The sequence below is a fragment of the Triticum aestivum genome, chromosome 2A, assembly GCF_018294505.1.
Source record: "Triticum aestivum cultivar Chinese Spring chromosome 2A, IWGSC CS RefSeq v2.1, whole genome shotgun sequence".
NCBI classification, from domain to species: Eukaryota; Viridiplantae; Streptophyta; class Magnoliopsida; order Poales; family Poaceae; genus Triticum; species Triticum aestivum.
Genome location: NC_057797.1, coordinates 146,497,395 through 146,568,421, shown reverse-complemented (window position 1 = coordinate 146,568,421; position 71,027 = coordinate 146,497,395). Strand labels below are relative to the sequence as shown.

The following is a 71,027-nucleotide window of genomic DNA, read 5'->3' as shown; positions in this document are numbered from 1 at the left end:
CCTTCTTCTCCAGCTTCACGAAGGCCACCCGGTCCTCTGTCGGGACCTTCGCCTTGGCGTCCAGCTCGGTCCTCTCCGCCTTCAGCGACCGCTCCAGCGTCTCCAGTCGGCTGTGGCGGTCATCAAGCTTGGCGTCCCGGTCCTTGGCGGCGGCCTCCCTAGCCTTCATCTCCTTCTCCTGGCGGCTGTGCACCTCCTTGGAGAACTTGTTACGCAGGCCTTGCAGCTCGGCCTCAAGCGTCTTGCAGCGGCCCTAGGCAGTTGCAGCGTCGCCCAGAGCAGCGTCGCAAGCGGCCTTGGCTTGGTTAGCAGCCCGCTTTCCCTCGTCGGAGGACGACACGGCCTGGCTCAGCACCGCTCAGACGGAAGCAGCAGAACGGGCCCAGCCAGAGGCCAACTCCAGGCGCCCGGCCACCAGACGAGGGTCCGCGCTCAGGAGATCCTCCCGCAGTTGGCTCAGCTCATTAGCAACCTGGTCCAGGACAGCGGCGGAGGGAGCAGAAGAGAGAGAGCCTGTGGAGTAGGCAGAGAAGATGGTAGCGTGACCACGGCTTGGCAGGAAGGGACCTCCTGAGCCTTGGCCGCCACGGCCGCAGCGTCGGGCATAGTCGACTCCGGGTCTAGCAAGGCCACGGGGGCTGACTCCTCGCCGGGTGCCCCAGTTGGCCTCGCGAGGGCGGTTGGGTCAGAGAGGCGCGGGCCTCGCCGTCCTCTCCCCCAACAGCCGAAGGCGTCGCCCCGACAGATGGATTCGTCCCAAGCGGGGCCGTAGAAGCCTCTTTCAACCTCTTGGCCGCAGGTGCCGGCCTGGTAAAAGGGCGCAAACTTCAAGCCTCAGCGGCAGAAACCAAGCAGAGCACAAATCGAGCACTTACTGGACGTCGTCCGTGGACTCAAGCAGCCTCCGGCCAAACTTGAAGCCCGAGAGCCTGCAGCGGGGGTCAGCCTTGGGGGGCCCGGAAGCAGAAGGCGCATCAGGAGGGATGGAGCTGGCCTTGGACCCCCGCCCAGGGACCAGAGCAGACCCTGGTGGAACCAGGCTCGACCTGCCCTTCCTCGTGACCGAGGAAGAGCCCTCCCTTCCTCGCCTGGCGCTAGCCTCGTCGTCGTCCGGCATGGAGCAGAGGGCCTGGGACCTGCGTCGAGGGAAGGACTCCCCCCAATCCTCGCCAGTCTCCTCTGAATCGGATGCTTCCTCCTCTGCCTCTTCTTCCCCCTTTCCCTCGCTGGAGCTGCCGGAGGACAAGTTCACCGTCGCCAGGACTGCCAGATCTTCGGGAGCTGCCGCGAGCACCAGCCCCTCACCGTTGAAGGTGGGCATGGCGTTCACCACCTACTCCCAGTCGTCACGAAGGAACAGGGGGACGGGGGCGCCCACCGGGCTCGCCACGTCTCCCCCAACCAAGGAATGGAGGGCCACAGTCAGATCCTCATCAGTTAGGGCCTCGGAGCTCAGGCGCAGGGCAGCGTCTGCTCCTCCAAGCCTCCACAGTGGGAGCGAGTGCTTCTGGAGCGGAGCCACCCAGTGCTCCAAGAACTCCCTCAGGAGCGTGGCCCCGGTCAGCTTCGTCGCCCCCAAGTTGCTTGGCCTCAGGTCCGCGTTCATCCTCCTCAACACCGCCTTCGCGCGAGGGTTAACGAGCTCCGCGCGGGATCATGCGTCAACGGACTTAGGTTGCCCCGTGGGCAATACCAGACAAGGGTGGAGGCGCCCGACATCCATCATGACCCACTTGCTCCGGTAGCCTTCGATCCTCTTCCCAGGCTTCGAGATGGCGATTGGAGCTGGAATATGCAACGAAGCTCGCGCATGCGGAGACCTGAGCGCCAGAAACCCGGAGGGAGAAAAAGTGGCGTAGCAAGGCCACCGAGGGCTTCACACCAACATGAGCCTCACAATAGTAGGCGAAAATCGCCAGGAGAAGGACAGAGTTGGGGTGGAGATGCAGGGCCTGCAAGTTGTATTGGCGGAGAACGGCATGGAAGAACTCAGAGAAAGGAGACACCAGACCGGCGACAATGGCGCTCACGAAGAACGGGTAGAAGGTGCTCCCCTTGCCCTCAGGCTGGTCAGAGCCGACCTTGAGCATAGCCGCCCCCTCGCTGCCCTGCGCCACCGTCATCAGGCGCGCGAGGGCGAGGTTCTTCTTCGACAAATTCGGGGAATCCAGGGCCGGCGAGTACCAAGCATCGGTCGGGGACTTGCGAGTCACCATGGCGTGCCGGATGCGAAGGATTGAGACGGGTCTGGAGGATTTCAGGAGCAAGAGGGAGGAAAGCGAGAAAGGGGATTTAGGGCAAGACGGACGAGAGCAAGGCAAGTAAGCCTAGCCCGGGCACCCCCTTTTTGTCAGTCGTGCAGTTGCCGAGGCGTCGTGGGAAGTGCAGACGCCCATGTCCAATCAACCGCCACGCGGCGCCCAAGGCCGCAGGCTATTAGGGCCTGCGGCGCTTCGTGCTTGCCCCTTTGCTTCTCTGCTAAGCCAAGCCCGCGCGCGCCTTGGGCCCGGGGGCTACTGTCGGCGTTCTGGGAACGGGGGTCCCCAGACTTGCCTGCCTGCGGCGTGGCTCAGGCAGGGGCCCAGCGCGGCCCATCTTCCTCAGCCCAAGCTCAAGACCCTCACGAGAGGCCGAGCCTCGCGGGGCGGACGACAGGAAGCTTCCTCAAGAGCGGCCTCATCAGGCAGGCTCACGAGGAGGCGGGGAGATCAATGCAAGGGTACCTCGCAAGGATCCCATGACGCAAGCCATGGCGATCAAGGTCAGGCAGGTGCCAGCCTATGCAGGGTCCTTGTTTCCCCTTTGGTGCAAAGGGGGCAAGCACAGGCCAAGGTATCAGGCAAAGGTTACCATTCCGGTGCAACGAGACCAAGACCAGCTGGACGGAGGTCACCGTGGAGCCCAAGACGGCGTCATCACCAGTGCTTTTGGCAGCCAAAGACCACCTTTGGTCAGGATAACTTGTACTAGATGTTCCCCTTCAAAATGGCCAATTGTTGGCGCCCTTCCTGCTCAATTATTTGGGGAGAGGCCCAGGGCCTCTATAAATAGAGCTAGCCTCCACAAAGGAGAGGGGAAAGAGGGAAGAACCGAGCAGAGACTAAGTAGAACACACCGCACCAGCTCAAGAACACCCCTCGCGAGGCTGTTCTTCCCTTGTATTGTCCATCATCAGCCCCAAAGGAAATCCACCACACCACACACTGGAGTAGGGTATTACACCACAACGGTGGCCCGAACCAGTATAAACCTCGTGTCTCTTGTGTTGTTCATCATTTTCATCTTAGTTCGCATGAGAAGATCGGACGTAGATCGGTAGGGGAGAGATCTCCGTGCGCACCCCAGTGTTCGAACCTCAAGGGTCTGCCGGAACCCGAAATCCGACACCCGCTAGAGGATTCTGCCAAGAAGTGGCAGAACTCCTTCTTCTACGTCCGCAACCATGGTGCGGATCGCATCAATCTTCCGGCCTTCGCCATCGCGCCGCCGTGGGTGAAGATGAACTGGGGCTACTCGCCCAGGCACCCATCGCAGGAGATCGTCAACCTCTGCGAGCGGGTGACGGTGATGAGGATGCAGGAGGGGCTCACCGGCACCGACCTTCTCGCCGCGTTCATCGGGTACCGGGTCCTTCCGCTTCAGGGGCACTCCTGCCTTATCGGCGAAATGGTCGGCCTTCAAGACCCCAACCGTATGGGGTCGACGCGGCTGTCCGCGGAGCAGATCACGCGCTACGTGAATGGCATCTCCAAGGCCAACCTTGGGGAGGACTAGTGGTTCGGCAAGGTGCCGTACAGCCAGTCGAACCCGGCGCCGCAGGTGAGTGCCCGGTCTTCTTACTTTGCCGCCGCGCACCTTCTCATTCGTCCTAACGCGACGTGTGAGATACTTCTGAACGCGATTCTCCATCCTTACGCCCGGGCCCCGTCGCATGTGGCACCGGTGGCGCCAGAGGAGCCCGCGGCTCATGGCGGGGAGGAGGAGGCCGAGTCTGACGCTGGCGCCAGGCGTCGCACAGGTAAGTCTCGTGTTTTTCTTCTTTGTGTCTTGAATTGATGAGCGCGGCGCGGAACGGTTGATGCTGACGCCAGTTGTTGGTGTAGTGGCGTTGGGCGGGGGAGGCGGCGACGCGGGCGGAGCCGGGTCCTCGCATGGGACGGCACCGAGCCGCCCGCATGGGAAAGACAGCGTCGGGCCGCGACCCCCGGCCCCAAAGCGCACGGCGGACCTGGCTGGGGCCGGGAGGCCGGCCAAGAGGAAGCGCGGCAGCGGGGACGGGAGGCCAACCCCGATCCCGGTCTTGGCGGGGTAAGCTTCATCTCTTGTTTGCGCTCGGCTTTTCTTTTCTTAAGCTAGTCTTGTTTCTTTTCCACTCATCATGTCTTCTTCTTTAGGTCGCCAATCGCGCTGGCGAGGGCGGCGGCAGAAGCCGCGGCCGCCAAAGGGGCCGTGTTCCGCAGGAGCCGGTCCGACCTCGCCGACCAGGCCGAGGTGGAGGAACAGGCCGACTCAGACCTCGGCCTGGATCTGAATGACGCCGAAGCCGTGGCCTGGCGGGACAGGAACCGGGCCGAGGCGAAGCTGAAGGCGGAGGCGGTCCGAGCTTGGTCCGACGCGGCTGCGGCATGGGCGCGAGGCGACGCGGAGCCGGCCTGGCGCGAGATACCGGAGGGCACGGTGGTGGCGGCGACGGTCTTTGAGCCGTCGCTGGCGAGGGAGCGCGGTCGTGGAGGCCGGGCTAGGGTGGTGATCCCCGACCGGGCGGTCGTGGAGGTGGCGGATGACTCCCCGCCGCGGGCCGACGTGATCGGGCGAGCGGGGGCTGATGGTGGTGGAAGCGGCACCGTCTTGGAACAAACATTGCGGGCGGCGGTGACGAAGGCGCCGCCGGTTTTGGAGGAGGCACCGCGGGCAGCGGTGCCGGAGGCCACCTCGGCAGCTGGGCCGGAGGTGGCGACGCAGGGTGTCCCGGTGTCCGGGTCGTCGTCAGCGCCGGGAGGGGCATCGGAGGAGGTGTTGGCCGCGCCGCGAGCGGCCAATGGGGAGTACGCCTTGGTGCCCCGGCAGGGAGGGCGCCGAGCTGCCGTGCCGCAGCCGGCGCGGAGCATGAGCGCCGTTGTCTTCGAGCCCCAGACCCAGGAGGAGGCGGCGATGGACGCCATCAGTCACCGCCTGCGAGGCCGGACGGAACGGCTCGAGGCCGAGGTGGAGCGGACGCGCGACCTGGAGCGCGCCGTTCTGGTAAGTTTTCTTGTAATTTCTTCTTTGTGGGGGCGCGCCAGTGCACCCACTGGGTGTAGCCCCCGAGGTTCGGGCCAACTACGTAGTAGTTGGGTCGAATTTTTAGAGTGTTGGCCTTGTTCTGACTTCTGCTTTCTTCAGCATCTCAACGCTTTCCAGGTCACCACCTTCAATCGTCTCCTGGGTAAGCACCGGGAGCTCAAGGAGTAGCTTGCCGCCAAGGAGGAGGAGCTCCACGTCACCGCAGGTATTCTTGTGCTCTCTTCTAGTGGGGGCATGCTGGCGCACCCATTCGGTGTAGCCTCGAGATTCGGGCCAACTGTGTAATAGTTGGGCCAAATCGTAAGTCTTATTTTTTTTCTTTTGATGAGTCCTTCTTTTTCGCAGTTGAGGTGCTGTCCTGGCGGACTCGTCTGCTCTGGGCCGGTCATCACTATGACCGGCTCGTTGCCGACACCGGCCGTCTTGGCGTCGAGGCGGCGCAGGCGAGGGCGGAGGCGGTCGCGGCTCGGCGGTCTCTTGACGAGGCCAACCGGCTGCATGAGCAGCTGGCGGGTCACAAGAGCCGCCTCGAGGCCGAGGTGGAGCACCTTAAGGCGGAAGCCGCCAAGGTGGCGGAGGCGGACCAGCAGCGCGGCCAGCTAGCCAACGACAAGGGCCAGCTCCAGGCCGAGGTGGATCGCCTACGGGAGCAGGTCACCATGGCTGAGGGGGCACGTCAGGATGAGGCCCGTCGCCGCGAGGCGGCCGAGAAGGTGGCCGAAGACAAGGACGCCGAGCTGAAGGCGGCCCTTGCCAAGGAGGCCGACCTGGAGAAGGCGCTTAAGGAGCGCGATCGTGCCATCGAACGGGAGCGGCGTGGTATGTTGCTTGAAGCGCAGCACCTGGAAGAGTCCTTCTCCAGTAAGTGCTTTTTCTTGTTGTTCGTCGGGTCGGGACTCGACCTTTCTTCCTTGTTGTTCTTCTTCTAACTTGCTTCTTCCTTTGCGGCAGGGGCCTTCCCGGAGATGCAGCGGCTGGCGGAGGAAGCCGTCCGCCACAAGCGCGACCTGACCGGCTTCGTTGGGTCGGGACGGATCCGCAGGTGGACTGGACCTTCCCGGAGATCATCGCCACTGCTGAGGCCCGCCTGCAGGTCCTGGGAACGCAGTTGGGGCGGCTGTCCCAGACCGGCACTGCGATGACGGCGGCGCTATGGCCGGGCTCCGTCCAACTGAGCAGCTTCTCGTGCCTGGCGCGTTGGTTGGAGATGGGGTCGGACCGGCTTGGCGAGTGGCGCATCTCCGCCGCTCGTGACGGTGCTGAGATGGTGCTCCGGTTCGCGCTGTCTTGGCATCCGGACCTGCAGCTGGGCGTGTTTATGGGCCAGCGGGCTGGTTCGGAGCAGCACTTGCAGGAGCAAGCCGGCCGGATCGCCTCCCGGGCCAGCTACATCGCCGAGTTTGCCTTCCACGACAAGTTCCATCCGGACCAGACGGAAGACGGCAGGGCTGTGGACGGTGAAGACTACGGCTTGCTCCTCCACGATCCGGAGGGGAGCTCGGAGGAGACGGGTGTCTACCGCGACGCGGGTGCTGAGGAGGACACCGACACCTTGCTGGATCCGGAGGCCGCCAGGGGAGAGCCATCGACGTCGCGATGCGGCGCTGGAGATGCCTGAGACACTTTGTGTAATAATTTGTTAAATAGCAGGTCCACCCACCCACTGGGGGTTTTAGGGTGTAATGAACTCGGGTCGTGGGCCTTTTCTTAAATACTTGTGTAGATGTCGTAGGTGCTTTCGCTTTTTGCCTTCCGTTTTTGGACCAATTTCATGCGTTTTTCCTTTCTCAAACCTCCCCCCCCCCATGAGTCAGACGGCCGAGGCTCCGGTCCGTGACAAGGAGTTCGGTTCTTTGAGAGGAGCGCGCAGGACTTGGGTCCCTCGAAACGTTGAGCGCGAGCGAAACACCCACTAGGCCGGCTGGCAGCGATCCAGTGAAGCCGGTTGGCGAGCAGCCGGTCGTGCGGATGTTCATTTGATGAATGGTTAGCCGGGTTGATCGACCCAGCAGCCTTTGACTTAGTGTATGAAGTGTAAGGGAGCTTTGGCCCCTTGTGCTTGCCAGCCGACAGCCAAAGCTGTATCTGTGGCTTTAGGGCGAAGTGGGGGACCGCGGCATCCTAACTTTATCAGGAATCACTAAGTAAGGCGGCGGGGTGGCAACCGAGCCGGCCAACCCCTGGGTTGAGCGAGTCGGACCGGTGGCCGGGTTCAGTGATATAGTGGTGCGAGAAAATAGGACACAATAGATTGGTCGACAAAAGGCAGCCTCCGAGTCTTGTTCGAGGGCTCCGTAGTTTCATCCGTTTACAAAAGGAGATGATACATTGATACGCCTCCGTTGTTTCTATAATTTTTTATTGTTCCATGCCAATATTATTCAACTTTCATATACTTTTGGCAACTTTTTATACTATTTTTGGAACTAACATATTGATCCAGTGCCCAGTGCCAGTTCCTGTTTGTTGCATGTTTTTTGTTTCGCAGAATATCCATATCAAACGAAGTCCAAACGTGATAAAAACTGACGGAGATTTTTTTGAAATATATATGATTTTTGGGAAGAAAAATCCACGCGAGACGGTGCCCGAGGTGGCCACGAGGTAGGGGGGCGCGCCTACCCCCCTAGGAGCGCCCTTGACCCTCGTGGGCCACCCGTAAGGCGGTTGGTGCCCTTCTTTCGCCGCAAGAAAGCCAATTTCCGGATAGAGATCGTGTCAAAATTTCAGCCCAATCGGAGTTACGGATCTCCGGGAATATAAGAAACGGTGAAAGGGAAGAATCTGAGAACGCGGAAACAGAGAGAGACAGAGAGACAGATCCAATCTCGGAGGGGCTCTCGCCCCTCCCACGCCATGGAGGCCAAGGACCATATGGGAAACCCTTCTCCCATCTAGGGAGGAGGTCAAGGAAGAAGAAGAAGGGGGGCTCTCTCCCCCTTGCTTCCGGTGGCGCCGGAGTGCCACCGGGGGCCATCATCATCACTGTCATCTTCACCAACAACTCCACCGCCTTCACCAACAACTCTTCCCCCCTATATGCATTGGTGTAACCTCTCTCTTACCCGCTGTAATCTCTACTTAAACATGGTGCTCAACGCTATATATTATTTCCCTATGATGTATGGCTATCCTATGATGTTTGAGTAGATCCGTTTTGTACTAATGGCTATTTGATGATCAAGATTGGTTTGAGTTACATGTTTTATTATTGGTGCTGTCCTATGGTGCTCTCCGTGTCGCGCAAGCGTGAGGGATTCCCGCTGTAGGGTGTTGCAATATGTTTATGATTTGGTTATGTTGGGTGGTGTGAGTGAACAGAAGCACAGACCCGAGTAAGTAGGTTGTTTGCGTATGGGATAAAGAGGACTTGATGCTTTAATGCTATGGTTGGGTTTTACCTTAATGATCTTTAGTAGTTGCGGATTCTTGCTAGAGTTCCAATCATAAGTGCATATGATCCAAGTAGAGAAAGTATGTTAGCTTATGCCTCTCCCTCAAATAAAATTGTAATAATGATTACCGGTCTAGTTATCGATTGCCTAGGGACAAATAACTTTCTCGTAACAACAAGCTCTTTACTACAACTAACTTAGTTGTGTCTTTATCTAAACAGCCCCTACTTTTTATTTACTTGCTCTTTATTACCTTGCAAACCTATCCAACAACACCTACAAAGTACTTCTAGTTTCATACTTGTTCTAGGTAAAGCGAACGTCACGCGTACGTAGAGTTATATCGATGGTCGATAGAACTTGAGGGAATATTTGTTCTACCTTTAGCTCCCCATTGGTTTCGACACTCTTACTTATCGAAAGAGGCTACAATTGATCCCCTATACTTGTGGGTTATCAAGACCTTTTTCTGGCGCCGTTGCCGGGGAGCAATAGCGTGGGGTGAATATTCTCGTGTGTGCTTGTTTGCTTTATCACTAAGTAATTTTTATTTGCTGTTCTTAGTTGTTCTTTATCTTTAATTATGGATATGGAACACGAAATACCAAAAAAATTAGGTGTACTTTGTGCTCATGGAGATGGGGAACCTCCTAAAACCCTCGATGCTGGTTATGTGAAAAATATTATGTACTACTTTAATAATCCTAAGAAAACCCCATTCAATTATGTAATGGGAGTAACGTTGGATCAACGTGAATACTTTAGGGATTATTGCTTGACACAAAAAGGGAAACTATTATGGGATCAAATTCATATATTGAAGTGGTATGCTAGACAACTATGCTCAAAATATGATTATACTTGTTGCTCTAGGATGAATGCTCCACACCTTCCCTTTTCATGCAAATTTAATGATAATAAAACCTTAGCTTCTTATGCTAATGGTATATATGATTACTACGATGTGGAACAAATAGAAGAATTTGTTGCTTTTATGGGTGCTTATGAAATTGAATCTATGTTTAAAGAGTTTGAAGATTTTGATGATGCTTGTTATAGACCTGCAAATTTAGCTATCCTCATATATTGCTATGAGAATTATGAATGCAATTCTGATATTAATGCACTTATTGAGAAAGTCTCCGCTGTCCAAGAAGAGACTAATATTTTGCAGGAATCTATGGAAGAAGAAGTTGATGAAACTGTGAGCTCATTGGATGAAAAAGATGAGGAAGAGAGCGAAGAACAAAAGGAGGAAGAGCGGATTGATCACCCGTGCCCACCTTCTAATGAGAGTAACTCTTCAACTCATACATTGTTTAATTTCCCTTCGTGCTTACCGAAGGATGAATGCTATGATAATTGCTATGATCCCATCGATTCTTTTGAAATATCCCTTTTTGATGATGCTTGCTATGCTTGTGGCCAAGATGCCAATATGAATTATGCTTATGGAGATGAACTTGCTATAGTTCCTTATGTTAAACATGAAATTTTTGCTATTGCACCCACACACGATAGTCCTATTATCTTTTTGGATTCTCCCAATTACACCATATCGAAGAAGTTTGCTTTTATTAAGGATTATATTGATGGGTTGCCTTTTACCATTGCACATGATGTTTTTGATAGATATAATATGCATGTGCTTGCTGCTCCTACTTGCAATTATTATGAGAGAGGAACTATATCTCCACCTCTCTATGTTTCCAACACGAAAAAATTGCAAGAAACTGTTTATACTATGCATTGGCCTTTACTATGTGTGCATGAATTGTTCTTTTATGACATGCCGATGCATAGGAAGAGAGTTAGACTTCATCATTGCTCGATATATGCTACTTTGTGCTCACTACTAAATTACAAATCATTGTTGATTCAAATTGGCTTTGATATACCTTGGGATCCGGGTGGATTCACTACTTGAGCACTATATGCCTAGCTTAATGGCTTTAAAGAAAGCGCTGCCAGGGAGACAACCTGGAAGTTTTAGAGAGTCGTTTATTTCTGTTGAGTGCTTTCATATAGTTTAAAAACAACAAAAATAAAGAGGGGAACCCAAAACATTTTCTAAAAGAAAAGTGAAAGTGAGAGAGACGAGCATTGTGAAAGTGGGGGACGTCCTTGAACTTTGTACATGCCCATGGGAACTTTCTGAATCTTAATTACAGAAACCTTTCAACAAAAATAGTTATCCCCTTGTGCAATTCCATTGTATTATAAAAATAATGTGCCAAGGTTTGCCTTTAGGATGTTTACATTTGCTTGATGGTTAGTATGGTGCAGGACAGAAACTTTGGCTGTAGTGAGTGATTTTACATTTTTATCTGGAACATCAAATGGTTCTGATTCTTTTTGCACTGTCTTCCTATACAAATTGTTTATTGTTACCAATTTTGGCAGAATTTTTCAAGTATGATAAGTATGGTGAATGTTCAGATTTCTACAGACTGTTCTGTTTTTGACAGATTCTGTTTTTGATGCATAGTTTGCTTGTTTTGATGAAACTATCAATTTTATATCAGTGGATTAAGCCATGAAAATTTATATTACAGTAGACACAATGCAAAAACAAAATATGAATTGGTTTGCAATAGTACTTAGAGTAGTGATTTGCTTTATTATACTAACAGATCTTACCGAGTTTTCTATTGAAGTTTTGTGTGGATGAAGTGTTCGATGATCGAGAAGGTCTCGATGTGAGAAGAAGGAAGAGAGGCAAGAGCTCAAGCTTGGGGATGCCCGAGGCACCCCAAGTAAATATTCAAGGAGACTCAAGCGTCTAAGCTTTGGGATGCCCCGGAAGGCATCCCCTCTTTCTTCAACAAGTATCGGTATGTTTTCTGATTCGTTCGTTCATGCGATATGTGCAATCTTGGAGCGTCTTTTGCATTTAGTTTTCATTTTTATTTTATGCACCATGCTGGTATGAGATAGTCCTTGGTTGATTTATAGAATGCTCTTTGCACTTCACTTATATCTTTTGAGTATGGATTTATAGAATGCTTCATGTGCTTCACTTATATCATTTGAAGTTTGGATTGCCTGTTTCTCTTTACATACACAACCGCTATTTGTAGAATGCTCTTTTGCTTCACTTATATTTGTTAGAGCGCGGGCATATCTTTTGTAGAAAGAATTAAACTCTCTTGCTTCACTTATATCTATTTAGAGAGATGACAGGAATTGGTCATTCACATGGTTAGTCATAAAATCCTACATAAAACGTGTAGATCGCTGAATATGATATGTTTGATTCCTTGCAATAGTTTTGCGATATAAAGATGGTGATATTAGAGTCATGCTAGTGGGTAGTTGTGGATTGTAGAAATACTTGTGTTGAAGTTTGTGATTCCCGTAGCATGCACGTATGGTGAACCGTTATGTGATGAAGTCGGAGCATGATTTATTTATTGATTGTCTTCCTTATGAGTGGCGGTCGGGGACGAGCGATGGTATTTTCCTACCAATCTATCCCCCTAGGAGCATGCGCATAGTACTTTGTTTTGATGACTAATAGATTTTTGCAATAAGTATGTGAGTTCTTTATGACTAATGTTGAGTCCATGGATTATACGCACTCTCACCCTTCCACCATTGCTAGCCTCTCTAGTACCGCGCAACTTTCGCCGGTACCATAAACCCACCATATACCTTCCTCAAAACAGCCACCATACCTACCTATTATGGCATTTCCATAGCCATTCCGAGATATATTGCCATGCAACTTCTATCATCATCATATACATGACTTAAGCATTCATTGTCATATTGCTTTGCAAGATCGTAAGATAGCTAGCATGATGTTTTCGTGGCTTGTCCGTTTTTTATGCCATTGCTACGCTAGATCATTACACATCCCGGTACACCGCCGGAGGCATTCATATAGAGTCATATCTTTGTTCTAGTATCAAGTTGTAATATTGAGTTGTAAGTAAATAAAAGTGTGATGATCATCATTATTAGAGCATTGCCCAGCGAGGAAAGGATGATGGGGACTATGATTCCCCCATAAGTCGGGATGAGACTCCGGACTTTACAAAAAAATAAAAGAGGCCAAATAAGCCCAAATAAAAAAAGAGGCCAAAGAAGCCTACCAAAAAAATAAAAACAAAAAAAAAACAAAAAATGAGAGAAAAAGAGAGAAGGGGCAGTGCTACTATCCTTTTTCCACACTTGTGCTTCAAAGTAGCACCATGTTCTTCATATAGAGAGTCTCTTGAGTTATGACTTTCATATACTAGTGGGAATTTTCATTATAGAACTTGGCTTGTATATTCCGATGATGGGCTTCCTCAAATGCCCGAGGTCTTCATGAGCAAGCAAGTTGGATGCACACCCACTTAGTTTTCAGTCTGAGCTTTCATACACTTATAGCTCTAGTGCATCCGTTGCATGGCAATCCCTACTCACTCACATTGATATATATTGATGGGCATCTCCATAGCCCGTTTATACGCCTAGTTGATGTGAGACTATCTTCTCCTTTTTTTTTCTTCTCCACCATCATATTCTATTCCACCTATAGTGCTATGTCCATGGCTCATGCTCCTGTATTGCGTGAAAGTTGAAAAGGTTTGAGAACGTCAAAAGTATGAAACAATTGCTTGGCTTGTCATCGGGGTTGTGCATGATATGAATATTTTGTGTGGTGAAGATGGAGCATAGCCAGACTATATGATTTTGTAGGGATAACTTTCTTTGGCCATGTTATTTTGAAAAGACATGATTGCTTTATTAGTAGGCTTGAAGTATTATTGTTTTTATGTCAAATGATAGACTATTGCTTTGAATCACTCGTATCTTAATATTCATGCCATGATTAGATTACATGATCAAGATTATGCTAGGTAGCATTCCACATCAAAAATTATCTTTTTTATCATTTACCTACTCGAGGACGAGCAGGAATTAAGATTGGGGATGCTGATACGTTTCCGTCCTATCTATAATTTTTGATTGTTCCATGCCAATATTATTCAACTTTCATATACTTTTGGCAACTTTTTATACTATTTTTGGGACTAACATATTGATCCAGTGTCCAGTGCCAGTTCCAATTTGTTGCATGTTTTTTGTTTCGCGGAATATCCATATCAAACGGAGTCCAAAAGGGATAAAAACTGACGGAGATTTTTTTGGAATATATATGATTTTTGGGAAGAAAAATCCACGCGAGACGGTGCCCGAGGTGGCCATGAGGTAGGGGGGTGCGCCCCTGACCCTCGTGGGCCACCCGTAAGGCGGTTGGTGCCCTTCTTTCGCCGCAAGAAAGCCAATTTCCGGATAGAGATCGTGTCAAAATTTCAGCCCAATCGGAGTTACGGATCTCCGGGAATATAAGAAACGGTGAAAGGGAAGAATCTGAGAACGCGGAAACAGAGAGAGACAGAGAGACAGATCCAATCTCGGAGGGGCTCTCGCCCCTCCCACGCCATGGAGTCCAAGGACCATATGGGAAACCCTTCTCCCATCTAGGGAGGAGGTCAAGGAAGAAGAAGAAGAAGGGGGGCTCTCTCCCCCTTGCTTTCGGTGGCGCCGGAGTGCCACCAGGGGCCATCATCATCACTGTCATCTTCACCAACAACTCCACCGCCTTCACCAACAACTCTCCCCCCCTATATGCAGTGGTGTAACCTCTCTCTTACCCGCTGTAATCTCTACTTAAACATGGTGCTCAACGCTATATATTATTTCCCTATGATGTATGGCTATCCTATGATGTTTGAGTAGATCCGTTTTGTCCTAATGGCTATTTGATGATCAAGATTGGTTTGAGTTGCATGTTTTATTATTGGTGCTGTCCTATGGTGCTCTCCGTGTCGCGCAAGCGTGAGGGATTCCCGCTGTAGGGTGTTGCAATATGTTTATGATTTGCTTATGTTGGGTGGCGTGAGTGAACAGAAGCACATACCCGAGTAAGTAGGTTGTTTGCGTATGGGATAAAGAGGACTTGATGCTTTAATGCTATGGTTGGGTTTTACCTTAATGATCTTTAGTAGTTGCGGATGCTTGCTAGAGTTCCAATCATAAGTGCATATGATCCAAGTAGAGAAAGTATGTTAGCTTATGCCTCTTCCTCAAATAAAATTGTAATAATGATTACCGGTCTAGTTATCGATTGCCTAGGGACAAATAACTTTCTCGTAACAACAAGCTCTTTACTAAAACTAACTTAGTTGTGTCTTTATCTAAACAGCCCCTACTTTTTATTTACTTGCTCTTTATTACCTTGCAAACCTATCCAATAACACCTACAAAGTACTTCTAGTTTCATACTTGTTCTAGGTAAAGCGAACGTCAAGCATACGTAGAGTTGTATCGGTGGTCGATAGAACTTGAGGGAATATTTGTTCTACCTTGAGCTCCTTGTTGGGTTCGACACTCTTACTTATGAAAATAGGCTACAATTAATCCTCTATACTTGTGGGTTATCATACATACGCTCGTGCGGCTAACTGTAAAACGGGCAGAGGAGTTCCGCGTTCCACAGCCGGCTCGTTTCTTCACCGGCGGTGTCCTTCTTGTGCTTCCTTGACTTGTGTGCGTCGATGAGGTAGTAGGCGTTGCGATCGCGCAAGGCCTTGCTCATGATGAATGGGCCCTCCCATGGAGGGGACAACTTGTGCTGGCCTGCCTGCTCTTGGACGAGTCGGAGGACGAGGTCGCCCTCGCGGAACGCGAGGGGCTTGATCTTCTTGCTGTGGTAGTGCCTCAGGCCTTGCTGGTAGATGGCCGAGTGACTGAGCGCCAGGAGGCGTGCTTCTTCGAGCATGTCGGCCCCATCTTCGCGAGCTTCTCTGGCTTTAGATTCGGTGTACATCACGACGCGCGGCGAGTCGAACTCGACGTCGGTCGGGATGACGGCTTCGGCTCCGTAGACGAGGAAGAACAGGATGAACCCGGTCGACCGATTCGGTGTGGTGCGTAGACTCCAGAGAACGGCCAGCAACTCGTCAAGCCAGCTGCCGGGTGAGCGGATGAGTGGCTCGATGAGTTGCGGCTTGACACCGGATAGGATGAGTCCATTGGCCCGCTCCACCTGCCCGTTGGACTGCGGATGCGCAACGGAGGCCAGGTCGAGGCGGATGTCGGAGACGGAGCAGTATTGTTCGAGCGCTCCCTTGGCGAAGTTGGTGTCGTTATTGATGATGATGCTGTTTGGCATGTCGTAGCGCACCGCTATGTCCTTGATGAACCGTACGGCTATTGGTCCGTCCAGTTTCTTGATTGGTCTTGCCTCGATCCACTTGGTGAATTTCTCCACTGCCACCAGCAAGTGCGTCATGCCGCCTCGAGCGGTTTTGAAGGGTCCCACCATGTCGAGTCCCTAGAGCGCGAAGGGCCAAGTGATCGGTATGGTGCGGAGTGCTGACGTCGGCTGGTGGCTGCGTTTGCTGAAGCGCTGGCATCCCTCACACTTGAGGACGAGTGACTCGGCATCTTGGAAGGCCATGGGCCAGTAGAAACCGTGGCGGAACGCCTTGGCCACCAGGGATCCTGATGCAGCATGGTGCCCGCACTCGCCCTGGTGTATGTCATGGAGGATATCGATGCCCCATTCCTGCTCGACGCAACGCTGGAACATGCCGGTGAGCTCGTTGTTGATGATGCTGTAGGCGGACGCCCGGAGTTGCACTTGCCGAGCTTCGGTCTCGTCCATGGGGAGAACCCAATTCTCCAAAAATTCTGATATTGGGAGGGCCCAAGATGGAGTCGTAACCACGGCGAAGACGGCCACCAGGGTGGGTTCCGAGTCGGCAGCCCCCGGGCCGGGTTGAGCAGCCCCCGGGTCGGGTATGGCGACGGCCGGGTCTAGGACGATGGTGGCCAGGGCGAGCTGAGTAGCCCCCGGTCCGGGTTGAGCAGTCCCCGGGCCGGGTTGAGGTGTGGCCGGGTCGTCTAGAACGTGGATGGACTCGGAGTCCGGCGATGGCTTGACGGACGGCTTGCGCAGGTGCTCGAGGGAGACACCGGACGGGATGGCTTGTCGAGACGAGGCGATCTTGGCGAGCGTGTCGGCTGCTTCGTTCTCCACGCGTGGGACGTGGAGGAACTCGCAGCCCTCGAAGGATCCGGACAGCTTCTGGACGAGGAAGCGGTAGCTTGCCATGTTGGAGTCGCGGGCGTCCCATTCGCCGGAGCACTGCTGCACCACCAGGCCCGAGTCGCCGTAGCACAGGATGCACTGGATGCCGAGTTCCTTGGCAAGTCGGAGGCCGTGCACAAGGGCTTCGTACTCGGCGACGTTGTTGGAGGCGGTGAAGTGGATCTGGAGCGCGTAGCGGAGCCGGTTGCCCTTTGGGGACGACATTACGATGCCGGCCCCCAAACCGAGTCGCATCTTGGACCCATCGAAGTGCATGCGCCAATGCGTCGAGTCGGGAGGCGGCGCCAAGTACTGGGTCTCGGTCCAGTCGACGAGGAAGTCGGCCAGGGCTTGAGACTTGATCGTGGTGCGGGGCTCGCAGAGGATGGTGTGGACGGCTAGCTGGATTGCCCACTTGGCAACCCGGCCAGAGGCATCCCAGCACCTGATGATTTCTCCGATAGGCGCCGTGCTGACCACGGTGACAACGTGCTCTTGGAAATACTGCTTCAGCTTCTTGGCGGTGAGGTACACGCCGTAGCACATCTTCTGGTAGTGCGGGTAGTTCTGCTTGGAGTTGGAGAGCACCTCGCCCAGGTAGTAGACTGGGCGCTGGACGGCTTGGATCTTGCCCTTCTCTGGTCGCTCGACCACCAGCACCGTGCTAACCACCCGTGAGGTCACGGCTATGTAGAGCAACAGCGGCTCCTTGTCGGTCGGCGCGGCCAGGACTGGTGCGGTGGAGAGCATGCGCTTGAGGTCTTGGAAGGCCTCGTCTGCCTTGTCGTTCATTCGAACGGGCTTGTCTTCTTCATCAGCTGGTACAGGGGTAGCGCCCTCTCGCCCAGCCGGCTTAGAAACCGGCTGACCGAGGCCAAGCATCTGGTGAACTTCTGGACATCGCGCAGCTGAGCCGGCTTGCGCATGCGCTCGATGGCCTTGATCTTCTTCGGGTTCGCCTCAATGTCGCGTTCCGAGACGAGGAGGCCGAGTAGCTTTCTGGCTGGGACACCGAAGACACATGTTTCTAGGTTAAGCTTGACCTTGTATTCACGGAGGTTGGTGAATGTTTCCTTCAAATCGTCAAGGAGCGTGAGGTGCCGCTTGGTCTTCACCATGTTGTCGTCCATGTACACGTGGATATTGCGGCCGAGTTGCGGCAGCAGGCATTTCTGCATGCAGCGCTGGAAGGTGGTGTCGGCGTTCTTCAAGTTGAATGACATGGTGACGTAGCAATACGCCCCAAAGGGCGTGATGAAGGACGTCTTCAGGGCGTCGGCCGGGTCCAGCTTGATCTGGTGGTAGCCGGAGTAAGCATCCAGGAAGGACAGGAACTCACACCCGGCGGTCGAGTCGATGACTTGGTCGATCCGTGGGAGGGCGAACGGATCCTTGGGACAGGCCTTGTTGAGGCTGGTGTAGTCGATACACATGCGCCAGGTCTTGTTCTTCTTCATGACGAGGACTGGATTGGCCAGCCACTCGGGGTGAAACACTTCCATTATGAAGCCAGCTGCCAAAAGCTTGGCGACCTCTTCACCACTGGTTCTTCTCTTTTCTTCGGAAAATCGTCGTAGGGGTTGACGAACAGGCTTGGCGTCCTTGCAGACATGAAGTTTGTGCTCAGCGTACTTCCTCGGGATACCCGGCATGTCCTTGGGGGTCCATGCGAAGATATCCCGATTCTCACGGAAGAAGTCGACGAGCTTGCCTTCCTATTTGTTGTCGAGGCGGGCGCCTATGACAACGTACTTGCTGCAGTTGGGGTCTTCTGGGTTGAGCTTCACTTTCTTGGTCTCCCTGGAGGGCTTGAAGGCGGCCTCGTCGGTCGGGTCCGGGGTCGGGATCGACGTGGCGGAGGCCTCGCCTGCCAGGGCGACGATCCGGTCGAGCTGGCGCCGCTCCTCGGCAATGACCAGCGATTCGGTCAACTTGGCGCCGTCTCGGGTGCACTACAGGGACTTGCGGTAATCGTCGGTGATGGTGATGAGGCCCTTGGGACCCGACATCTTCATATTTAGGTACGCATAGTGGGGAACCTCCATGAACTTGGCGAGTGCGGGCCGACCCAGCAACGCGTGATACGCGCTGGACAGGTCCACCACCTCGAACCAGATCGGTTCGCGCCGGAAGTGGCTGCTGTCACCGAACAGGACATCTAGCCGGACCCGGCCAATGGGGGAGCCGGGTGAGGCCGGGCACGATGCCGTGGAAAGCCGTTCGGGTCGGCTCTAGGTCCTCGGCCTTGAGGCCGAGCTTGGTCATCGTGTCATGATAGAGGATGTTGATGCTGCTGCCGCCGTCGATGAGGACTCGGTAGAACTTGCATGTGCGCCGCGCGACGATGGTGGGGTTGAGGACGAGGGCGTAACCACCTGGACTCGGCATGACTGTCGGGTGATCCTCCCGGGTCCAGGTAATCGGGCGATCCGACAAATGCATGAACTCCGGCTTGGCCGGGACGACAGTGTTCACCTCCTACCGAAGGAGGCGCTCGATGCGCTTGTCATCGCTGAGGCTGGTGAAGCGACGTAGGCCGCGTTCTGGTCTGGGTAGGCGTCGTTGCGCATTGCACCGCCGGCTGGAGGCGGCTGCCCCGCGCCTGGAGCCGGAGCCGGAGGGGGCGGGACTTCGCCCCTCATGATGTGCTTGGTGATGGCGCACTGCCAAAGCATGTGCGTGGAGGGTTTCGCGCTGCTGTGGTGCTTGCAGGGGGAGTCGAGCATCTGCTCGAAGCTCATGGCGGGTTGCCATGCCATCTTGCCGGTTTACCGGTGCTTCGCCGCCGGTCCGCCGCGGGTTCGGCGGCCGCGACGAGCCGGTTGTCATGACGCGGCGCCGGCTGGTCGGCCTTGCGCTTGTTGTTCTGGTGATGCTGCTACCGGCCGCTTTCGCCGGCCGGCTTCGGAGGGGGAACCGGCTTCGCCTTGACGGCTTCATCCAGCGCCGCCTGGATCTTCATGGCGGAGTCGGCGTTGGCGTACTTGTCCGCCGTCACCATGAGCGCGGCCATGGTGGCCGGCTTGGAGCGTAAGAGCTTGTGCTTGAGGAGGGTGCCCTCTCGGCACCCGCTGATGAAGTACTGGATCTCCTGGACTTCATGGACGCCCTCGCAGCTGTTGCGGAGCTCGGTCCAGCGTGCGAGGTACTCGCGACCGGTCTCCGTAGGCCCTTGCACACACATGGCGAGCTGGCTAGGGTGGCCGAGCCGCTTGTAGGTCCCCGTGAAGTTGCGGACGAAGGCTTCCTCGAAGTCCACCCACGTGTTGATGCTGCCCATCGACAGGCTGTTCAACCACGTGCGGGCCGACCCTTGGAGCATGAGCGGTGCGTAGCGCATGGCGAGACGACGATTGGCACCGGTGATGCCAATGGAAGTGGTGTAGTCAGTGAGCCAGTCTTCTGGCTTCACCGTCCCGTTGTACTTGGGGGTGTTGCGGGGGAGCATGAATCCTTTGGGGAAGGGCTCCTCTCGGATCCGTGGGCTGAAGCACGCCGGCCCAATAGCGCCGCTCTCCTCCACCTCCAGGGAGCAAGCGAGCCGATCAAGGTGGTGGCGAGCGTCGGCATCGTCGATGGCGCGCGGGCCGAGTCGACTTGCGGCCAGGCCACGGGGGGCCGGGTCGGTTGGAGCCGGACGCCGGCCATGCTGGCCAGGTCCGCGCTTGATCTCCAGGACGGACTCGTCGTCCAATCCGCCGGCGGCTGTAGCGGCCGGGTCGCGCCGAGTCCGGGCTCGGTCGGGGTGCGCCTCGGCGGGTGGTGAGGAAGTGGTGTGCAGAAGTTCATCGGGCCCGCCAAGGCGGGCGGAGCCGGATCCCGCCGGCATGGCGAGCTAGTTGAGGCGGTCCTGCTGGGTGTTGGCGACATGGAGGAGTTCGCGCATCCGCCCGATGCGCTCTTTCAGCTCCTCACCCGCGAGCTGGTCCAGGCCGGCTGCGGCTGCCTGGGCAGCATGCATGTTCTTTGTTGGGGTCTCGTAGACGGTTGGGACGGCGCCGAGGGCCCGACCGATCGCTCCTCCCCGAGCACGCACGTTGGCGACCCAGCTTGGGTCGGTCGCGGCGGGCGTGAATCCGTAGGCAGCATCGCGCTCCAGCTGAGCAGCGTCCAGGCGACGATGAGTGGCGGCGAGCGTCTCAGACGGGTCCAGCATCTGCTGGCGCCTTTCCTCGAGCTGGGTTCGGGCCTCAGCGACGTTGGTGGCGTCAACATCAGTGTCGATGGGAATGCGGAGGCTCTGCATCGAGGCGCGCAACGGATCAGACGGCTCGATCCGATCCGCTGCGGCCCTGGCTTCGGCAGCCTTCCTCATTTTGCTCGACGAGGAGGAGGCGCCGTCGCCGGTGACAAAGACCTCCACGTGGACGTCCATTGCCCCGGCGGAAACGCCGCCGCCGAGGGAGAGGGGAGAGTCAGAGTAGTTGAGCACCTCGCTGGGGTACTCGTCAGCCGCGAACGCATCGGAGATGCGCAGCGCGGCGAAGGAGGCGACAAGCGCACCGACGACGTCATCCGCCAGTGCGACGGACTCGTCGGTGTTGGAGAAGGGCCCCGTCTGAAGCATGTTCCCGGCCAGCTCCTCGAGCTACCTCACGGTGGGCGCCAACTGTCGTGGTGCGCGCACGGCAGATGCCAAGGGATGGCTAAAGAGAGGAGAGGCTCGAGGGCGCTGGTGGACTCCAGAGGCGAGGTTGGCATGAGCGGGCGCGGGACGCCGGACATACCCAGGTTCGGGGCTCTTCGGAGAGATAATACCCCTAGTCCTGCCGAGTGTAGTTGTGTGATTGATAGTACAATGTTGCTCCTGGAGCTGTATGGAGGAGGAAGGAAGCTGGCCAAGGCTTAGGCAGTTCCCTCTCCTTGGGTGGTGCTAACTAGGTGTGTGTGATGGAATGAGTTCTCTTCTATGCATGCGGGCTCCTGGGGGGGGGGGGTTATAGGTCAACCCCCCAGGGGTACAGTGGTAATGTTACAAGTCGGTGGGTCCGCATTGTCGGTGGGTCCGCATTGTCGGTGTTCGGGGACCCGGGTGTTGGGGAACGTAGCAGAAATTCAAAATTTTCCTACGTGTCACCAAGATCTATCTATGGAGAAACCAGCAACGAGAGGAAGGAGAGTGCATCTACATACCCTTGTAGATCACTAAGCGGAAGCGTTCAAGAGAACGGGGTTGAAGGAGTCGTACTCGTCGTGATCCAAATCACCTGAGATCCTAGTGCCAAACGGACGGCACCTTCGTGTTCAACACACGTACAGCCCGGTGACGTCTCCCATGCCTTGATCCAGCAAGGAGAGAGGGAGAGGTTGAGGAAGACTCCATCCAGCAGCAGCACAACGGCGTGGTGGTGGTGGAGGAGCATGGTGATCCAGCAGGGCTTCGCCAAGCACCGTGAGATATGAGGAGAAAGAGAGGTAGGGCTGCGCCAACAAGAGAAGAAACTTCGTCTATGGGCTGCTCCTTTGCCTCCACTATATATAGGGGAGAGGGGGGGCTGCGCCCCCACCTAGGGTTCCACCCTAGGGCGGCGGCCAGCCCAGATCCCATCTGGTGGGGCGGCCAAGGGGAGGGGGAGAGGGAGGCGCACCAGGCATGGGCCCTAAGGCCCATCTGCCCTTAGGGTTTGCCCCCCTCCTCCCCTTAGGCGCCTTGGGCCCTTGTGGGGGGGGCGCACCAGCCCACCTGGGGCTGGTCCCCTCCCACACTTGGCCCATGCAGCCCTCCGGGGCCGGTGGCCCCACTTGGTGGACCCCCAGGACCCTCCTGATGGTCCCGGTACGTTACCGATAAAACCCGAAACTTTTCCGGTGACCAAAACAGGACTTCCCATATATAAATCTTTACCTCCGGACCATTCCGGAACTCCTCGTGACATCCGGGATCTCATCCGGGACTCCAAACAACATTCGGTAACCACATACAAACTTCCTTTATAACCCTAGCGTCATCGAACCTTAAGTGTGTAGACCCTACGGGTTCGGGAACCATGCAGACATGACCGAGATGTCCTCTGGTCAATAACCAACAGCGGGATATGTATACCCATGTTGGTTCCCACATGTTCCATGATGATCTCATCGGATGAACCACGATGTCGAGGATTCGATCAATCCCGTATACAATTCCCTTTGTCTAGCGGTATTGTACTTGCCCGAGATTCGATCGTCGGTATCCCGATACCTTGTTCAATCTCGTTACCGGCAATTCTCTTTACTCGTTCGTAACACATCATCCCATGATCAACTCCTTGATCACATTGTGCACATTATGATGATGTCCTACCGAGTGGGCCCAGAGATACCTCTCCGTCACACGGAGTGACAAATCCCAGTCTCGATTTGTGCCAACCCAACAGACACTTTCGGAGATACCCGTAGTGCACCTTTATAGCCACCCAGTTACGTTGTGACGTTTGGCACACCCAAAGTATTCCTACGTATCCTGGAGTTGCACAATCTCATGGTCTAAGGAAATGATACTTGACATTAGAAAAGTTTTAGCATGCGAACTACACGATCTTGTGCTATGCTTAGGATTGGGTCTTGTCCATCACATCATTCTTCTAATGATGTGATCCCGTTATCAATGACATCCAATGTCCATGGTCAGGAAACCGTAACCATCTATTGATCAACGAGCTAGTCAACTAGAGGCTTACTAGGGACATGGTGTTGTCTATGTATCCACACATGTATCTGATTTTCCTATCAATACAATTCTAGCATGGATAATAAATGATTATCATGAACAAGGAAATATAATAATAAATAATTTATTATTGCCTCTAGGGCATATTTCCAACAGTCTCCCACTTGCACTAGAGTCAATAATCCAGTTCACATCGCTATGTGATTAACACTCAAGGTCACATCCCCATGTGACTAACACCCAAAGAGTTTACTAGAGTCAATAATCTAGTTCACATTACCATGTGATTAACACTCGATGAGTTCTGGGTTTGATCATGTTATGCTTGTGAGAGATGTTATAGTCAACGGGTCTGAATCTTTCAGATCCGTGTGTGCTTTACAAATCTCTATGTCATCTCCCAGATGCAGCTACCACGTTCTATTTGGAGCTATTCCAAATAACTGTTCTACTATACGAATCCAGTTTACTACTCAGAATAATCTGGATTAGTGTCAAAGTTTGCATCGGTGTAACCCTTTACGATGAACTCTTTTACCACCTCCATAATCGGGAAAATTCCTTAGTCCACTAGTTACTAAGGATAACTTTGACCGCTGTCCTGTGATCCATTCTTGGATCACTCTTGTACCCCTTGACTGACTCATGGCAAGGCACACTTCAGGTGCGGTACACAGCATAGCATACTGTAGAGCCTACGTCTAAAGCATAGGGGACGACCTTCGTCCTTTCTCTCTATTCTGCCGCGGTCAGGTTTCGAGTCTTACTCAATGTTCACACCTTATAACACAGCCAAGAACTCCTTCTTTGCCGATCCATTTTGAACTCCTTCAAAATCTTGTCACGGTATGTATTCATTTGAAAGTACTATTAAGCGTTTTGATCTATCCTTATAGATCTTAATGCTCAATACTCAAGTAGCCTAATCCAGGTTTTCCATTGAAAAACACTTTTCAAATAACTCTGCATGCTTTCCAGAAATTCTACATCATTTCCGATCAACAATATGTTAACAACATATACTCATCGGAAATTCTATAGTGCTCCCACTCACTTCTTTGGAAATACAAGTTTCTCATAAACTTTGTATACACCCAAAAATCTTTGATCATCATATCAAAGCATACATTCCAACTCCGAGATGCTTACTCCAGTCCTTAGAAGGATTGCTGGAGCTTTGCATACTTGTTAGCATCTTTCAGGATTGACAAAACCTTCCGGTTGTATCACATACAACCTTTCCTCAAGAAAATCGTCGAGGAAACAATGTTTTGACATCCTATCTGCAAGATTTCATAAATAATGCAGTAATCGCTAATATAATTCCAACAGACTCTTAGCATCGCTACGAGTGAGAAAGTCTCATCGTAGTCAACTCCTTGAACTTGTCGGAAACATCTTAACGACAAGTCGAGCTTTCTTAATGGTGATACTTACCATCATTGTCCGTCTTCCTTTTAAAATCCATATGTACCTAACAGCCTTACGACCATCAAGTAGTTCTTCCAAAGTCTACACTTTGTTTTCATATATGGATCCTCTCTCGGATTATATGGCCTCGAGCCATTTTGGAATCCAGGCCCACCATCGCTTCTCCATAGCTCGTAGGTTCATTGTTGTCTAGCAACATGACTTCCAAGACAGGATTACGTACCACTCTGAAGTAGTACGCATCCTTGTCGTCCTACGAGGTTTGGTAGTGACTTGATCTGAAGTTTCATGATCACTATCATAAGCTTCCACTTCAATTGGTGTAGGTGGCACAGGAACAACTCCCTATGCCCTGCCACACACTAGTTGAAGAGACGGTTCAATAACCTCATCAAGTCTCCACCATCCTCCCACTCAATTCTTTCGAGAGAAACTTTTCCTCGAGAAAGGACCCGATTCTAGAAACAATCCCTTATTGCTTTCGAATCTGAGACAGGAGGTATACCCAACTGTTTTGGGTGTCCTATGAAGATGCATTTATCCGCTTTGGGTTCGAGCTTATCAGCCTGAAACTTTTTCACATAAGCGTCGCAGCCCCAAACTTTTAAGAAATGACAGCTTAGGTTTCTCTAAACCATAGTTCATACGATGTCATCTCATCGGAATTACGTGGTGCCTTATTTAAAGTGAATGTGGTTGTCTCTAATGCCTAACCCATAAACTATCATGGTAATTCGATAAGAGACATCATGGTATGCATCATATCCAATAGGGTGCAGTTATGATGTTCGGACACACCATCACACTATGGTGTTCCAGGCTGTATTAGTTGCGAAACAATTTCCACAATGTCTTAATTCTGTGCCAAACTCGTAATTCAGATATTCATCTCTATGATCATATCATAGATATTTTATCCTCTTGTCACGACGATCTTTCAACTTCACCCTGAAATTACTTGAACCTTTCAATAATTCAGACTCGTGATTCATCAAGTAAATATACTCAACATCTACTCAAATCATCTGTGAAGTAAGAACATAACGATATCCACTACACGCCTCAGCACTCATTGGACTGCACACATCAAAATGTATTACTTCCAACAAGTTGCTTTCTAGTTCCATTTTACTGAAAACGAGGCTTTCAGTCATCTTGCCCATGTGGTATGATTTGCATGTCTCAAGTGATTCAAAATCAAGTGAGTCCAAACGATCCATCTGTATGAGTTCTTCATGCATATCTACCAACAAACATGGTTCGCATGTCTCGATCCTTTCAAAAATGAGTGAGTCCAAAGATCCATCAACATGGAGCTTCTTCAAGCGTTTTATACCAATATGACTCAAATTGCAGTGCCACATTTGTGTGGTATTATCATTAATATCTTATACCTTTGGCATGAAAATGTGTATCACTACGATCGGGATGGTATTATTCAAATAAACAGAGTAACCATTATTCTCCTTAAATGAATAACCGTATCGCGATAGACATAATCCAATCATGTCTATGCTCAACGCAAACACCAATCTCGATGGTAGAGGGAGCGTGCGATATTTGATCAACCTTGGAAATACTTCCAACACATATCGTCATCTCACCTTTTAGCTAGTCTCCGTTTATTCCGTAGCCTTTTGTTTCGAGTTACTAACACTTAGCAACCGAACCGGTATCTAATACCCTGGTGCTACTAGGAGTACTAGTAAAGTACACATTATAATGCATATCCAATATACTTCTGTTGACCTTGCCAGCCTTCTCATCTACCAAGTATCTAGGGTGGTTCTGCTTCAGTGACTGTTCCCCTTATTACAGAAGCACTTAGTCTCGGGCTTGGGTTCAACTTTGGGTTTCTTCACTAGAACATCAGCTGATTTGCCATTTCATGAAGTATCCCTTCTTGCCCTTGCCCTTCTTGAAACTAGTGGTTTCACCAACCATCAACAATTGATGCTCCTTCTTGATTTCTACTTTTGTGGTGTCAAACATCGCGAATATCTCAAGGATCATCATATATGTCCCTGATATATTATAGTTCATCACGAAGCTCTAGCAGCTTGGTGGTAATGACTTCGGAGAACCATCACTATTTCATCTGGAAGATCAACTCCCACTCGATTCAAGCGATTGTTGTACTCAGACAATCTGAGCACAAGCTTAACAATTGAGCTTTTCTCCCTTAGTTTGCAGGCTAAGAAAATTGTCGGAGGTCTTATACCTCTTGACGTGGGCACGAGCCTGAAATCCCAATTTCAGCCCTCGAAACATCTCATATGTTTCGCGACGTTTTAAAACGTCTTCGGTGCCTCAACTCTAAACCGTTTAACTGAACTATCACGTAGTTATCAAAATGTGTATGTCAGATGTTCGCAACATCCACAGACGACGTTCGAGGTTCAGCACACTGAGCGGTGCATTAAGGACATAAGCCTTCTACTGTCTGCATAATTGCTACTATCAACTTTCAACTAATTTTTCTCTAGGAACATATCTAAACAGTAGAACTAAAGCGCGAGCTATGACATAATTTTCAAAATCCTTTTGACTATGTTCAGGATAAACAAGTTCATCTTATGAACTCCCACTCAGATAGACATCCCTCTAGTCATCTAAGTGATTACATGATTCGAGTCAATTAAGTCGTGTCCGATCATCACGTGAGACGGACTAGTCATCATCGGTGAACATCTTCATGTTGATCGTATCTACCATACGACTCATGCTCGACCTTTCGGTCTCTTGTGTTCCGAGGCCATGTCTGTACATGCTAGGCTCGTCAAGTTAACCTAAGTGTTTCACATGTGTTCCGAGGCCATGTCTGTACATGCTAGGCTCGTCAACACCCGTTGTATTTGAACGTAAGGATCTATCACACCCGATCATCATGTGGTGCTTCAAAACGACGAACTTTCCCAATGGTGGACAGTTAGGGGAACACTTTCTTGAAATTTTAATGAGGGATCATCTTATTTACTACCATTGTTCTAAGCAAATAAGATGCAAAAACATGATAAACATCACATGCAATCAAAAAGTGACATGATATGGCCAATATCATTTTGCTCCTTTTGATCTCCATCTTCGGGGCTCCATGATCATCGTTGTCACCAGCATGACACCATGATCTCCATCATCATGATCTCCATCATCCTGTCTTCATGAAGTTGTCTCGCCAACTATTACTTCTACTACTACAGCTAACGGTTAGCAATAAAGTAAAGTAATTACACGGCGTTTATATTGACACGTAGGTCATAAATAAATTAAGACAACTCCTATGGCTCCTGCCGGTTGTCATACTCATCGACATGCAAGTTGTGATTCCTATTACAAGAACATGATCATCTCATACATCACATATATCATTCATCACATCCTTTGGCCATATCACATCACAAAACACTTGCTGCAAAAACAAGTTAGACATCCTCTAATTGTTGTTGCAAGTTTTTTTACGTGGCTGCTATGGGTTTCTAGCAAGAACGTTTCTTACCTATGCAAAAACCACAACGTGATATGCCAATTGCTATTTACCCTTCATAAGGACCCTTTTCATCGAATCCGATCCGACTAAAGTGGGAGAGACAGACACCCGCTAGCCACCTTATGCAACTAGTGCATGTCAGTCGGTGGAACCAGTCTCACGTAAGAGTACGTGTAAGGTCGGTCCGGGCCGCTTCATCCCACAATGCCGCCGAATCAAGATTGGACTAGTAACGGTAAGCATATTGAACAAAATCAACGCCCACAACTACTTTGTGTTCTACTCGTGCATAGAAACTACGCATAGACCTAGCTCATGATGCCACTGTTAGGGAACGTAGCAGAAATTCAAAATTTTCCTACGTGTCACCAAGATCTATCTATAGAGAAACCAGCAACGAGGGGAAGGAGAGTGCATCTACATACCCTTGTAGATCGCTAAGCGGAAGCGTTCAAGAGAACGGGGTTGAAGGAGTCGTACTCGTCGTGATCCAAATCACCGGAGATCCTAGTGCCGAACGGACGGCACCTCCGCGTTCAACACACGTACAGCCCGGTGACGTCTCCCATGCCTTGATCCAGCAAGGAGAGAGGGAGAGGTTGAGGAAGACTCCATCCAGCAGCAGCACAACGGCATGGTGGTGGTGGAGGAGCATGGTGATCCAGCAGGGCTTCGCTAAGCACCGCGAGATATGAGGAGAAAGAGAGGTAGGGCTGCGCCAACAAGAGAAGAAACTTTGTCTATGGGCTGCTCCTTTGCCTCCACTATATATAGGGGGAGAGGGGGGGCTGCGCCCCCACCTAGGGTTCCACCCTAGGGGCGGCGGCCAGCCCAGATCCCATCTTGTGGGGCGGCCAAGGGGAGGGGGAGAGGGAGGCGCACCAGGCATGGGCCCTAAGGCCCATCTGCCCTTAGGGTTTGCCCCCTCCTCCCCTTAGGCGCCTTGGGCCCTTGTGGGGGGGCGCACCAGCCCACCTGGGGCTGGTCCCCTCCCACACTTGGCCCATGCAGCCCTCCGGGGCTGGTGGCCCCACTTGGTGGACCCCCGGGACCCTCCTGGTGGTCCCGGTACGTTACCGATAAAACCCGAAACTTTTCCGGTGACCAAAACATGACTTCCCATATATAAATCTTTACCTCCGGACCATTCCGGAACTCCTCGTGACGTCCGGGATCTCATCCGGGACTCCGAACAACATTCGGTAACCACATACAAACTTCCTTTATAACCCTAGCATCATCGAACCTTAAGTGTGTAGACCCTACGGGTTCGGGAACCATGCAGACATGACCGAGACGTCCTCTGGTCAATAACCAACAGCGGGATCTGGATACCCATGTTGGTTCCCACATGTTCCACGATGATCTCATCGGATGAACCATGATGTCGAGGATTCGATCAATCCCGTATACAATTCCCTTTGTCTAGCGGTATTGTACTTGCCCGAGATTCGATCGTCGGTATCCCGATACCTTGTTCAATCTCGTTACCGGCAAGTCTCTTTACTCGTTCCGTAACACATCATCCCGTGATCAACTCCTTGATCACATTGTGCACATTATGATGATGTCCTACCGAGTGGGCCCAGAGATACCTCTCCGTCACACGGAGTGACAAATCCCAGTCTCGATTCGTGCCAACCCAACAGACACTTTCGGAGATACCCGTAGTGCACCTTTATAGCCACCCAGTTACGTTGTGACGTTTGGCACACCCAAAGTATTCCTACGGTATCCGGGAGTTGCACAATCTCATGGTCTAAGGAAATGATACTTGACATTAGAAAAGCTTTAGCATGCGAACTACACGATCTTGTGCTATGCTTAGGATTGGGTCTTGTCCATCACATCATTCTTCTAATGATGTGATCCCGTTATCAATGACAGCCAATGTCCATGGTCAGGAAAAACCGTAACCATCTATTGATCAACGAGCTAGTCAACTAGAGGCTTACTAGGGACATGGTGTTGTCTATGTATCCACACATGTATCTGAGTTTCCTATCAATACAATTCTAGCATGGATAATAAACGATTATCATGAACAAGGAAATATAATAATAACTAATTTATTATTGCCTCTAGGGCATATTTCCAACACCGGGCTGGGTCCCGCTGAGGGTTTGTGGTTCGCCGGGTTCCCCTAGGTGCGGGCCCCGCATGCCTAGGAGGACTGTGCGCCGTCTTGTCGATCGTCAGGGCGTGGCCGAATCGAGTCATGTACAGTGCTCTCCGTCATGTTGCTGCTTGTTATCGTCGGTGGTGAAGGCGGGGGCACTGTAGCCACGCCAGCCTTGGTCAGCGGGTAGGTGAGGGGCACTGTTGCCACGTTCCTGCTGACCAGAGGCATGGGCGGGGCACTGTTACCTTGGTCATCGTTGATTGAAGTCTCGTCCCATCATACGGCCTGGATGGGACGGGAGTTGACCCGTGGCTGGATTGTGTAGCACGCCATGGGTGGTGCTGGCTTGTTGAGGAGGCTTCGGTTGTGTCGGGTTCAGTTGTCTTGCGCTAGTTGTTGGGCCGAGTCGACGCGTCTTGCCGGGTCGGCTAGTCTGGCCGGCTTGCGGGGCTTGGCCGGGTCGAGCGACCCGACCAAGTGTGTGTCGGTATTGAGGGGCAGTGCCAACCCTGTTATTTTTAAAGAGGATCCGGGTTCTGTTGTCTGCCCGGGGTTCCATGCAATCACCAACGCCCATATCAGCGGTCGTATGAGTTGCCAGCAGCTCCACCACGTCTATACAAGGCACTTTTGTGAAGGGACGGAGGGGAGAGGAGAACCCTAGCCGCCGCCGCCACATCTAGAATAGAAGAGGAGGAGATCCGAAGAACCTTCGAAGATCTTTTTAGTTTTGGTCATTTCATCTCCATCATCATCTCATCCTTGACCATTGTAAGATAAATTCCAAGTTGTGAGTACAAGTTCTAACTCTATTCATTCTCATCTCGAGATCAAGACTATTTGAATTATCCATTTCATCTTATTGTGGATCTTCATGGTATTATCGATATGGTTTTCATTTGTTTAAATCTCTGGTGTGATTGGTTTCTCTCTTATGATGCGTGGGTACTCTGCCCTAGGCATGGGAGATGTAGGCGAGTGGTAAGATTCATTTTTACATGATCTATATGTTGTCAATTTTATTTGTAATGTATTGATCTGTCTAGTAAGTTGTTATATAGTGGTGAAACCTACACGTGTTGTCCAATTTAAGGGCCTAGGCAACACGATCTCAAGAACTACACAGGTAACACATATTTTTTAGGGAGCATGTGACCTCTGACGTGACAAGTGGAGATATCTATGAGGACTAAAGACAATATGATATAACGATGATCCACGAAACTTAATGTTGTGTTCCGGTCCAAGGACCTTAATTGTGGAGACAACCACTCTGTGGCAACGGTGAAGCAAAACCATAGAATGGAATGTAACCCCACGAAGAGGAGTTCCATAACTTTAGGATGATCTGCCTATGGGAAAATATACCAAATACTATGATTATAATACAAGGTAACTAGTATTACCGTCGCATTGGCACACTTGACATATATACCATGAGGTGAATTCTCTCCTCGCCTAATCTCTCCATTGTAGGAAACACAAATCTACTTTCACATTCATAGATGACATTTATTTCTAAGTGTCTTTACCATTGTTTTTACAAACCTTTTATCCTTGTCAATCTGGCTTATCCGTCCACTAGGAAAATAACAATATTTGCAGAATCATAGACATTTACTTCACATGAGAATTGTGACACCTTTTGTGTGACAAAAGCGCTAATATAAATACTCTCCTCTGCTTTTCGTTGGGACGATAACTAATTGGGATACTTCCACGAAAGTGCTACATAACCCTTTGTGGCTTGCATGCATCAAGAATTTTCTGGTGCCATTGCCAAGGAGCTAAGTGCAGAGTATTTGTTTCATAACAGTTTTTGTATGTGTTGTTATTGTAGATGATTCATGTAAGTGGCAGGAGCTCTACTCGTTTTGGAAGAATATATTTGCCAGATTATATTGCTCATTTTCCCCGGGAGCAACAAGCTTCATTAATATAAAAATACAAAAAATAATCAGATAGCTAAGCTTAAAACTTTGTTTGCACAGATGTCGATTATTCAGAAACCAAAGAAGACTATAAGAGATTACTGTGTTCCAATTATGATTCAAAGATCTCCTATATGTATCCTACAGATTATGCAAAAGAGTATTCGATTAACTGTGATCTTAGCATGGAAGTTAAAAAGCATACCTTTGCAGGAACCGAAGATGAGGACCCTCAAGCACATCTTATGTTCTTTGATACTCTATGTGGTACTTTTAAACTGAAGGATGTGTCGTGAGAATTTGTTTTGTTAAGACTCTCTAGGTTTTCTCTAAAGGGTGATGCTAGAAATTGGTACAATTAATTATATCATGTGAGTATAACTAGGTGGATAATGTGTGCAAAAAAATTTATGGCTAAATTCCTTCCGGGCTCAAAGATTACTAAATTACAAATAATTCTCACTCTATTTATTCAAGAAGATGGAGAAAGTCCATATGGAAGCTCGGAAAGATATTCTAAAATTTTAAACCTTTGCCCTAACTATGGTTATGCTGAACATGTCATACTTCACATGTTTTATCATGGGATTAACGATGGATCAAAAAAATATTCTTGATCTAAGTGTAGGAGGACGTTTCATGTCTCTAACTCTTGAAGAAGGACGGGCACTTATAGAAAAGATTACGATTTCTAAAGAGCAGTGGAATATTGAGGAGCCAATGAAGCCAAGCTGAAAAATATATCATGTTGAAGACATGGAAGAATTTAAAAAGGTTATTCAAAAAAGGCAAACTTGTTGAACAAGTTATCAATGAAAAAGTGGATATATTTAGTATATATCAACAGGAGGACAAACTTCAAGAAATGATAAATAAATTCAAGCTTCACCAAGACAACTTCAACAGAGATTTCCAAAGATGCATTCGTCATAATGATAAGGTTATAGCCTACCTCTCCGAAGAGGTAGAAGGGTTAAGTTATGCGGCGAAGAATCTATATAAACACTCTCGCATGACAGAAACTCAATGCTCTCAAATTTCTGAAACCTAATTTTTAATTATTGCTCAATTAGATAAAGACAACGTTGTTTCTGCTGATGAAATTGAAACGTGTAGTTGTAAAAGAACGCGTGACCCTAAAGGACTGGAATTGTACGAGAAGGAACAAGAAGAGAGGAGAAGAGAGAGTTAGAGCCAAACTCAAGAAAATATAGAACTCCTATTTGGGGAAGAAGAACCAGAGGAACATGTCCTCAACATGCACAAAACAATGAAGCGAAAGAAGAGGCTGATAAAGAAGTTAATCCCAATGCAGAAACGGTAGATGGTGATAATAATGAAGAAGAAGCAGGACCAGAAGCTGAAAGAACTAAAGAAACAAGAGTGGAAAAGAACACCAGACCACCTTATCCAACTAGAGGAGAAAGCAGTCAGGCTTCAAAAAATAAACAAAAAGGTGAAGAGAAAAAAAGAGAGGTAAAACTAAGAAAACCCTACCTTACCTTAAAGTTGTAAGACCACCTTCAAATGATGCACTCTACTCTTCCTTTCTACAAGTTGTTGTTGATCTTAAAGTTTCTTGCATTTAACTGATATACTAAAAATTCCTACCTTTGGTAAGTTCATGCGTGACATTGTCGACTGTCAATCTTGATGAAGGTGAAGAGAAGTTTGAATCTAAAAGAACATGTGGCTACGGTAACGTAATACCCCTTTGAAGAGAAGATAACGGAAAAATCTAGGAGACCCGGGTATACCCACCTTATCTTGTTCAACTGCCAATCTTGATAGTAGGCAGTATCAGGCCTTTTTCAATGCATGAATGCTTAGATGATGTGCTAATTGTATTAAAAAGCTTAGTAACTGTTCTCTTTCAATGCGTTGATGCTTAGCTTTTTAGGTAACATTCCTCATTTTTTGTTTAACAACTAAAGTACTTCGTTCCTTAGCTTTTTAATACTCCCATATCGGAGGCAAATTTTTGGGACATGGTGGCATGCGAGGATGATATTCAGGCAGTCCATTGAAGCTTTGAGATGCCTACTTAGTATAGTGATGAATTGAATACGAGGGGATATGCAATCGTAGAGTTTGCAAATACATGATGTAAATACTTGGAACAAGCCAGAGAACATAATTGGCATTAATGCTGCCCAACTTTAGGAGAGATGTGATAGGATATGTGTCTCATCTCACCTCTTCTCTCTCTCTCTCCGTGTGTGTGCGTGCTAGTGGAGCAGCGAGTAGAGGAGCGCGAGGGGGTGACAAAGGGAGGTAGCACATGGTGAGGAGAGGAGTTGGGTGTTCCCTGATACTGTCAAGATTCAGTGAGAGATGTTATCGCTGAAGATAAAGTTCCTCCTGATGTCGTCCACCCCTTCCATTCATCCTCTTCCGGAGTGACTCTGCTAGTCCATCTCATGATCCAAGCTCTAGGGTCATTAGCTGCCCCATGTTGCACTGGCCAGTTAATCATCTCCTAAAACAAGCAGTTATATCTAAATATTGTATATTACCATCATGTGCATCAATGATGAAGCAATCCAATTCATACAAGTTTTTATGCTCAACTAATTATAATTTCCATTTGAAATGTCTAACCATAAAGGAGATTGCATGCATTTTCAGTGCAATGGCAAAAATGTTAATTCACCAACAGCATGCACTGCACCATTTAATTGGTGGAGTTATTCGCCGGACAATGTTTTGTTCGGTCTAAGGGATCCGAACCTGGCAACGGGAAGCCAAGCAATAAATAGCACTCGTCTAAGTGCATTTTCTAAGTCCGGCATCTGATCTTCTAGGCATAATAAGCCGCTCCATGTTCTGTTATGTGAATCTCTTCTGGGGAGCTATTCCTAGTAAGTTCCAACCGCCCACTGTTAGATATGAACGAATCAAGCATCAATCTACTGTTGCCTCCTCACATCATGCCAATTGATTCATGTCATAGAGTAGCTATTCCTGATTCAAATAGCCTATTTTAATCTATATGAGTTACTTTATTTTATTTTTGCTACTAGCAAAAAAGCCCGTGAGTTGCAACGGAAGAAAAAAATCCACTCATATCTCTAGCTAGGTCAGTTGGAAAAATTGTGTGTGCCCGGTTGACAGGTTATGAGATCGAACCCTCTCATTGACAATTTTATTTTTCTCTGGACATGGGCCACAGTGCACCGTCAGATGGGCTTCCTTCGTTAGGCCAAAACGGATGGCAAGTAATGAAACCAAATAGCCTACCAGAAATTAATTGAAGCGGGACCAAATGAAACGGGACGAAATCAAGAATATCACCTTCCTTTAATAATAGATACTACCTCTCTCTCAGTTTACAGGGCGTGCGCGTGCCCCTAGGTCGTCAATTTGACCAACCTAATACAAGTCATATATTACAAAAAATATACCAACATAAACTTTGGAGTTTCTACTTTCAAAAGATATAATTTTTGTGTTATATAGTTTATATTAGGGTCATAAAATTGGCAACCTAGGTATACGCGCAGGACTTGTAAACTGAAACGGAGGTAGTATAGATATAGGCCCTGTTTGGTTCATAAGTGCTAGGACTTTTTCTAGTCCCAACTAAAAAGTCTCTAGTCCCTAAAAAGTTCCTCCCTGTTTGTTTCCAAAGACTAAAAAGTCTCTAGTCCCTTCCTAGAGATTATTAAATGACCATGTTTCCCCTAGTATATAGAGAAATAGCAATCAAACAACATCATGGGGTGGCGGGTCAATGAATGCATAGAAGGGCATTGTTGGAAAAGTCCCAAAAAGTCTCAAAAAAAAAACTCATCTTGAGAGTCTTCTTCATTTAGGTGGTGTTTGGTTTTTAGTCCTAGGACTTTTTCTAGTCCCAATTAAAAAGTCCCTAGTCCCTAAAAAGTCACTCCCTGTTTGTTTCCATAGACTAAAAAGTCTCTAGTCCCTCCCTAGAGGTTATTAAATGACCATGTTGCCCCTAGTATATAAAAAAATAACAATCAAACAATACCATGGGGTGGCGGGCCAATGGGTGCATGGAGGGGCATTGTTGGAAAAGTCCCAAAAAGTCTCAAAAAGACTCTCCTTGAGAGTCTTCTTCATTTAGTCTCAAATGCCTAGTTTAGTCCCTAAAAAGTCCCTCCCATTTGGTAAAAAAGTCTCTAAGAGAGACTTTTTCTAGTCCCTACACAAAAAAGTCCCTGTAAACAAACACCCTCTTAGTCCCAAATGCCTAGTTTAGTCCCTAAAAGGTCCCTCCCCTTTGGTAAAAAAGTCTCTAAAAAGGACTTTTTCTAGTCCCTACACAAAAAAGTCACTGAAAACAAACACCCCCATAGATTTAGCACTCTAGATATTAGTGAGCATACTGGACACCATAATCCAGGATTGGAAGAAAATATTGTTTGCCATTAATAGTGGGTTATATCTAACTGATGACATTGTCGGTAACTAAGTGATAATTACTTCCTCTGTAAACTAATATAAGAGCGTTTAGATCACTATTTTAGTATTCTAAACGCTCTTATATCAGTTTACAGAGGGAGTACTACTTAGCACACATAGGGCGGACCTTAAGGAAAATACTAATTGGATGACAAGCTAAATGAGAAGAGCTGGATCATCCTATAGAGAAAATTAGTCTATCTTCACCGTTGTGCACTATGCACAACGCCATAAGGTTGCTCAAGCACAAGAACAAGAAAAATGGCTTAAGGGGAAGAGGGGAGGAGCTATGAGCTGGGGTGGGGAATTTTTTCCAGAGGGAGCTCCACATCTTCATGGAGCAGTAGCCATGCACATGAACAAAGTCGCAAGAACAGAGAAGCGGGATAAGTGAAAGAGGAGACGCGGGATGGTCTGCATGTTGCATTTAAACCGCTGGTGCATGCGTTAGCCACCCTCTGTGTATAGATGGATTGCTCTTGTCAGCCTCGTCGGCTATGGTCACTAATTGCTATTGGGAATACAACTTCTATTAGGAATACTTCAAACTGTAAAATGCACATACCCGACAAGTGATATGCATATGACCTGCATCACACACAACGGACGGGTGTGATACCACCCTCACGTGGTACCATGTCCACTCGTGATTTATGGTTTCATGCCTACATATAAGGCCAACTCCACCACACGACCTCAAATCGTCCAGAGTTGTTCGTTTGGGATAAAACATGGTCCAACGGGAGCATCCAAACGGACAAAGTTGTCCGTTAGCGTCCTTTTCAGTCCAGCCTGACTCTAAATCCAGACCAAACTTGGGCCATGAATGTGCCTGGACGGACAAAAACGAACGATCTCCTCGCTTCCTCTCGTCTGCTCATGTCCACCACTGGCCCACAGGTCAGCGACCCACACCGAGCCACTCGCGACCTTGTTGCTCTTGTTGCTCCCCCGTCGGCTGCCCGCCACCCGCCGCCGCCGCATCCGCCACTACGCGCCCCGTGCCCGCCGCTATGTCCGCCGTCGCCCACCGCCACGTCCGCAGTCGCCCGCCCCGCGCCCGCCGCCGCGCGCAACAGAAGCTGGATGCTAGTTAGCTAGCTAGCTAATACTAGTGCGTGTGCATCAGCAGCTGGGTGGTAGCTAGCTAGCTAAACTAGCGCGTGCGCAGCGGCGTGCTAGCACCAGCTCCGTGGCGTGGCTGCGCAGGCGTGACGCCGCAGCGGCGAGGCGTGGCGGGGTGGCCACGACGGAGGAGCTGAGGACGGGGCGGGACGGCGGCGAGGCAGAGGAGCTCGGGGTGGGGACGCACATTTCACGCGGCCCTGCACATCGCCACGCTCCCCTGGACGCGCCCCGCGCTGGAGGGCGACGGGACGGCAGCCCATGAACGGGCCGCAGCTGGAGATGCAACCAGGACCGGCGAGGGCGCGACTGAGGGTGCCGGCGAGGTGGGTCGGGGCGACGGCGGCGAGCTGCTACGCTGGCGCGGCAGCGGCGAGGCGGGGCAGAGCGGCCGCGACGAAGGAGCTGATGAGGGCGGGGCGGAACGGCGACGAGGCGGAGAAGCTCGGCACGGGGCGGAGGAGATCGGGACGGGGCGTATCCGTTTGAGGTCAGGACGGCTCGTACGCGTTGGGCGCGGATGCTCCAAGCGCTTGTCCGGAGGTGGACGTCCGCCAAATCGCACTCTAACGGACGTCCAAAAGACAGAAGCGGACGTTCATTTGGGGTCGTGCGATGGAGTTGGCCTAATATTCTTATTGTGACTGATGCTCGAGCAACACCACACCTGCTTTTTTTCAGATCGAGCTCCACACCTGCTAGCAAACCAACTGCGCATTGCATGCAAATTACCAGCAGCGAACAGCCACCTACCTGCAAGCTACGCACAACAAAACGCTGCGAGATCAGGCTTGAAAACGTGACGGCGTCCCTTCCCACAGCAACGTCAAAAGCGGTCGCACCGAGCAGGAGAAGCCAAGCCAAGCCGCCTCGCACCAGTTCTCAGTCCAACTCCAACGCGCCGCACCCGAGCGAGAGCCCAAACCCCCTCTCCCATGGCGGCGCCGGTGCCGCCGGGGCCGGAGGTGTTCGACGTCGTCATCTTCGGGGCCTCGGGCTTCACCGGCAAGTACGTCATCCGCGAGGCGCTCAAGTTCCTGCCCCCCAACTCCTCCCCACTCCGCACCCTCGCGCTCGCCGGCCGTAGCCGGGACCGCGTCGCCGCCGCGCTTCGCTGGGCGGCCGCGCCGGGGCCCGCCCCCGACGTCCCCATCCTCTTCGCCGACGCCTCCGACCCGGCCTCCCTCGCCGCGGTCGCCGCGCGGGCGCGCGTCCTGCTCTCCTGCGCTGGGCCCTTCCGCCTCCACGGCCGCCAGGTGGCCGCGGCCTGCGCCGAGGCGGGGGCCGACTGCCTCGACATCTCCGGCGAGCCCGAGTTCATGGAGCGCGTCGAGGCCGACCTCCACGAGGTCGCCGCCAGGAACGGGTCGCTGATTGTCTCCGCCTGCGGGTTTGACTCCATCCCCGCGGAGCTCGGGTTCTTGTTCAACTCCAGGCAGTGGAAGCCGCCCTCCGCGCCGCTGAGCGTGGTCGCCTACGTCAACCTGGAGTCGGACAGGAAGATCGTCGGGAACTTCGGCACGTTTCAGTCGGCCGTTCTCGGCGTGGCCAACGCCAGCGAGCTGCAGGCACTGCGCCGGTCCAGGCCAAGGCCGGCAAAGCCCAAGGTGAGTTACTACATTTCTTACATTGCAGTTTCGGAATTGATTTACTTATTTCATCACAGCAATCTGCTTGGATGGTAGTGATTCATGAGGGGATTAACAGTACCCCATCATAGGGATGAAACTAGAAGCTGGGGCACATCTAGATGTGCTCTAGTTAGTGCACATCTAAGTGACTCTATCAACATAAAAAGAGAAGGAAAAAGAAAAGAGAAAATACCCGCACAAATCTCCGCGTACAATCAATGACATAGAACTTATATGTGCAATACTTATGGCACATCTAGATGTGCTTTAGCAAACCCGTAGAAACTAATAAATTCAATTAGAAGGAGGAATTATGTCTTTCCTTATCCTGACTTTCATGATGAACGAACATACCGTAACACTGCTAATTGATAGCTTTGTTGGGCCAGATCCCTGATCCTTGTCTTTGCACCTACGAAAATCCTATTTCTACACAAGACTTTTGCGAAAACTGTACGTACTAGTTCTTTTTGAATTGTAACTACCCCACGGTTATAGCTAACCATCGGCAGATTGAACCAGAACGTAATGTTTTTTTGTATAATCTGTGCGTAGGAATAGCATTGCTCTGTTAGTTATCATAAAACTGGCACTTTCTTTATTATAAAATCCAGTTATCTGTCTCTCAGAACATTTGGATTTTCTTTCTAAGTGCCAATTTTGGACCACCTACAAAGATGTACTCCCTCCATTGAGTTGTACTAAGTCCGCGACACTTATTTTGGGACGGAGGGAGTATGTACTACGTGTGCTGGTATGGTGTACTACTAGCACTAGAAAATCCAATCTAAAAGTTATTGATGCAGGTCGAGATAGGACAGAATATGTGTGACATAGTTTTTTATTATATAACTAAGAAGGCGGACGGTTATAGACTAGATAGAGACTTACAGACGATAGGGAAGACACAAATCTAGTTGCTTGTCTTTTATCATCATACACTACTGCTAATGCCTGGGGTACGTATGGTCTACACTCTACAGGCACTCATGGTTGTGGACAAACCTGGTATAGTAACTTTTGGTTTTTTATTTTCTTGCAAGAAAATTGTTGCCTACTCCTGACCGCCGCCTTACTGCTGATGTCTGGGTTATATATGGTGTTTGTGTACTTGTGTACAACCTGGTATAGTTCTGTTTCTTTATTTTCTTAGAAATTATAGATTGCCTACCCCTGACCATCACCTTTGTTTGAAGGCGTCAAAATTTTGTACGTAATTCTTTTGTTCAGCCGTGTATGTTGTGCTAACTGCCTGCTCCAAGAAGGACTATAAAATCAAGCTGACATATATCGTGGACCAACTACTAACTACTGAATAATGCTTAAGCTCAGATTAACATTGGTCCTCTCACATGTGAATGGTGTCTGCCATGCCTTTTGTTGTGTAAATGTATGTGCTACACTGCTACTTCATGAAGAATGGGTATTTCTAAGTGGGTAATATTACCCCTTTGCCATTTTGTTGGTAGTAATACACTCCACGTTTGCCTTGCTTGCCCTTAATAATGGATTCATTCTTTGATTTGGGGCCCGTTTGGATTGGATGTAAATTTTGTGTGGTTGATCTAAATACCGATGCCCACACAAATTTTTGTGTGGCTGAATGTTTTATAAAGACAAAGCAAAATGGGTTGGCTTCGGCAATGCCACAATCTGAATTCAACTTAGGCCCATTATTTCTAGCCGCCCCCATCTTTGTTGTGATAGATTGGACATGGCATACAGAATATTCAATATTCTTATATGTTTTTTAGTAAGTCATAGTATAAAGATCCTAATGAAAATGTCCACCACATTTGTTAAAGCCTTTGAATCTGTGAATCCAATGTGTGATGAACTGATGATGAATTGGCGAAACTATGATGGAATCAAACTTTTATTGGAGAATGATCATTTCATGCTAAGGTTTCTCCTTCTGGGTAGATTCCGGGGCCTGCACCTCCCAAAGGATCACTGATTGAGCATGACAAGGCACTAGGATTGTGGGTGGTGAAGTTACCTTCTGCTGACACAGTGGTTGTGAAGAGAACCCTAGCAAAAGTGACAGAGCATCCCGAGGGCCTTCCTGGTGTGGATGAAACCTCAGAATTTGTGGACCGCAGGAAGGAATTCTGGTCCTCTATCAAACCTGCACATTTCGGTGTGAAGATTGGCACCCGTTCCATCCTGGGCCTTGTGCGGTGGCTGTATACTGGACTTTTCATCGGCATCCTTGGGGGTTTCTCCTTGGGTAGGTCCCTCTTGCTAAAATTCCCCGAGTTCTTCTCCCTTGGGTTGTGTAGAAAGACTGGACCAACAGAAGAGGAGGTGAACAGCGCCTCATTCAAACTGTGGTTCGTCGGCCATGGGTACAGCGATTTGGCCCGTGCATCAGAGCGTGGAACCAAGCCAGACATGGAGATGGTCACCAGAGTTTCAGGGCCAGAGATCGGGTACATCACCACTCCGATCGTCCTCGTCCAGTGCGCCCTCGTCCTGCTGAGCCAGCGAGCCAATCTGCCGAAAGGCGGGGTGTACACGCCGGGCGTCGTCTTCGGCCCCACAGATCTCCAGAAGCGTCTCGAGGAGAACGGCGTGTCGTTCAACCTCATCTCCACGAGGACCCTCCCTTCAGATTAACAAAAAGGCTCGTGCTTCCTGAACCTGATCTGTGGTGTTCTTGGACAATCAGCCTGCTTTCTTTCATCACTAAACCAGCTATCACGTGAGTGTCGTATGTGAAATAAGACAAGACAGTATTACTACCGCACCTGAAAGAAAGAAAGGATGTGCTTGTATAATGTGAATCATATGTGTGAAATATATAATAAGTGTCTATGTAATCCCATTGTTCACTTTCCTCTTCCTTGTGTTAGCGGCGGGGTCCCCCCCCCCCCTCTTTATCATCAGAAGCTGCCCTTATCTTTCTTGTGATATACTAGAATCTTCAATATTTTTAAATGTTTTGTAGTAACTAGTAAGTCGTGGAATGAAGATCCTCGCGAAAATGTCCACCACATTTGTTATAGCCTTGAATCCCTGAATCCAATGCCTGCGATGATGAGTTGGTGAAATTATGATGGAATCATTCTTTTATTGTCGGTGAATATTGTTGCGGAGATACCTCGACAAGTGCACCTAGTGTCAAAGGTCTTATTAAATGGTAAATCTATTTGTGAAAAGGATTAGCTGTTCCACTTTATTGAAACATGAAAAGAGTAGGAAAAAAAAGGAAAGGACCCTAATAATTTGGGCTATGGGGATTATCATAAACCTGCTTATGCCTGATGACAGAATTGCTTGGTATGTTTGTCTGCTGTCACTGTTCTAGGTGCATTCTTTCATTATCTAAACCTACTAAAGTTTATGATAAAGCATCCTCAGCTTGAGCATTGTCTTCAATCAACTGAATGGCAGCATCCTCGGCGATCATGTTCCTGATCATGATGCAGTAATTATCATAAAATCATTTTTTATTCAGAAAAGACTAACTTGTATATTGAAGGGAGTAAAATGTGTTGATAAATAAAGAGCATTATGATGTTACAAGATATAGATGTCATGGTTGTTGGATATTTTCATCTTAGTAACCCTGACAAAAGCAAAAGGAAAATGCTTTATGAAGACAAAGCAAAATGAGTTGGCTTTGGTAATGCCACAATCTGAGTTCTACTTAGGTCTGGTATTTCTAGCTGCCCTGATCTTTGTTGTGATATAGAATCTTCAATATTCTTTTTGTAGTAATTAGTAAGTCAGAAATAAAGATCCTAGCGAAAATGTCCACCACATTTGTTATAGCCTTTGAATCCCTGAATCTAATGCTTGCGATGATGAGTTGGTGAAATTATGATGGAATCATTTTTTTGATTGTATAATGATCACATTTGATGCTAAGGTTTCTTCTCCCTTTGTGCAGATTCCGGGGCCTCCGCCCCCCAAAGGATCACTGATTGAGCATGACAAGGCACTAGGATTGTGGGTGATGAAGTTACCTTCTGCTGACACAGTAGTTGTGAAGAGAACCCTAGCAAAAGTGACAGAGCATCCCGAGGGCCTTCCTGGTGCGGACGAAACCCCAGAATTTGCAGAGCATAGGAAGGAATTCTGGTCCTCTATCAAACCTGCACATTTCGGTGTGAAGATCAGCAGCCGTTCGATCCTGGGCCTTTTCTTGTGGCTGTGCACTGGACTTTTCATCGGCATCCTAGGGGGTTTCTCCTTTGGCAGGTCCCTCTTGCTGAAATTCCCTGAGCTCTTCTCCATCGGGCTGTTCAGGAAGACCGGGCCGACAGAAGAGGAGGTCCGCAGCGCCTCGTTCAAGATGTGGTTCATCGGCCGTGGTTACAGCGACTCGGCCCGCGCATCAGAGCGTGGGAGCAAGCCAGACAAGGAGATCGTGACCAGAGTTTCAGGGCCAGAGATCGGGTACATCACCACCCCGATCGTCCTCGTCCAGTGCGCCCTCGTCCTGCTGAGCCAGCGGGCCAATCTGCCGAAGGGCGGGGTGTACACGCCGGGCGCCGTCTTCGGCCCCACGGATCTCCAGAAGCGCCTAGAGGAGAACGGCATGTCGTTCGAGCTCATCTCCACGAGGACCCTCCCTTGAGACTATAACAGGCTCGTGCTTCCTACACCTGATCTCGTCGTTAAACCAGGTATCTATCATCTGTCGCCTGAGTGTCTAGCAGGTTCAATGGCCTTATACTATTTGTGAAGAAACGTAGCGTCCTGTATGCTGTGTTTATGTGAAGTGAACTGTAGGTCCGTATTACTATTACTACCACGCACGGAAGAAAAAAAGAATAGGATGTGCTCGTGTAATGTGAATCGTATGGGTGATTGGGTGAAATATATACGTATAATAAGCGTGTAAGTGTAAGTGTAAGTCCTACGGCTGTAGAAGAGAAGAAATGTTGTGTCGTGAGTTCAAAATTGTCGTGTAAGTGCAAGTCCTGTGGAACCTGCATGTCTATCTCATCCTGTTTGTGCTGGCCTACCAGTGCAGTTCTCGGAAACTTATCTCATCTGTGTGTACGTACAAGCCTACAAGGGTAGTAGCACAAGTCTCGACGACACGATCGAGCCAACACGCGCGAACGGCGCCTTCTCGGCCAGAAGGTTTCCACACGCCTTTCTCTCGCTTGTCTTCCCAGCTCGATCTATCGAGCGCGCGGCGGCAGCAGCCTTCCTGGACCGGGGGAAAACAACCGAAACGGAAAGTGCGTTGCCCGCCGGGCAGTGAGGCCGTGTGTACTCACCTCAGCACTGGCGCACCAGACGTGCACGCCTCGTCTCGTTCCGTTACAGACTTGCAGTAGTGCGGTGTCCCCTACGGGTCCGGTTCGCCATGATGGAAGACGGTCGCCTGGATCATGATGGCTCGCGAGCTTTCTGTTGAGACCGCGCTTTTGGACTGAGCACCGACCGACGCATGTGTGTGGCGCGCTTTACCAACGGCTTTGTATGTAAAGGCAAAAGGCTAGTAATAAGGACTAGTGAAAGACTCGGACGGTGTGTTTCCATGTTATCATGTGCATCACAAACGGCCATCCATCGCAATCTTTGACCACTTGCCGCCTTTGGTCTCTCCCCTACACTATCCCTTGGCCGCGATGAACAGGGGCCATGGTGGACTCTTGGTCCAAGACGGCGACCGCACAAAGCCAAACATAGGAGGTTGTTGTGCGCGCACACGATCAAGTTGCTTTGCCACTACACAACTCTATGTGTATTTGTATCTTTTTTGCTATTTCTCAGGTATCTGGATGTTAGACTGTATAGCTTCTGTAGTTGTATACGTATATGTACGTATGATGTAACGTTGTACCCCTTCATTATATATATGAGATAGGCCACCCCTAGAGGGTTGGGCCGGTTTCCCCAAATATATTGTCTCGCATGGTATTAGCCTAGGTCAACACGCTTCCGCCAAAACCCTAGAACCCGTCGCCGCTGTCCCTGTCGCTCGCGCCGCGCCGCCGCCATCCTTGAGATCGCGCCGCCGCCGCCATGTCGGGCCCCGCCGCCTCCGGCTCCTCCACGGCTAGCTTCCTGCCAGCCTTCCTTGCGGCTTTACTCTCCCGACCCCTCGACCTTGCAGCGGCCTCGACGTCTTCGATCGGGACGAGGAGCATCGGGTCCCTTTTCTCCTTGCCGCCCGATCATCATGCACTTGTGGCTCACACCGCTGCTGCCACAGCGGGTGCCTCGTCGCCCATTTCCATCGGCGCGGCCCCGATCGCTCCATCTAGCGGTGGCCAGCCCCTCGCGCTGGTGGCGCCCTCGTCAGCCCTGATGGCTGGCCTTGCCGCATCGGGCCCGGCCACTTCGCCTCCTGTTCCCGCGGCCATCCCACCGTCTGCTCCCGCGGCTGTACCCGCGGTCTCTGCCTCTACGGCGTATACGCCTCTGGCAGCCTACCCCGCGGGCTCTCTGCCGCCGCCGCCTTTCCACTTTGGTAATCTCATCACCATCAAGCTATCATCAGACAACTACATCTTCTGGCGTGCACAGGTCCTTCCGCTCCTCGAGAGTCATTATCTCCTGGGCTACGTCGACGGGTCTCTCCCCTGTCCCCCTGCGCTGGTGGATAGCGTGCATTGCCCAGTCTACAATCCGGCGCATCGTGTTTGGACAGGGCAGGACCAGGCGAACCTCTCCTCCATCCAGGGGTCACTCACTCCGGCTGTTGCTGGACTTGTTGTCTTCTCCAAGACGTCTCATGAGGCATGGACCATTCTTGAGCGCTCGTTTGCGGCACAGTCGCAGGCTCGTGTCTCCACTCTTCGTCGCCAGCTTGGTGAGTGTCAAAAGCTGGACTCCACGGCCACTGAGTTCTACAACAAGGTCAAGGGCCTTGCCGACACGTTGGCCTCCATCGGACAGCCCCTCACCGACTCCGAGTTCAACTCGTTCATTGTCAATGGTCTCGATGAGGAGTATGACGCCTTGGTTGAGATCATCAACGAGCGGGGTAACTCGAACTCCATGATGGCGCATGAGGTCTTTTTCGGTCTCCTTCTCACGGAACAACGGGTTGAGTCACGCCGCTCCAGGGTCAGTGGGGGCTCCCTCTCGGCCAACGCCGCCTCCAAGGGTGGCCGCCCTTCTTCATCATCTCGGACCCCTTCGGGGCTACCACCGCTGCCTGCCTCAGCCCCCCTGCTACCGCGACATTACCAAGGGCTGGCGGTAAGCGCGTGTGTCAGCTCTGTGGCATTGAAGGGCACTGGCCCTCTAAGTGTCACAAACGCTTTCAGAAGAGTTTTCTGGGTCTCGGCAATGATGGCAAGGACACGCGCAACTTTGCGCGTCAGGTGGCCATGGCAGATCGGCCGGTGTCCACGAAACAGCAAGGGCACACTCAGTCCTACTCTGTTGATCCCCACTGGTACATGGACTCATGGGCCACGGAGCATCTGACGAGTGAGATGGGCAAGCTCCATACTCGCGAACCCTACCACGGCTCCGACAAGATCCACACTGCCAATGGAGCAGGTATGCATATATCTCATATTGGTCAAACATCTCTTCTCACTAGGCATGCAAATAGGAGTCTTCAACTTCGTAATGTGCTTAGAGTTCCCTCTGTGACACGTAATCTCCTTTCTGTTCCTAAACTTACACGTGATAATATTGTGCTTTGTGAATTTCATCCTTTTGATCTTTTTATTAAGGATCGGGGCACGAGGGACATTCTTCTTAGCGGGCGGTTGTGCCAGGGTCTCTATCGTCTGGAGCATCCTGGTGTCGCTCGCGTTTTCAGTGGAGTTCGGGTATCTCCGTCACAGTGGCATGCTCGTCTTGGTCACCCGACCACACCTATCGTTCGTCATGTTTTGCGTCGTCATGAGCTTCCTAGCATGTCTAGTAATAAACATGTAGCAGTGTATGATGCTTGTCAGCAGGGGAAGAGTCAACAACTTCCTTTTTCGGAGTCTAGTCGTGAGGTGAAACATCCTTTAGAACTTGTGTTTTCAGATGTATGGGGTCCTGCTCAGACTTCTGTCAGTGGTCACAATTATTATATCAGTTTCGTTGATGCTTACAGTCGTTTTACCTGGCTTTATCTCATTAAACGCAAATCTGACGTGTTTGACATTGTTGTTCAGTTTCAAAAACATGTTGAACGCCTTCTCAAGCACAAAATTGTTCATGTTCAGTCGGACTGGGGGGCCAATATCGCAACCTCAACTCCTTCTTTCAGTCGCTTGGGATCGCTCACCGTTTAGCATGTCCACATACACATCAACAGAATGGTTCTGTGGAACGTAAGCATCGTCACATTGTTGAAACTGGTCTTACTCTTTTGGCCCATGCATCGGTTCCATTTCGATTCTGGAGTGATGCTCTCACCACTGCATGTTTTCTCATAAATCGTACTCCCACTCGTGTTTTGAACATGAAGACTCCCATTGAGGTTCTCCTTAATGAACAACTTGATTATACCTTTTTTAAGGTTTTTGGGTGTGCTTGCTGGCCACATCTTCGCCCGTATAACAAGCGCAAGCTTGAGTTTCGTTCCAAGAAGTGTGTCTTTCTTGGTTATAGCTCTCTCCATAAAGGATATAAATGTCTTCATGTTCCCACAAATCGTATCTATATATCTCAGGATGTCGTGTTTGATGAGCATGTTTTTCCCTTTGCCAAGCTCCCTGTGTCCACTGCTGAACCACCATCTTTGCATCCATCCTCTGTTGCATCTGACCAATTTGATGATATTGCATACCCTCCTATTTTGTTGCCTAACCATGGTGCAGGCACTGGACGTGGGGCTCGTTTGCAAATTTTGGAGGCGCCATCGTCTCCCTCGCTGGACTTACCAGCGGTTCACAACGATCAGGGTGTTCCCCTGCATGGCTTCGATCCTCGTGCCCATGCACGTTCGATCGAACTACCCACCGCGCCATGTGCTTCGGCGCCCCCGACTTCTGGACCGGCGCCACTGGCCTCTGGGATGCCTGTGTCACTGGCTGGGCCGATCGGCTCGGTGCCCCTGGCCCCTGAGCCGACCTCGCCGCTTCGCTCGGCTCCACCGGCCTTGGTGCCCCTGGCCCCTGAGCCGGCCTCACTACCTCGGCCCGCCTCGCCGGTTTTGCCTGGACCGTCCTCGCCTGGGCCGAGCTCACCTGCCTCCAGTGTGCTCTCGCCGGTGCTCTCTGAGGCCTCCCCGTCGATGGCCGAGTTGTCATCGCCATCGCCGTCTTCATCACCTGAGTCCTCTCCGGCTCCTGTGGCTCCTATGGTTCCTCAACGACCACACACACAGAGTCGCAGTGGTGTTTTTCAGCCCAAATAGCGCACTGATGGTACTGTTGCTTGGTTGGCTGCATGTCTGGCTGCTGCTCGTGCGGATCCTACCTCTGAGCCTCGTACGTATCAAGCTGCTCTGAGTATACCTCCTTGGCGAGAGGCCATGGAGCAGGAGTATCATGCTCTTCTTCGTAACCAGACATGGACCCTTGTTCCGCCACCACCTCGTGTTAATGTTATTGATTCTAAATGGGTTTTCAAAGTGAAGAAGCATTCTGATGGTTCTATCGAGCGCTACAAGGCGCGACTGGTTGCTAGAGGTTTTCGGCAGCGTTATGGTCTTGATTATGAAAACACCTTCAGTCCAGTGGTTAAACCTACTACTATCAGGCTTCTTCTCTCTCTTGCAGTTACTCGGGGTTGATCTCTTCGTCAGCTTGATGTGCAGAATGCTTTTCTCCATGGTGTTCTGGAAGAGGAGGTATATATGCGGCAGCCCCCCGGGTTCTCTGATCCTGATCGTCCTGATTATCTGTGTCGGCTCACTAAAGCACTCTATGGTCTGAAGCAAGCTCCTCGTGCTTGGCATGCTCGTCTTGCGACAGCCCTTCGTGCTCATGGTTTTGCATCATCAGCTGCTGACTCTTCGTTATTTCTTCTACAAAGGCCTGAAGTTACCATGTATCTGCTGGTCTATGTGGATGATATTATCCTCGTCTGTTCCTCTCAGTCGGCCGCTGCTGCTCTTGTTCGGTCTCTTGGTGCTGACTTTGCGGTCAAAGATCTTGGGAAGCTTCACTACTTCCTTGGTGTGGAAGTTGCTTCTGTTCCCAATGGTCTTGTTATGACACAAAAGAAGTACTCTTTGGATTTGTTGCAGCGGGCCGGGATGCTTAAGTGCAAACCGACTACTACACCAATGTCTTCTACTGACAGGATTACTGCTGCTGATGGTGACCTCCTGTCTTCTGCTGATGCGACACAGTACAGGAGTATTGTTGGTGGGCTGCAGTATTTGACGATCACACGTCCAGATATATCCTTTGCTGTCAACAGAGTATGTCAGTATCTTCAGGCACCTCGTGACACTCATTGGTCTGCGGTGAAGCGCATCTTGCGTTACATTCGCTTCACGTTGTCCTATGGTTTGCACATTCGATCGAACCCCTCTGGGGTCATTTCGGCGTATTCTGATGCGGATTGGGCTGGCAGTCCGGATGACAGGCGATCCACGGGGGGCTATGCTGTGTTCTTTGGTTCTACCTTGATCGCCTGGAGTGCTCGGAAACAGGCTACTGTTCCGCGTAGCAGTACTGAAGCTGAGTATAAGGCCGTGGCTAATGCAACTGCAGAAATTATCTGGGTACAGTCTTTGCTTCAGGAATTGGGTATATCTCAATCACAGTCTCCTATTCTTTGGTGTGATAATATCGGTGCTACATACCTATCTGCTAATACGGTATTCCATGCCCGAACGAAACACATCGAAGTGGACTATCATTTTGTATGGGAACGGGTATCTCAGAAGCAACTACAGATCAAGTTCATCTCTTCCAAGGATCAACTTGCAGACATCTTCACCAAACCATTACCTCTTCCACAGTTCGAGACTTGTCGACGCAATCTTACCCTTCTAGATTCTTTAGGAGGTGGCTAAGATTGAGGGAGGGTGTTAGACTGTATAGCTTCTGTAGTTGTATATGTATATGTATGTATGATGTAATGTTGTACCCCTTCATTATATATATGAGATAGGCCACCCCTAGAGGGTTGAGCCGATTCCCCCAAATCTATTGTCTCACACTGGATTTTCTTCTTGCGTCAGTTACTTTTTTCTTCTTCCTTTCTTCTTGCCGAGCGCACGAGATGGAGAGGCCGCGCCTCACCGGAGAACCAACCACCCTATCTATTTTAAAGGAAGCCACAGCCATATTATCTACCTTAGGGGTGAGAGGTGCAGGGGATCACCGAAGTTGTTCATTGATGGTGCGGGGCTTAAGGGATGGTCGGGGCGGCGAACAATACATCTGCGGGTGGAGGCGAGGCAGCGACAACTGCCGGGCACAAGGGGTGGAGGCAGGCGGCCATGGCCGGGTAGACCGTGTGGAGCAGGAAGAACCGCCACGAGGAAGGAGGATGAAGAACCGGGGGAGAAGAGGGAGAGGGGGGGGGGGGGGGGGGGGGGGAGGGGGCAATGACGGCACACACGCTTCTGATCGTTGGATATCAAGGCCTAAAGCATAAGTGATTGACGCGGGGAATTTTTTTTCAATGAAAAAAGATAGCATGCTATAGTATCGCTAATAGCATACTATTGTGTTTTCATTAATGCCTGCCAAATAAATCAGTGTACAATGTCTCGTTAATAACACACTAGCGTGATATAGCAAGCTAATAGCATATTTTAGGGGCCACCCTATTTTGTGGTAGCATGCTTATTTTTCATTGGTTTTTCACCGTATTGTATTGTGCGCTACCAAAACTTTGCTTCTTTATCTTTGTTCTACGTACATACATGAACGAACACCCAACTGAACTAAACAACCGCATTTTTGTACACAAAGAATAAATTTGTTTTTTAACCTTCAACACCTATGTCAGAGAACTTGTTTGCTCGCCGTCGCTGTGTCCTGAGCTCTTGCAGCATGCACAGCCCACGTCGCCGGCGATGTCCAGCAGCGCCGCGAGGACGACCGGCATGTCTGGCCGCTCATGCGGCGCGTCGGCCGTGCACCGCATGCCCAGCTCGAGAAGATCCCAGAGCACCGTGCCGGTCGTCTGTTGATCCTCCGTTTGCTGCTTCCGGCCCTCCTTCGCGGTGCGCCGGGCCCAGTCGACGAGGCACTCCTCCTCGCCGCCGTCGACCGCGCGCCGGCCCGTGGCGAGCTCCATGAGGAGCACGCCGTAGCTGTACACGTCGCCCTTCGTCGTGGCGCGCCACGTCTGCGCGTACTCCGGCGCCACGTACCCGACCGTGCCGGCCACCACCGTGCTCACGTGGGTGTCGCCGGGGCGGACCACCCTGGCCAGCCCGAAGTCCGTCACCTTGGCGCGCCAGTCGCCGTCCAGGAGCACGTTGCTGGCCTTCACGTCGCGGTGCACCACGGCGGGCACGCACTCGTGGTGCAGGAACGCCAGCGCCCGCGCCACGCCCACGGCCGCGTCCAGCCGCGCCGCCCGCCCGAACGCCGCCGTGTCGCAGATCAGCGCCTCCAGGCTCCCGCCGTCGAGCCGCTCGTAGACCAGTATCTTGGCGCCGCCGGAGAGGCACCACCCGTAGAGCGTGACGAGGTTCGGGTGCGGCCACGTGAACCCCATCCGGTCGGCGAGCACCTCCATCTCGGCGCGGAACTCGCGCTCGCCGTCGCCGTCCACGCCGTCGCGCGGCCTGGAGAGCTTCTTCACCGCCACGGCGCGGCCGTCGGGGAGCGCGCCGCGGTACACCACGCCGGAGCCGCCGCGCCCGATCACCCGGTCGTCGGAGAAGTTGCCCGTGGCAGCCAAGATGTCGCGGTAGGTGAACGCCGTCTTGTCCAGCCGGAACACCTTCACTCCCTCCGTCGAGGAGGAGCACCCCGTGGCAGACGACGAGCCGGACGGCGGCGACGAGGACATTCCGAACGCGCACTTGCCCTTGGGGTGCTCGCACGAGAATGGGTCCGGCTCCGGCTCCTGGTCCACCGGGAACCGGGCGCGTAGGCTGGTGATCGCGAACAGGACGGTGCCGGCGATGAAGACGATGACGAGGGAGAAAAGCAGCCACACCATGGTTGTTGGTACGCTGCGCGTCCTAACTGCAGGAGCATCGGCAGCTTCCGGTCGTGGTGGTTTCTTACCGGCAGCTCCACCTTGATGCAATGAAATGAGCGGGTTGCCGAGGAAGGACTGCTCATCGAAGGTGCCGAACTGGCCGGTGGTGGAGACATTGCCGGAGAGGAGTGGGTTGTATGACACGTTGAACATGGATAGCTCGGTGAGCTTGAACAGGCTCGCCGGGAGCTCGCCGGAGAGGTTGTTGAAGGACAAGTCCATCCTCTCGATGCACAGAATGTCGCCGATCTCCGACGGAATTGGGCCCGAGAGGTTGTTCCTCGAGACGTTCAGCATGACGAGCGGGAGCCGGCCAATCGCCGGTGGCAGCTGCCCCGTGAGACGGTTGCCGTCGAGGTGGAGCAAGCTGAGGCTCCGCATTGCACCGATCTGTGACGGTATCTCACCGGAAAGCAAGTTCCCTGACAGCTGCACGTACCCGGAGACCGTGTTGGACCTTGCCGGCGACGAGGAGTTGGTGCAAATTGGGACGATTCCGTAGCCCTTGAGGATGCGGTCCCATATGGTGCGGCAGTTTTCCCGAGTCATGACGGAGTAGACAAAGCTGAACGGGGGATAGCTCGCAGGGATCCACCGTTTCATGGCCTGGCACTCGCCGGAGCCGGCGAGCACGCTCGTGTCATTCCGGTTCTTGGCGAAGGTCGGGCCGGGATTCCTCCCTATCTCTGTCATCTCCGGTGGAATCTTGCCAGTCAACCGGTTGTCGGCCAGGTTCAGCCAGAGCAAGCTGGTGCAGTTGCCGATTTCAGGTGGTATCTCTCCGAAGAGCTGGTTCCCGGCGAGCATCAGCCATAGCAGCGATGTGAGGTTCCCTATTGTCGCCGGGATCCCACCCGAGAGCGTGTTGTTAGACAGGTCCAGCGCCTGGAGCTCGGCGAGACGGCCGTACACCGGCGGTATGGTGCCGGAGAAGTTGTTCTCGGCGAGCATCAGGTATTTGAGGCTCTTCATGTCGGCCATCTCTGGAGGGAGTTCGCCGGTGAACTGGTTGAAGCTGAGGTCGAGCCTGGCGAGCAGCGGTAGCCGGAGCACGCCGGAGGCCACGATGCCTCCGGTGTAGTTGTTGTGATGAAGCACAAGATACTTCAAGCTCGTGAAGTTGCCGAAAATTTGTTGCACGTCGCCGCCAAACTTGTTGGTGCTCATGTCCAAGAACTGAAGCCTCCCGCAGTTCGTCAGCTCCGGCGGTATCTTCCGATCGAACTTGTTTTTCCCAAGAATCAGCGTCTCGAGGACGGCGAGCTTCCCGATTCCGGCAGGTATAATCCCAGTGAAATTATTCCCCCACAGCGACATGTAGGTCAAATTCGTGCAATTGGCGACGGAATCCGGGAAGCCCCCGACCAGCTGATTATCGGAGAGGTCCAAGGACTGGAGCCTGCAGCCACCAGGAAACGTGCTCCACGGGACGCTGCCGGTGAGGTTGTTCTCGGCGGCGCTGAATTCCCTGAATTTCGCGATCCCCGGCCAGAGCTCGCCGGTGAAGTTGTTGGAGCTGAGGTCGACCTTGTCCAGCCTGGGGCAGCCGTCGTACAGGCCGGTGATGTTGCCCGTGAGATTGTTGGTGGACAGGTCGAGCAAGGTGAGGTCGGCGCATATCGCCGGGAAGTTGACGGCGACGGCGCCCTCGAGCCGGTTCCCCGACACGTCGAGCGTCTGTAGCCTGGTCAGCCCGGAGAGGTTGAGCGGCCCGGTGATGAGGTTGTGGGAAAGGTTGAGGCGCAGGAGGCCGCGGCATTGGTTGAGGTCAGCGGCGGGGAGCGGGCCGGTGATGGAGTTGTCAGAGAGGTCGAGCGTAGTGAGCGCCGGGAGCCGCGAGAAGCCGCCGAACGCCGGGCCGGAGATGGCCGAGCGCGTCAGGTTCAGAGACGCGACGCGGCCGCCCCCGTCGCAGGTGACTCCACCCCACGCGCACGGCGACGGGTCGGACTCCTGCCACCCGTCGTAACCGCCCCGGTTGACCTTGTTGTTGGCAACGAGGAAGCGCTTGAGCTCCACCAGCACCTCCTTGTCGCCGGCGCTCTGCGCGGCAATCAGCACCACCTCACCTTCAAGAGCAATCGACCCCCTCAAATTAGACCGACTCCACGCGCAATTCAGCTCCCACACCCCAAGAAGAGAAGAAGAGAAGAGAGCAAGAAAGGGAGGCCGGCGGTGTGTACCTGCGAGGAGGAGCAGGCAGAGGAACCGGAGGAGCAGGGGAGACATGGCCTGCCCTCCTGAATAATCATGGAAGAATCGAATCCTAGACGAAAGGTGTGCCTCTCCTCATGCGCGAGCGGTCTATTCTTCTTCTTGGCTTGGCTTCTCTGCTATGCTCGGTGCTCGCTTGGCTCGCCCCTCAATCCGAAGACGAGGCCGACGAGAGGTGTGAAGTAAGCAAGCGGAAAGACAAAACAAAAGTCTGAGGTTGTTTAGGGGTTAATCCACATGTGGGTGGAGGGACTAGTAGTATGCGGGGGCGTCGCTGTCCCCCCGTCTGGACCTTTGAATTCCCGCTGTTCCATCTTTGTTAATTCGGCGCTGACTGCACGGGGAGCCAAAAGGACACGAGTCTGACCGACTCTCACTGGTTTGGTTGTGCCCGAATTCCCTTGCTTTCCCTCCAAGGCCTTGATTTGTCACCGTTTTTAATCGATGATTTTTAAATTTGAGAGAAGGCACGTCAGCAATGTCGGGAATAAATACTGCGAGAACGAGAAGGGATCGAGCAAGACTGTTTTTTAACAGCTCAGACGACATCTCAAGCTACCATATGGCCGCATGACGACATCTCAAGATCCTTGATCCTAGCGTAGGTGCCCGCCGAAATTCCACCGGAAGCTTCGTTGGATGTTGTTTCCTTTCTCTTGATCAACTACTAGTAACGTTTTTCGTTTTTCCCTGAAAGAAAAACTGGTAGTAGTACTATGATGTTTTGGCTTGGACTGTTGGTCCAGGTAATAGCGGCCGCCGTTGTTGACAGGCGGAAGGGCGGCAACGGTTTGGGTCAGCCTGCCGCGGGAGTTATGATGGGGCCGAAGCGAACGGCCTGCGCACGGGTGACCCGTGCGCGTGCGCGTGGTGGGCGCGCGCGTGTGCAGACGTGAAGCTTCCAAAGCGCACAATGCAGTAATGATGCGCTCTACGCGTGTGAAGAGTTAAGAGCAACAGCCGTTCGGTCCCTCAAACACCCACAGACACGTCTTACCAATCCGCCCTTTCAAACGCCCTGTCGTGTCCACGGACAGTGACAAATCACGTCTCAAATAATGCATTTCATATCCGAATATCTTAAATTAGAAACCTTAAATCCATATTATTACATGCAACACAACGATCTTTGAGCGAAGCTCGTCCGGCTCCGTCCCATGTCCGGCGGCCGGCTGTGCCCCTCATAGTGTCGGTCCGGTCACCACCTAGGTAGAGTAGGGCATAGGACACAAGCCGGCTCACGTGACTCAAGGCGCCGCCGTCTCCCATGCCCCACTCTTCCTCGTCGGAGCCCGAAACCCGAATAGTGCCGGTGGATGTCAGATTGATGATGGATTCCTCCTAGGACGAGCCGGTGACGTCCACCACTACGCGGTTGCGGCGCCCGGACTGCTGCATCATACGGGGCGTCGGAGAATGCGACTCTGTCTCGTCGACGTCCACCGCCGCCTCCCGCGCCCGCTGCCTCGCACAGCGGGCACGTCGTGCCATGTTCTCGTCGGACGAGGCCCATGGTGCGTCCCGATGCTCGGCGCGCCAACAGAGGGGTTGCACGTCCGCCACCGTGTTCGAACGCCAGATGAACCGCACCGCCTTCGGCGAGGGAGCGACAACACACCTAGCGCCGAATCCATGCGCTATTTGGGCGATGCGATGGATTCCCTGCGGAAGGAGTCCCACCATTGCCGGGCACGGGCTTCCTCTCGGGAGTGGCGGAGCACAAGCCGGACGACCATCTCCTTCTCGGGGCCGCGTAGGATGAGCTCGGGGTCAATGGATCTACATGTGAAGGACTCAGATCCGCCGCCTGCCATGCCAAAGACGGCCAGAGACCGCCGGACGGGAGCTTGTGTGGCGGAGGGGAGTGCAGTAAAGTGGCTAGGGTTTGGTCCGGCGAACGGATGGTGAGGAATATATGTGGGGCCGGGCGGGGCAGCGTGGGCTTGGTCCGACATGGAGGACACGCCCAGGCGCCCTTATATGTGCCCCATATTTGGGCTGGATATGAGGGGTGCAAGTCAGCCTGGGTGAGGGTGTCCTGAATTAGGGGGTCCTCGGGCGTCCGAGCTATGTGACGTGGGCCAGACTGATGGGCCATGAAGATACAAGCCGAAAGACTTTTCCCCATGTCCGGATGGGACTCTCCTTTGCGTGGATGGCAAGCTTGGCGTGCGAATATGAAGATTCCTTTCTCTGTGAACCGACTTTGTACAACCCTAGCCCACTCCGGTGTCTATATAAACCGGAGGGTGTAGTCCGTAGAGGCAATCATAATCATACATGCTAGACATCTAGGGTTTAGCCATTACGATCTTGTGGTAGGTCAACTCTTGTAACCCCTATACTCATCAACGTCAATCAAGCAGGACGTAGAGTATTACCTCCATCAAAAGGGCCCGAACCTGGGTAAACACCGTGTCCCTGTCTCCTGTTACCTTCGATCTTTAGACACACAGTTCGGGACCCCCTACCCGTGATCTTTCGGTTTTGACACCGACATTGGTGCTTTCATTGACAGTTCCACTCTGTCGTCGAAAGGCTCGATGGCTTCATCGATCATCTACAACAATACTTCCGGGAAGGAGATTTTTCTCCCCGGCCAAATCTTCGAATTTGGCGGCTTCGCATTGCGGGGCAACTTAGTCGGCCACCTGGAGCAGATCGATAGCTACGCCCCTGGTCACCAGATCAGTTTCGGAAATCTGATCTATGTCGCTGACATCCGAGGAGACTTGATCTTCCAAGGGTCTGCGGCTCCAACCACCGCTCCGGCCTTAGATCCGGAGCGCATCACCAGGTCCGACGATGGGAGTCTAGAGCCCGCCAAACTATTTGCGGCTATAGAGCTCAACGCTGGAGAACCGGAGAGGATAGCGCCACCGGCAACCATCACAAAGCCGGACTCTTCTCCGGACACTAGCTTCGAACCCTCGCAGTCCGTGTCTTGCGAGCTCGACCAGGGAACTTCGGTCCCCATCCAAACCTCGCTCTTAAACGAGGCTCTGGACCTAATGCGATCCCTCGCCATCACAGAGGAACCGTTCCCGAATTGCGCCCAACCCGGACTAGGGGATGAAAATAGGGAATTTTACTTCCCACCCACCACCCACTTTATAGCCACTGGCGAGGATCTAACTGACATGCTCGACTACAACTCCGAAGACATCGACGGTATGGACGACGGTGCCGGAGAGGAGCAAGCCCAAAACCCGCCATTCACCGGACGCTGGACGGCCACTTCCTCATACAACGTGTACATGGTGGGCACACCTAAAGAAGGAGATGGCGATGATGAGAAGGATCCAGTCGAGGACGAACCTCCTGAGATACCACCAAAGCGTCGACGTCAGCGGCGCCGTTCTAAATCGCGTCACGGAAAGGACAACAATACCGGCACCGGAGACGATGATACTCTGGAGAACGCTGAAGACCAAGAAGACCCCATCGAACCAACATCTGAATAGGATGATCGGGAGGACGGGCAGGTCGACCCTAACGAGCAAGCAAGGAACAAAGACTCAGAGGATATCAACTATCTACCACTCTCTGAGGACGACGTGAGCCTTGGCAAAGAAGATTTTATCGTGCCAGAAGAACACCTCGAACAAGAGCGCTTTCAGCGCCGGCTAATAGCCACGGCAAGAAGCCTAAAACAGAAGCAACAGAAGCTCCAAGCTGACTAAGATCTGCTCAACGACAGATGGACTAATGTCCTGGCAGCCGAAGAATACGGCCTCGAGCACCCAACAAAGAGTTACCCGAAGCGTAAACTGCTACCCCAATTCGACGATGAGGCGCTGGAGCCCATAGCACCCGCGCGTAACACGGCTGGCGGACCTGACCGACCACCACGTGGCCGGGTAAGAATGGCAACTCAAGCCGAACACCAGCCCGTGCCACCTCGCCGTAAAAAAAGAGAAACAACAGTTCGGGGATACACATATGACCTACGAAAGGACCTGGAAAATAGAGCAGGTCAGACCAGATCAATTTATGGATCGCGGGGGCATGCCCCGATGCGAGAGGATAGTTATCAATCCTGGCGCAACAAGCGCAACCACGCCCAGTCCGGAAACCGCATACGGACTTCATCCGAACTACGTCGTGACATGGCCCGATATAGAGGTGCCGCACACCCCCTATACTCCACCGATGAGGTAATGGAGCACTAGTTCCTAGAAGGGTTTAAACCCGTGAACATTAAATCACACGACGGCACAACAAACCCTGCAGTATGGATTGAAGATTTTTTCTCCACATTCACATGGCTCGCGGTGACGATCTACACACGATCAAATACCTTCCCCAAAATCTTAAGGGGCCAGCTCGACACTGATTAAATAGCCTCCCAGAAAACTCTATTGGAAGTTGGGAAGACCTGGAGGACGCCTTTAGAGATAACTTCCAAGGCACCTACATCCAACCTCCGGATGCCGATGACCTAAGTCATATTGTCCATCAATCGGGAGAGTCCGCCTGAAAATTCTGGACTAGGTTCCTCACCAAAAGAACCAGATTGTCGATTGCCCAGACGCCGAAGCCCTAGCGGCCTTTAAACATAGCATTCATGTCGGAGTAATGGGCCACGGGTAGGCCAACCCGAGCCCCAGAACTTTCAAGACATCGGGGCAGGCTGCGCCCCTCAAGGCACCAGGACGAAGAGCCGCCTTCAAGAAGTCAATGGCAAGACGGCCGACTGACCACTTGCGACCGAGTCCCAGGGACGACCACAGGGTAAGCCGACTCCTGACTGGCAACTTTCGGAGAAGCCGGCTTTGGGGAGTCGGCCTGTGACTCCAACAAACCCCGTGACCTCATCAAGGGGGACGGGGCGGGAGAGTGGCTACAGTGAAGCCCACTCCCGCCCCTTACCAAGGGCGGGCATGGCCACAGCACGCCGTACCCCAGAAGATCTCCGTGCGGCGTGGCACTATTGCCATGCCGACCTTGACATCAGCACCGCAGGACCGAATCCTGCGCCCACGACGGCTTGTCTGTACAGCTCAGAGGCAGCGGGTCCCACCAGCCGGTGAGACCCCAGGAGACGGCAAGAGGACCACCAGTTGGACCCATCGGAAGTCGGCCGAGCCCTCCCCCGAGGCCCATGCACCATTAATCAAGATGTGATGGAGAGTGGCAATAGTGATCGCCCGCCAGGCGGCGGGGCTGTTGCCACGACCCCATGATCAAGCCCGCGTCATCAGAAGCATGACACAGTAATCAGCAGCCGGCAAGACCTGCCCACGGCGAACGCGGCCTGTCGGCTCCGTACCAAGCCAGTCGGCGGGGCTCGCCCAACGGTCGGCGAGGAAGACGGAGGCCAGAGGCGCTGATGGCTGGGCCCGCGTCCCGCCGGATTACCATTGTACCCCTGGGGGGTAGGCCTATATAAGCCCCCCAAGGCACCCATGCAAGAGGTTGGAACCCATTAGCTCTAGGCCAGATCATATAGAAGGGAGAGAGCTAGCCTTGCCCTCTCCTACCTCCAAGAAACAGCTCAAGGAGCAACCGTGTAAACACTTTGCCATAGTGATCATGCGGAGACCCCGCAGAGCAGCAGTAGGGGTATTATCTCCCCGGAGAGCCCTGAAGCTGGGTAAGATTCGCCGGCGTGCATGCCTTCGCCTCATCCCGTTTCTAGGCACCGGCGATGTTCTACTCGCCCCATCATGATAAGCCATCCTTTGGCATATGGCGCACCAAACCCCCGACATTTGGCGCCCACCGTGGGGCCTGGTGCACCGCCGTCTGGAGACCTGTTCTGGATGGGAACCCTTTTTCTCCCTGGCGAGCGCAGCCAGCCAGGCACGCCAGACGGAGTTTGTGCCGACGCGCTAAGCGGCGTTGAGATCGCCTGCGCAGCCAGCTGCCTGGCCGAACTTGTCGGCGAGGTTCGCCTCTCCGACGAACCTACATCCAACGCAGGCACGGGCGGCCCCGAGAGCCTCCTCGATCAGCTCGACGTTTCCGGCGAGCCTGCCGTAGACTTAGAGTCCGTAGGCTCCACCGACCCGATGCTGGTCGACTCCGACACCGCGTCGCTCGACGTGTTCCCCACCAATGTAGTGGTCTACGACGAACCTCTTCCTCGCGCGGAGAGCAACGGAAGCACCGTCACCGAGGTGCTCGTCATCAGTCATGACGAGCTCCCCTGCGGAGGAGCGCACGACTCACTCGGCGTGGCGCTACAAGACCTAACTGCGCCCATTCCGGAAGACGCTGATGCAGAGACGTTGGAGGCGCGCCGCCTTCAGCTCGTTGAAGGCGCGAAGAAGCTGGCCAGCATGAGGCGCTTGTCAGAAGCCTACCAGCGGGAGATGGATCGCGCCGTCGGCGGCTCGCCGGCCCTGGCAGGGCCCAGCCGCCTTGGCGCGGTCCAGCAGCACGGCGTAGCTATCGCCAACCTGTTTGGGGCAAGCCGCCCTGTGTACGCTACACCAGCGGAGAACATACGAGCCGCCCAGGCAGCGGAGGATGAGCTGGACAATTTCGAGGGCGAAGAACGCCGCCTCATGATGGAGCGAGTCCAGCGGCTCCTCGACGCGGCCGCCGCGCAGAACAAGGCCGGCTGCCACACGGAGGCGCCGCAGCGTCCAAACGATGACCTTCACCGAGATCAAGGCGCGACGTCTCGGACGCCGACTGGCGGCGCCCGAGGAAGAAGAGACAAGGAGCCGGCTGTCAGCCACAGTCGGACTCGCATTACCATAGAGCGCGATCGAGACGGCCGCCCGAGAGCAGTGGAACGACGGGACGTGTCCGCCTCCCCCTCCTCACAAGGAGAGGCGAGTCTCCCCGCCGCCTGTTGACCATCCGACTCTCGGCGACCGCCTTGGCCGTCGAGAGGGAGTTGGAGAGAATGACGCCCACCATCGGATCGACCGACTTCACCGATCCTTAGCGCTGGAAGAAGACGACGAGCCGGGTCCGCCTTGTTTCGGGACCCGCATTCGGGACGAGCCCTTTCCCAGAGGGTTCACGCTCCCAAGAGACACGCCCAAGTATACCGGCTCCGTGAAGCCGGAAGACTGGCTAGTCAATTACTCCACGACTGTCAGCATAGCAAACGGCAACAAGCGTGTAGGCGTAAAGTACGTTCCGCTCATGCTCCAGGGCACGGCCCGGACATGGCTGAACAGCCTGAAGCCCCGCAGCATCAACAGCTGGGTCGACTTCACGGAAGCATTCGTCCGCAACTTCACCAGCACGTACAAGTGCCCTCCCAAGCCTCGCCGGCTCTCCTTGTGCGTACAAGGCCCCGACGAGTCGACTCGCGATTACCTCACGCGTTGGGCTGAGCTTCGGAACTCCTGTTAGGGCGTGCACGAGGTGCAGGCCATCGAGTACTTCACAACCGGGTGTAGAGAAGGCACCCTCCTCAAGCACAAGCTCCTCTACGACGAGCCAGAAACCCTCGACGAGCTGCTGATCATAGCAGACAAGTACGCCACAGCCGACTCCTCCATGAAGGCGGAGATTCAAATCAGCACGACTGGCAAAGTGGCCCCTCAAGCTCCAAGAACTCCGGTGGCAGACGCCAACCGACGACAACAGCAGGGCGACCACAAGCGCAAGGCCCCGCAGCCGGCTTCCAGCAGCCAGCAGGTCGGGGTCGTTGAAGCCCAGCAGCCAGATGAGCAGCCTCCGCCCAAGCGACAGAAAGGCGGCAAGCCAAACTGGTTGCCGGCCTTCTCCTATGAGCAGACCCTGGATGGACCTTGCAAGTTCCATAGCGGCGTGAAGCCGTCGAATCACACCACCCGGAAGTGCCACTAGCTCACCAGGATCGCTAAGGGAGACGGCCTCCTGCCTCCCCCGCCTGCTGGGCAGCCGCCTCCGCCTCCGCCCCAGCAGTCGGCTGTCAGGCCAGTCGGCGCAATACAAGACGAATACCCTGAAGAGCACGGAGCCTACGTGGTGTTTACCAGTATGGCTGATGACCGACGCAGCAGGCGGTTGCAGCGACAAGAGGTGAATGCAGTAGCATCGGAGACGCCAGAGTTCATGCACTGGTCCGAGAAGCCCATCAGCTGGAGCAGGGCTGACCACCCAGAAGTGATGCCGAGTCCGGGCTCCTATGCCTTGGTCCTGGATGCCACCTTTGCTATGTACAGACGAGCCGCGCGTTTCTCGCGAGTTCTGATAGACGGAGGCAGCAACATCAATATCATGTACAAGGACACCATGGAGAAGTTAGGAATCAAGCAAAGACAGCTTCAGAACAGCCGAGCTGTGTTCCACGGCATTGTTCCTGGGCTTTCCTGCTCACCAATCGGCAAGATCCTGATGGACGTCCTCTTTGGAGACAAAGATCACTTCCGCCGAGAGTCTGTTTGGTTTGAGGTGGTGGACCTCGAGAGCCCATACTCGGCCGACCCGCCTTGGCCAAGTTCATGGCGGTCCCCCACTACGCCTACCTCAAGATGAAGATGCCCAGTTCCAGAGGAATTCTGACTGTGGCTGGCGACTACCAGAAGTCGTCTGCTTGCGCGGCTGAGAGCAGTCGGCTGGCCGAGTCCCTGGTAATCGCGGCCGAGAAGCGGCTCCTTGAGCGAGTTGTGGCGATGGCCGGCAAGCAGCCTGAGGTATCGCCCAACCCAAAAGAGTCGGAGGCTGAGGGTTCGTTCAAACCGGCCAAAGAGACAAAGAAGATACCCTTGGATCCGGAGCACCCAGAGAGGTACGCCGTCGTAGGTGCAAACCTCGACAGCAAATAGGAAGGCGAGCTCGTCGATTTCCTCCGTGAGAATCGGGACATCTTCGCATGGTCCCCCAAAGACATGCCAGGTGTACCGACGGAATTCGCCGAGCACAAGTTACATGTCCGATCTGATGCAAAGCCGGTCAGGCAGCCCCTGCGCCGCCTATCAGAAGAGAAGAGAAGAGTTGTCGGAGAAGAGATAGCCCGACTCCTAGCAGCCGGCTTTGTTATGGAAGTGTTCTTTCCAGAATGGCTAGAAAATCTGGTCCTGGTACTGAAGAAGAACAAGCAGTGGTGAATGTGTATTGACTACACGAGCCTCAACAAGGCCTGCCCCAAGGACCCATTTGCTCTACCAAGAATCGATCAGGTGATAGACTCCACAGCCGGATGCGAGCTGTTGAGTTTTTTGGATGCATACTCAGGATATCACTAGATCAAGCTGAACCCGACTGACAGACTGAAGACCGCCTTCATCACACCGTTTGGAGCCTTCTGCTACCTCACCATGACGTTCGGCTTAAGGAATGCCGGCGCCACCTTTCAGTGTTGCATGCAGAAGTGCCTCCTCAAGCAGCTCGGCAGAAACACCCACGTCTATGTAGACGATGTGGTGGTGAAGACGGAAAAGCGCGGAACCCTGCTGGAAGACCTCAAGGAGACCTTTGAGAACCTATGCCGATTCCAGATCAAGCTCAATCCCGAGAAGTGCGTCTTCGGAGTACCAGCCGGCCAGCTCCTTGGCTTCCTGGTCTCTGAATGCGGCATAGAATGCAACCCAGTAAAGATCAAGGCCATTGAGAGAATGGAGGTACCCAGCCGACTGCTGGATGTGCAAAGGTTCACCGGCTGCTTGGCATCCATCAGCCGATTCATCAGTCGGCTGGGCGAGAAAGCTCTCCCCTTATACCAACTCATGAAGAAGACCACTTTTTCGAGTGGAACCATAAGGCAGACGAAGCTTTTCTCCAGTTGAAGAAGATGCTGACTACTCCACCCGTCCTGGCGGCTCCGACCCCCAAGGAACCTATGCTCCTGTACATCGCCGCCACCAGCCGGGTGGTCAGCATGATCATTGTAGTAGAACGCAAGGAGGAAGGCAGGGCACTACCTATCCAGAGACCGGTATATTACCTGAGCGAAGTACTGTCGACCTCCAAGCAGAACTACCCCCACTACCAGAAGATGTGCTATGGTGTACACTTTACTGCCAAGAAATTGAAGCCTTACTTTCAAGAGCATCCAATCACGGTGGTCTGCACGGCCCCGCTTGCCGAGATCATTGGTAGCCGAGATGCTTCTGGCCGAGTGGCCAAGTGGGCCATAGAGCTGACTCCCTACACTATCCACTACCAGCCCCGCACTGCTATCAAGTCACAAGCATTGGCCGACTTTCTCATCGACTGGGCCGAGACCCAGTACCTACCTCCAGCGCCTGATTGCACCCATTGGTAGATGCATTTTGATGGCTCCAAGATGCGCACCGGCTTGGGAGCCGGCGTCGTCCTCACCTCTCCCAAAGGCAACAAGCTCAAATACGTGCTGCAAATCCACTTTGCTGCCTCCAACAACGTCGCCGAGTACGAGGCGCTCATTCACGGGCTCCGGCTTGCCAAAGAACTTGGCATCCGCCGAATCTTGTGTTATGGCGACTCGGACTTAGTGGTCCAACAGTCATCTGGCGACTGGGACGCGAAAGATGCAAACATGGCGAGTTACCGTTTCCTCGTGCAGCAACTCAGCGGGTATTTTGAAGGGTGCGAGTTCCTCCATGTGCCAAGAAACGACAACGACCAAGCAGACGCCTTGGCACGAATCGGCTCTACCCGCCAAGCAATACCATCCGGCGTCACCCTTCAACGCCTCCTCAAGCCGTCTGTCAAGCCTTCACCAGAATCAGACTCCATTTTTGTGCCGACTCCTCCCGAAGACGTCGCAACCGACTCCAGAGCCCCGGCAGTCGGTACGGGGATTTCGGCAAATGGCTCCAAAGCCGCCACAGTCGAACCCGACCCGGGGACTGCGGCAGTGGACTCGAAGACTCCAGAACTCGACCCAAGGGCCGCGCCAGTCGGCCTGGGGACTTCATTAACCCAGCAAGTGGTTGTTGACTCCAATCCGCCGCCTCCCAGCCCAACCACCCTCGTCCAAGTCGCAGTTCTGGCAGTCGAAGAAGTAGCAGCACCCTCATGGGCCCAGCCCATCCTCAAATTCCTGGTGAGCAAAGAGCTGCCAACTAATGAGACCTCAACTCGGCAAGTACAACGCCGGGTGGCAGCCTACACCATAGTCAATAAAGAGCTGGTAAGGCGTGGCGTCACTGGTGTCTACCAGCGCTGCGTAGAGCCAGAGCAAGGTCAAGCAATTCTCAAAGACATCCATCAAGGCGAGTGCGGCCACCATGCGGCTTCAAGAGCGCTCGTCGCAAAAGCCTTTCGACACGGTTTCTTCTGGCCGACTGCCCTAGAAGAGGCCAAGCAGTTGGTCCAAAAATGCAAAGGGTGCCAGAAGTTCAGCTCCAAGCCGCACCAGCCTACTTCTGCACTCAAGACCATCCCCATTGTCTGGCCTTTCGCAGTTTGGGGTCTAGACATGGTGGGAACATTCAAGACATCACGAGGTGGCTTAACTCACTTACTTGTCGCAGTGGACAAGTTCACCAAGTGGATAGAAGCGAAGCCAATCAAGAAGCTGAACGGCCCGACTGCCGTGACTTTCATCGCCGATATCACAATTCGGTACGGCATACCACACAACATCATCACCAACAACGGCACAAATTTCACCAAAGGCGCCTTGGCCCGTTTTTGCGCAACACAGGGCATCCGACTGGACCTAGCATCCGTCGCCCATCCACAGTCAAACGGCCATGTGGAGCGAGCAAACGGCCTCATCCTGTCCGGCATCAAACCCCGGCTGATCGAGCCTCTAGAGCGCTCGGCTGGCTGCTGGCTCGATGAGCTACCAGCCGTCCTCTAGAGTCTGTGCACGACTCCAAACAAGTCAACCGGCTTCACGCCTTTCTTCCTCGTCTATGGTGTCGAAGCCGTCATCCCAACAGACATAGAGTTCGACTCCCCACGAGTCACCATGTACACCGAGGAGGAAGCAGAAGAAGCACGACAAGGCGGCGTTGATCTGCTGGAAGAGGGCCGGCTGTTGGCACTCAGCCGGTCCAGCATCTACCAGCAGAGCCTGCGCCAATACCACAACAGGAAGGTCAGGCCAAGATCTTTCCAAGAAGGCGACCTTGTGCTCCGGCTGATCCAGCGAACAGCCGGCCAGCACAAGCTGTCGGCGCCTTGGGAAGGCCCTTTCATCATCAGCAAAGTACTGGGCAACGACTCCTACTATCTGATTGACGCTCAGAAGCCCCGAGCACGCAAGAGGGATGACTCCGGCAAGGAGACAGAGCGGCCATGGAATGCAAATCTCCTCCGAAGATTTTACAGTTGATGTAGTATGTACCATGCTACCTTTTGTATTAAAGTACCAAGACTTCGGGCCCCCCGAGACGAGCTCGGGGACTGCCCTCTTTTGTCTGTATGATAAAAATTATGCCTGCAAGTATGTTACTCCTTTTTATGCCGTTTGGCACCAGGCTCGACAAGTCGGCCCGGGGACTTGCCGCCTTGCACTATGAAATGCTTCCTGCAGTCGGACAAGTAGTGTGTAAACGCCTAAACCGTCTCCTGTCAGAAGCCGCAGCTTGCAGAGCGACTGTACGATGGGCAGAAGTAAGGTAGAATGGGCATTCACATGAAAAATGGCTAAGGACCCAAAGCATAAAACATAGCTCAAGACGGCTTCCAGCCTTTTTGCAAACCGACTCTCGAGTAGTCGAATTGCCGCCTCCTATTCAACTTGCTCAAAAACTCTTAAAAACGGCTAAGTACTTGCCTTCCCAAAGTAGCCAAGCATTTGATCCAGCGGCAGTCCGCAGAGCGGCTGTCCGATTGGCAAGGCAGGCAACTAAGAGAAAGCAGCAAAGAAAAAAATCCAAAAGAGCAATGAGCAAGAAAAGATAGAACTCGGATAAATATATTTACATAGCATAGGTCCTTGGCCGAATCTTCGAGCAGAAGTTCAAAATACACCCCGGATTCGGAGGGTGGAATTGTGCGAATTAACAAGTTCTTCAAAGACTACTGAAGCAGATAAAATAAAGGTAAAGCGGCAGCTTAGGAAGCAGCTGACGGATTCGGAGGGTCGGACGAGGCGGCAGCGTCAGGCATCGGGGCGGCCGGCTGGCTAGTCTCGGCTTAATCGCCTCCGGCGGCAGTCGGGTCGGTCGCATGCGGCTCGTTGCTGGAGGCGTGGTCGAGCTGAGGCTGGCCGTCTGCTCCGTCTTCTGGTGCCTCCGTCTCGCCTCCGTCCTCCGCCTCGCCTTCCTCCTCGACGCTGGAGCCAATCACCTCCGCCGAGTCCTCGCCGTAGTCTGGGTTCATCCCAAACCACTCCGGCGGTACCTCATCGCCGTCTTCAGACCGCTCGGGGACGAAGATGCTGGTGTCGGTGTAGTCGGCGATCGCCGCAGCACGCTTGACGAGGGCGTCTTCCGCAGCTGCCAGCTCCGGCTGGGCCTTCGACCGAAGCGTGGCCAGCCGGTCTAGATCCAGCCCCGGATACCACGCCTTGACGAACTCCAAGGCCCGACGCGCTCCAGCTCGGGCCGAAGAGCCCTTCCAGGCCTCAAGATGACTAGCCGTGACCTCTAGCCAGTCGGCCGTCAGGCTGGGGATGCGCGGAGCCTGCATGTCCGGTCATAGGGCGGCAATCGCCTGGGCACCGACACGCTAAAGCCGGCGCAGCATCTGGTGAGTCGGCCGAAGGCGAGCCTCGATGCTCAGGATGTGCTCGTCAAGGGTTCGGGGGGCGTCGGCGGTGATCTCTGCGCCCTCTGCCCTCCGACCTTCACGATCAGCCTCGATGGCTTGGATGGCGGCTTGCGAGTGCCCAGGAAAGAAGTCTGCCAAGATGGAAGAAATGAAGAAGCAAGTCAAAAACCAGGAGTCGGCACGACTTATAATCGGCAGCTTGAAGAAAGAAAGTAAAGGAACTCACCATCAACGATGTATTCAATCTCATGGAAGCCGGAGGCTAGCATTGCCTCCTTGTTAGACCAGGAGGAGCGCTTGCTCGCGAACTCAGCCAGGAGGGCGGTCTCCGTCTCTTCCGCCTCCCTCTGCGTCTTCAAAAGCAGCTCCTTCTGCTCTGCCAATTGAGTGGCCAGCAGATCGCGCTCCATGGCGAGCTTGCTGCACTCCTCCCCTTTGGTGCGCAATGCGGAGTTGGCTTCGCTCAACTGCTGTTGAAGAGCAGCATTGGCTCCTGAAAAGAAGAAAGAAAGAAGGCGTTAAGTCATCAATAAAGAAGATCGCCGGGGAGATCCGGCCCGACTGCTCAGCAGTCGGCTCGAATCTCGGGGACTACAGCCCGCGGGTGCGCCAGCGCGCCCCTGCAAAGAAGGAAAAAGACTTACTCCGGCTCTCCGACAAATCGGCGGTCCGCTTGCCCAGCTCTTCAACGTTACGGTTGAAGGCAGTGACACGGAGGTTGTGGTAATCCTGCGTCAAGCATTTCAGACAAAAAATTAATACCCAGAGTTCATCAATTGGAGTCCCGGGCCGCCTGCTCAGCAGCCAGCCCGAAACTCGGGGACTACACCCAGTGGGTGCGTTGGCGCGCCCCCATAGAGAGGAACAAGGAAGCAAGGACCAAAGGAAAAAACATACCCGGACGGCTGCCCGTGACGCCAGGTACGCCTGGGTGCAATTCTGGAGAGCGTAGCCCTAGGCACGAAGCTTCGCCTGGACGTCCAGAAGCGCCTAGTTTAGCGGCCCTGTGCCGCCTCCTCGCACCCACCCAATGGGCGCGGCGCTCGTCGCTTCGGCGTCTGGGATCACCGAGCTGGCAGTGCCGGCCTCCAGGGGGCGGGGTGCCGAAGTCGTCTTCTCCAGACGGCGGCGCGTCGACGAGCCGACTTGGAGGAGTAACCTCGCCACGGCCTCGTCTTCGGTCGGCGGCACCGAAGGGTCCGCTGGCTGCTTGCCTTGCGCTCCCTCAGACGGCGGCGGAGGCGGCGGCGGAACGATCACGTCCGGCGTAGAAGGGTCGCCGCCTTCCCTCTCCACGGCGGGGTTCTCGCTGCCGGCTTCCCCAGTCTGCCCCGTGAACTCCGGAGGCGGCGGCGCAGAGTTTAACGGGGTGACGAACACCGCCGATTGGCGGTGTCGGCGTTCTGGGAACGGGGGTCCCCAGACTTGCCTGCCTGTGGCCTGCGGCGTGGCTCAAAGGGGGGCCCAGCACGACCCATCTTCACCAACACAAACCCAAGACCCTCGCGGGGCGGATGACGCGAAGCTTCCTCAGGCACGGCCTCGTTAGGCTGGCTCACGAGGAGGTGGAGAGATCAAGGCGGGGTACCTCGCGGGGCGCCCATGACGCAAGCCATGACAACTCAGGGCGCCAGGCGGGTGCCAGCCCGCGCAGCGTCCTCCTTTCCTCTTTGGTGCAAAGGGGGCAAGCGCAGCCGTGGAGTACCGAGGCATCAGGCAAAGGTTGCCATTTCGGTGCAACGAGACCAAGACCAGGAGGACTACGAGACGGAGGTCACCGTGGAGCCCAAGGCGGTGTCATCACCAGAGCTTTGCACAGACGAAGACTACTTTCGTCAGGATAGCTGATACTTGCTGTCCCCCTTCAAATTAGCCCGCCATTGTTGGCTCCCTTCCCACTCAATATTTGGGGAGAGGACCAGGGCCTCTATAAATAGGATCAGCCACCCACACAGCAGGTGGGTCGGTCGGAGGAGAGAGAGAGAGAGAGGTGGCTGAACTCCTCCCAGCAGTTCCTCGCCTCAACCAAGAACAGACCCTCGCGAGGCTGTTCTCCCTTGTATTGTTCATCATCATCAGCCCAAGAGGCAATCCACCACACCACACACTGGAGTAGGGTATTACACCACAACGGTGGCCTGAACCAGTATAAACCCTGTGTCTCTTGTGTTGATCTTTCCTTAGTTTAGATCCTAGCATGGCGGAGGGGTGCAGGTAGGAGGCGAAATCTCCACGCGCACCCCAGTGTTCGAACCTCAAGGGTTTGCCGGAACCCGAAATCCGACATTTGGCGCGCCAGGTAGGGGTGCGCAGGAATTCGTCTTCCGTTACCCCGTTCTCCTCTAACCATCACGCTCATGTCTGACGCTCGTCGGGCCCGCACGGAGCGCCGGGCCGCCCTCGCTTCCCGCGTCACCCAGACGGCCCCTGTCGGCGGGCGTCCTTGCCGTTCCCCGTCACCTGTCGTCAACGCCACCACCAGCCCGGCGGGGGACGAGCAGCAAGCATCGCCTCAGCATCCATCCGTGCGCCAAAACGGCCGCACCGCAACTCCCTCGCTCGCCCCAGCCGGTTCTTCGTCCCGCGCGCTCCGCGCGCCCATGGGCCCCCGCAACCTCTCCCCCGCCTATCGCGCTGCACCGACACCCCCAGTCGTCGCGGCCCT

The 71,027-nt window shown here is 52.7% G+C and overlaps 2 protein-coding genes across 3 annotated transcripts; one reads left to right on the top strand and one right to left on the bottom strand.

Annotated features, from left to right (window-relative positions):
• Positions 1-38,704: 38,704 nt before the first annotated feature.
• On the top strand, positions 38,705-44,479 carry LOC123188064 (probable mitochondrial saccharopine dehydrogenase-like oxidoreductase At5g39410). 2 transcript variants are annotated; one of them, XM_044600091.1, is made up of 2 exons: positions 38,705-39,544; positions 41,492-42,402. In XM_044600091.1, the coding sequence occupies exons 1-2, from the start codon at positions 38,873-38,875 to the stop codon at positions 42,185-42,187; spliced, it is 1,368 nt and encodes a 455-aa protein (XP_044456026.1). In that variant the 5' UTR covers positions 38,705-38,872; the 3' UTR covers positions 42,188-42,402. The 2 variants fall into 2 exon arrangements, with proteins under 2 accessions (XP_044456026.1, XP_044456027.1); XM_044600092.1 differs by lacking the exon at positions 41,492-42,402 and adding an exon at positions 43,464-44,479 and having other exon boundaries at positions 38,738-39,544.
• A 6,660-nt stretch (positions 44,480-51,139) lies between these two features.
• Positions 51,140-55,089, bottom strand: LOC123188063 (probable LRR receptor-like serine/threonine-protein kinase At1g74360). Its single transcript, XM_044600090.1, has 2 exons — positions 54,793-55,089; positions 51,140-54,678 (listed from the first exon to the last, which is right to left on the bottom strand). Exons 1-2 carry the CDS (start codon positions 54,836-54,838, stop codon positions 51,392-51,394), a joined length of 3,333 nt encoding a protein of 1,110 aa, XP_044456025.1. The 5' UTR covers positions 54,839-55,089; the 3' UTR covers positions 51,140-51,391.
• Between the last annotated feature and the right edge of the window lie 15,938 nt (positions 55,090-71,027).

Coding starts and splice junctions, on each gene's coding strand:
- LOC123188064 (XM_044600091.1), top strand. CDS start 38,873: ATGGCGGCGCCGGTGCCGCCGGGGCCGGAGGTGTTCGACGTCGTCATC. Junction 39,545..41,491: donor CAAGGCCGGCAAAGCCCAAG/GTGAGTTACTAC, acceptor CCTTCTGGGTAG/ATTCCGGGGCCTGCACCTCC.
- LOC123188063 (XM_044600090.1), bottom strand. CDS start 54,838: ATGTCTCCCCTGCTCCTCCGGTTCCTCTGCCTGCTCCTCCTCGCAG. Junction 54,679..54,792: donor CTGCCTGCTCCTCCTCGCAG/GTACACACCGCC, acceptor TTGCTCTTGAAG/GTGAGGTGGTGCTGATTGCC.